This window comes from Populus alba, chromosome 17 (genome assembly GCF_005239225.2).
Source record: "Populus alba chromosome 17, ASM523922v2, whole genome shotgun sequence".
Taxonomy (NCBI): domain Eukaryota; kingdom Viridiplantae; phylum Streptophyta; class Magnoliopsida; order Malpighiales; family Salicaceae; genus Populus; species Populus alba.
The window spans coordinates 879,134-950,973 of record NC_133300.1 but is presented as its reverse complement, the minus strand read 5'-3'; the positions used below and the strand labels follow the sequence as shown (position 1 = coordinate 950,973).

General features: G+C 36.4%; 6 protein-coding genes and 1 long non-coding RNA gene across 7 annotated transcripts; 4 read left to right on the top strand and 3 right to left on the bottom strand.

Annotated features, from left to right (window-relative positions):
• The first annotated feature begins 2,871 nt into the window (after positions 1–2,871).
• LOC118060416 (ribosome-inactivating protein charybdin) lies at positions 2,872–4,451 on the top strand. Its single transcript, XM_035073638.2, has 2 exons — positions 2,872–3,004; positions 3,267–4,451. Exon 2 carries the CDS (start codon positions 3,284–3,286, stop codon positions 4,139–4,141), a length of 858 nt encoding a protein of 285 aa, XP_034929529.1. The 5' UTR covers positions 2,872–3,004; positions 3,267–3,283; the 3' UTR covers positions 4,142–4,451.
• Positions 4,452–5,468: 1,017 nt separating this feature from the next.
• On the bottom strand, positions 5,469–7,652 carry LOC118060415 (mannose/glucose-specific lectin). Its single transcript, XM_035073637.2, has 5 exons — positions 7,527–7,652; positions 7,234–7,443; positions 6,704–6,937; positions 6,159–6,362; positions 5,469–6,038 (listed from the first exon to the last, which is right to left on the bottom strand). The coding sequence occupies exons 1-5, from the start codon at positions 7,527–7,529 to the stop codon at positions 5,790–5,792; spliced, it is 900 nt and encodes a 299-aa protein (XP_034929528.1). The 5' UTR covers positions 7,530–7,652; the 3' UTR covers positions 5,469–5,789.
• A 27,052-nt stretch (positions 7,653–34,704) lies between these two features.
• On the bottom strand, positions 34,705–36,118 carry LOC118060418 (uncharacterized). Its single transcript, XR_004689452.2, has 3 exons — positions 35,897–36,118; positions 35,352–35,555; positions 34,705–35,231 (listed from the first exon to the last, which is right to left on the bottom strand). It is a non-coding gene; the product is annotated as an uncharacterized lncRNA (long non-coding RNA).
• Positions 36,119–40,510: 4,392 nt separating this feature from the next.
• LOC140954890 (uncharacterized) lies at positions 40,511–43,167 on the top strand. Its single transcript, XM_073405879.1, has 5 exons — positions 40,511–40,963; positions 41,120–41,548; positions 42,178–42,265; positions 42,518–42,672; positions 42,856–43,167. The coding sequence occupies exons 1-5, from the start codon at positions 40,511–40,513 to the stop codon at positions 43,165–43,167; spliced, it is 1,437 nt and encodes a 478-aa protein (XP_073261980.1).
• A 9,571-nt stretch (positions 43,168–52,738) lies between these two features.
• Positions 52,739–54,060, top strand: LOC118060414 (F-box protein CPR1). The gene is made up of 2 exons (XM_035073636.2): positions 52,739–53,731; positions 53,840–54,060. The coding sequence occupies exons 1-2, from the start codon at positions 52,756–52,758 to the stop codon at positions 53,884–53,886; spliced, it is 1,023 nt and encodes a 340-aa protein (XP_034929527.2). The 5' UTR covers positions 52,739–52,755; the 3' UTR covers positions 53,887–54,060.
• A 2,017-nt stretch (positions 54,061–56,077) lies between these two features.
• On the bottom strand, positions 56,078–58,848 carry LOC118060413 (mannose/glucose-specific lectin). The gene is made up of 7 exons (XM_035073635.2): positions 58,738–58,848; positions 58,447–58,656; positions 57,993–58,226; positions 57,503–57,706; positions 57,149–57,382; positions 56,819–57,022; positions 56,078–56,618 (listed from the first exon to the last, which is right to left on the bottom strand). The coding sequence occupies exons 1-7, from the start codon at positions 58,738–58,740 to the stop codon at positions 56,370–56,372; spliced, it is 1,338 nt and encodes a 445-aa protein (XP_034929526.1). The 5' UTR covers positions 58,741–58,848; the 3' UTR covers positions 56,078–56,369.
• Positions 58,849–62,992: 4,144 nt separating this feature from the next.
• On the top strand, positions 62,993–64,404 carry LOC118060474 (F-box protein CPR1-like). Its single transcript, XM_035073693.2, has 2 exons — positions 62,993–64,079; positions 64,188–64,404. The coding sequence occupies exons 1-2, from the start codon at positions 63,104–63,106 to the stop codon at positions 64,232–64,234; spliced, it is 1,023 nt and encodes a 340-aa protein (XP_034929584.2). The 5' UTR covers positions 62,993–63,103; the 3' UTR covers positions 64,235–64,404.
• The last annotated feature ends 7,436 nt before the right edge of the window (positions 64,405–71,840 follow it).

The window sequence follows — 71,840 nt, the reverse complement described above, 5'->3', positions numbered from 1 at the left end:
CATTTTGCCCTAAAGGGTGTGTATTTGACCATTGTTGGGTGTCGTTATTCCTTTTATTTGTTTCTAATTACCTTGCCTCTAGTCATTGTTGGAAGAACCATTTAACCTATGATAATCAAACCCTAAGTGCCTATTATGATGGTTGTTGTTGTGCCGCCAGCCACCAAAAAAAACCCCCTACCATAGTTAGAACTATCACTGTTGTTAAAAGAACCAAGGGGTTGGCACTATGCAACGAGAGCTGATAGTGGTTGAGCTGGTGTAAGTAGCAAAGAAGCAGTAACAACAACACCCATGGATTGGAGAGAGCTCTTATGAAGAAACTAATGAGTAAGAAGATGACTTTGAAGGTCGACATACAAAAGAGGATATGCCCTTATCGAGAGACTGGTCACCAAATCCTTGAACTCTCATCGAAGTTTAGGGAACACATACAAATTGAAATTTGTAAGTGAAATTGATCGACCAGTTGCTGCTAATTCATCAAATAATGCCTTTGCTCGGTACATAAATATGGTGATTGAATCATCACTTTGATTAAGATCTTGAAAGGAGACATGAAGTTGCATAATTCAAGAATCGGATGGAGAAGAAAGTGTTTGCTCAAGAGTACGCCAAACACAATGCAAGATTTGGCAATCGACAACAAGATATTGCACATCCATTGAAAGAAAAGAAAGGAGTGCAATCAGAACAAGTTAATCTTATTATTTTCAATGAAGAAAATAGGGATTAACCTCAAGATAAGAGCCATCGGTAATAGCCATGTGAGGAGAAGGACACGACAAAGCGTCATTAACAAAATGAAAAACACCTTGTCCAATAAGATACGGCTTCATCTATATTCACTAATAAAGATAATTGGTGTTTGTAAGCTACAAAAAAATAACGTGTTAAGTGTTGGAAAGAGGAACAATTGTCGCAATAGAAGCCGTAAAATGTTGAAATACATTAAAGTATGAAGTATGAATATATTTCAAAAACTCTTTTTGAAGATGCAAGATTGGCATTAGGTTGTTGTTCATGAATGTGAAGTTAAGAGCATTAAGGTGTAAAATAACCAAAGGAATAGCAAAGCTAGCACTTGACATTTTTTCCTAAAGGGTGTGTATTGAACCATTGTTGGGTGTCGTTATTCCTTTTGTTTTGTTTCCAATTACCTTGCCTCTAGTCATTGTTGGAAGAACTATTTAACCTATGATAATCAGACCCTGAGTGGCTAGTGTGACTGTTGTTGTTGTGTCACCAACCACCACGAAAACACCCCTTGCCTGCTGTTGTTGTTGCTCTTACTGTTAAAAGAACCAAGGGGTTAGCACTGTGCAACAAGAGCTGATAGTGGTTTAGCTGGCATGGGCAGCAAAGAAGCAGTGACAACAACACCTAAGGATTGGAGAGAGCTCTTATAAAGAAACTTATGAGTAAGAAGATGATTTTGAAGGTCTGCATATGAAAGAGGATATGCCCTTGTCGAAAGGCTAGTCACCAAATCCCTAAACTCTCATTGAAGTCTACGGAACATATACAAATTGAAATCTGTAAGCGAAATTGGCCGGCTAGCTACTACTAATTCATCAAATAATGCCTTTACTCATTACATATATATGGTGACTGGATCATCACTTTGATGAAGATCTTGAAAGGAGACATGAAGTTGTATAATACAAGAATTGGATGGATAAGCAAGTGTTTGCTCAAGAGTACGCCAAACACAATGCAAGGTTTGGCAATCAACAACAAGATATTGTACATCCATTCAAAGAGAAGAAAGGAGTGCAATCAGAATAAGTTGATCTTGTTGTTTCCAATGAAGAAAATAAATATTAACCTCAAAATGAAAAACATCTTGTCTAAGAAGATACGGTTTCATCTATATTCACTAATAAAGATAATTGGTGTTTATAAGATATAAAAAGATAACGTGTTAAGTGTTGGAAAGAGGAACAATTGTCACAATAGAAGCCTCCAAAGGCAACAATAGTCACAACAATAGCAATGGATGAGTCCAAAACAGAGGAAGAAGCAAAGGTATGCACCAGTGGTGGAGAGGAAAACGGTTACGGGTAGTTGATGGTAGAGGGACCAATAAGAGTGGAATCCATTGGAGAGAAGGAAAAAAAAAATTAATGTGTTTAGAGTTCTAATACTAAGTTGAGAATGATACAAAGGTTAACCAATTAGTTAGCTAACCTTTTTTATTTATATAAGTAAATTAGTGTACAATAGTTAATGTAAAAGATTACAACACAAAAATAAGTCTATCAACTTTTTCTAATTATATACATTCTATATTATACAATTTCCTATAATATGGATTATACACCCTTAAAGAGTTAGAGTTTTTTCTAAAAAACAAAAAACCTAACTCATCATATATTTTTCATATAAAATTGATGAACTAAAAATATTCCATGTGATCAAACCTTGACTCGTAAGGGAAGTGAGAGTGTTTTGGAAGGTGTTTTCGAAAGAAAAAAGATTTCTTCAAAGGTGGAATATAGGCTTTAGAAATATAGTACTCCATATAATTCGCATATAGTGGCTGTGAAATTTTCTATTTCAATATATTTTCTTGATAATGGTAGAAAAATCTATCATACAGGAAGAAAAACGTGCAATAATGCAATACAATAAGGACAAGAAACTTTGTTTATTGCCCCAATACATTGAAGTATTCATTGAATGGAATATATTCCCTGCTCGCATGTAGTACTCGTGAGTTTTTCTATCAGAATATATTTTTTGACATTGATAATTGGCACTATTTTCCAAACCACGCTTGTATTTATCATTATTCTAGATGTATGTGGTCCAAAAAGACAAACTGTTCCTGCATGTGAATGAGAAGGATAAATCATTGTATGAGAAATTACTCCACAAGCTTTCTCTTCCTACTTTTTCAGTCTATATATACGTCCCAATACCATTACAGAAACTGCATAGCTTGAGGAGATTCAACACCCAACAGATTCGACTAAGCAAATAGAAAAGCGATTTATCTAAGGTACTTTTCACAGTGGAATATTCTTGTAACACCTACGTTGTATTGGTACTTTGTTTATGGTTCCGAGTTCGACGATGTGAAGTTTATTGCGTACCTTGTGATGTCCTGCTCTCTCTTATTCTTTTAATTGTTACTAGTTCTTCTTTTCGATTATGAATGGCATTTAATTAATCTTCAACATCTTGGTTAGAACTATCATGCATTGACTTCTTTTGTCTTGGCTGTAAATTGCAACTGATTGAACTTTATCTCATTGCACAAGCAATTTGATCAAAGACAATGCCGGTGGAGTTTGAGATGGAGATCAATGTTCAAACCAGCACCAGGGAAGGTTATCAACATTTCATTGAGAAACTGCGTGATCGATTGGGAGTGAGATTTTTCCACAATCGTCCTGCACTTGCTGTTCAAGAGGAGCCACCCACTCGATTCTTCGATTTGGTAATACGAACCAACGATCACTCTGTGAGGTTCAGGTTGCGAATGGATAACCTGTACTTGATTGGCTACCAGATGGAAAACGGGCAGTGGTTAGAGTTCAACAACGAAACCAGTGCGCATCTAATTGGAGAACAAGGAACCGAATTCCTAGGCTTCAATGGTAGCTACAATAGTTTACTCAATGTTGCTGGCCTGACTATGGAGGAAGTAAGAGTTGGCTTTTACAACCTAGTGCACGGTATAAATCAGCTCGCTACATCAACAGATAGGAGGATTAGGGCACGTTATCTGATTGGTGTGATTACAACCTTAGTTCGTGCTTGGGGCGCTTTCTCTGCAGCTTTGTTGCGTGCTGATGCTTACCCAGATGAATCGTTTCAACTTCGAGAAAATGTCGTGCGGCTTCCACCAGATAACAGCAAAATAACAAATATTTCCGAAGCTGCAGCAATACTTGGCATCTTGTTGGGACTTTGCTTCAGGAACAGTGGACCAAGAAGGTTCCCACGCATGACCTTTGATGACGGACAATGCTTTTTGGGGCTACCACTTGTGGAAGTGTTCTCGGTGAGCATTGATAACATAGATGGAGAGGATCCCGGACAACTATATGGCACAATCACAGTCGACGATGGACTAAATATAGAGTACATCTACAACCGCACAAGCAGCGACCCAGGATTTGCTGCTGGTTGATGAACCAAAATTTTCCCTGGTTCTATTTCTCTCTGTCGCTCCCTTGGTTCTGTCCTCCCTGCTCCAGTTTTTTTCTTTGGTTTTAGTCTCTCTCCCTGCCGTCCATGGCTTTCTTTCCTTTCCGCGGTTCTGTGATTCCCTCTCCTTTTATAAGGCCAGAACCGGTGGTAATGGTCGCCTTCAATAAGTAAACATTGCTGCCAACGGATGAAACGTCTCTGCCTTTAATGGCAGAGCCGTTGCAGAGGAAGAAGACGGTGAATAGTCGCTGCAAAACGACCCGTTTTCTATGTCTAAAGGTTGCTTTCAATTTGGCCTCGGGATTTTTATAATTTTGTAATCAAGCCCCTGGTTAAAACGTAATTGGATCATTGCATTTCCGTTCCATTTTCAAGCTGGTCCTTGGATTTTAATGTTTGCAATTTGGATCCCAATTAAACCCCAAAATTTGATATTTCTTCAATTAAGTCCCCGGGTTTCATTAATTAAATTAATTCCAAGCCAATTAAGTCCAAAAACTTATCAATTCTCCAATTAAACCCTTGATTGGATTAATTAAATTAATTTTCAAGCTTAATTAAGTCTCAAAACTTATCAAATCTCCAATTAAACCCTTAATTGGATTAATTAAATTAATTCCAAGCTCAATTAAGTCTCAAAACTTATCAATTCTTCCATTAAGCCCTTGATTGGATTAATTCCAAAGTTTGATTAAAACCCAAAACTTCCAACCATGATGCCCTTAACCCAAATTTTAATTCATTCTTCATTTATTTCATTTTACTTTTTTTCATCCATATTTTTATTTTATCATCAATTTTTATCCTTTTCAGTAAATAATAATAATCATAATAATAATAATAATAATAAGAAGAATGGTCAAAAATTAGGTTATGACACATGTAATAGAGAGGAATGGCAATTAACATATTTTTAATTAAATATTGAGAAATAAAATTGTTTTTGAGGGGAGAACTATAAGCTTATTTGATTGTTTCTCCACCATCCTTTATCGAGTTGTTATTTGGTTGCATACTCTGGATTCAAGTTTCACTTATACGAGAAATGACATTTTAAAATCTTCTGATGGCATCAAATTGTGGTGTAATAAGAAATATTAGGTAGTTTCTTTGTTGTTTGATGTAGTAGATCAATTTTTTTTTCTTTTTTTTTCCTAAGTCTGTTGTTTTTCTTTCTTTCTTTCTTTCTTTTTATATATATCCTTGTATTTCATTTTGGCTATTGGCTTTATGACCTTTTCAATATATTCATGATGATTATCCAAAAAAAAAATACATTTTTAATTAAAGCAGCTCAAGTCAAACTGTTCGATCACAAGTCAAGCAGGAACTATATAAATAACTCCCGAGTTACAAGAATTAGAACCTCCCAGGGGATTTCAACCACTGATAGGGTTTACATTATCCCTGCTTTTATTCAAAGTCGGAATATTTATTGATACAAGATACAACGAAGCATCAAGAAACCTAGCACATCAGAGAGCTATATATGAAAGCCATCGTTTATTTCCGTACATTATTAGAGCATATAATTAAGAACAACATCATGAACATAGCATCGACGCCTTGACATTGTATCCATGGATATATTTTAGAGAGACGACAACTTATTAAAAAAAAATAAGAAGTTAGTTTGTCGTCTCTGGTTTAACAAAGATGCCAATGGCGTCAAGGTAGTATCCAGCTCTTCCATGAAATCCATTCACGACCGAACCTTCAATTGGTACGGAGAAAGAAGTGCCGGCAGCGTTTCCGAAAGGTCCATGTGTAGTGAGATTAGTTATGAATGATAGTGATCTGATCACCAGAAGTCCATTATAATTTCCATATGTCCCAGTTATGGATGTTAGATGCTCTGAAGGCCCATCAATCTCAATCTACACGTGAGTTGCATCATAGAATATTGTATTTAGTATTAGCTTAGCTAAAGAAGGAAGAGAAAAGGAAATGCTTCATTTGATTTGCTATCCTATGCAAGCCATAAATGCCATACTCACTCTTCTTTCTACACCAGGGTCATTAGGGTTTTCGCCGCCAAATTTTCCGTACTCTTGGCCATTGCCGTCTTTGAAAGAGAGGGACTTGATATTGACTCGTTCATGAACAATTATCTCTTTTATCCAGCTTCCCACCGTAAAACTAAAAGGACCTCCACCTGGACCACCCCATGGCCCAACTGAAATGCTTCCATTTGAATTTGCCTGCACGGAAAGCAATAGTCATAGTCAATTATTTCTGTTGTTCCTAGCCATATGGCTTGACACACCTTCAATCCTGCATTGCGACACTTGGGCGAATGTCTAAAAAGGATACATGTCTAAGAAATACTAGACGAGGCTGTAAAATGTCACAGAAAAATGGCTTACTGATATATAGAAGAGGACGCTAGCTTAAAAGAAAACAATATTCATAAAACCCATCTATATATGTTCATCCAAAGAGAAGTGAAACTTTGAGACTCAGACGAGGACGCATGCTTAAAAAGACAACAAGCATCAATAATAACCATATTTACTGATAAAATATAGTTGAATGAACTTACCGGTGTCACAAAAATACCGAGTGCATCAAGGTATGAAGCACATCTCCCATGGAATCCAACGACGGCGCTATCTGCTATAGGGATGGAGAAAGTTTCACCAGGAGCTGTTCCAAAAGGTCCATATGTGGTGAGATTTGTAATGAACGATAGGGAAGTGATCACTAATTGTCCTTCGTACTTTCCATAAGTTCCGCTTATAGATTTCAAATGCTCTGAAGGCCATTGGATCTCAATCTATACAAAACACAACGCGCGCATAAAATAGAAGGTAAGTGCTGCTGATCTATTAATATTTTTATTTATTTTTTTAAAGGCAGAACGTATTAAATTTATAAAGGGAAATGAAGTACAAAAACATTCAGCAAGAAACAGAGATAAAAAGGATAAAAGAACCCAAAAAGAAAAACATAACAGACAGATTATAAAGGATCTACAAAAATGGTACGAAGTCAGTAATACGATTTTGCCAATCCATCAGCTATGGAATTAGCCTCCCTGTAAATGTATTAATATATGAATAGCTAGGTCACCTTTTTCTCTTCACCCCTGTCATTAGGGTCGTTGCCCCTGCCACCGAATGTCCCAGAAACCAGGCCACTGGCATCTTTGAAGGAAATGGACTTGATATTTCCTTCTACACGGAGGACTATCTCAGTTATCCCACCGCTTGCCCTGTAAATCCAGCGGTCGCCACCTAAACCTCCCCATGGTCCCAATGAAACGATTCCTTCCAAGGATGCCTGAGCACAAACCAGTAGTCATCATCAAAACACAAGTATCTATTAGCATGTATGAAGAAAATATACCTTAGATAGTTTCATACCATTTGCTTAGACGAATATGTTGAATGTTGGAATGTATCTGTTGTTTATATGGTGGTTAGTGTAATTGTGTGGGCGGTATATATAGACGGATTAGAAACGGAGGGAGGTACATACAGACAGATCAAGAAAAAATCTATCATACTGGAAGAAAAACGTGCAATAATGCAATACAATAGGACAAGAAACTTTGTTTATTGACCCAATACAGTGAAGTGTTCATTGAATGGAATAAAACGTGCAATTCGCATATAGGCTTGTATTTATCATTGTTCTAGTCTAGATGTACGTGGTCCAAAAAGACAAACTGTACGTTCCTGCATGTGAAGGAGAATGATAGATCATTGTATGAGAAATTGCTCCACATGCTTTATTTTCCTGCATGTAAATCATTATACTTTAAGTTCGGTAATGCTCCAATCATGTCGACGGCCACACTCTTTTAAGTCTTGTTTTTTTTTTTTTTTTTTTTAAAGTATTTGTCAAAGAACCATCTCAACCCAAAAGCTTAAGCTGTTAGGTGAGTTTCCAGGATATGATTTATATTAGTCTCTAACACACCCCCTTAAGTGAAAGCTCTTTGGGCTTGAAACTTGCATAGGTCCACATTACCTTGTGCTTAATTATTATCAAATAAATGGGAGTGGTTAGATTCGAACTCCTGACCACTTGATCATCAAGGCTCTAATACCATATCAAAGAACTATCTCAACCCAAAAGCTTAAGCTGTTAGGTGAGTTTCCAGGATATGATTTATATTATTCTCTAACAATATTATTAAAAAAATTAATTTTTTTTATTTTAAATTAATATTTTTTTAGTATTTTAAAATTATTTTGGTGCGTTGATATCAAAAATGATTTTTAAATGCAAAATTTGTCAAAAAAATAAAGACCATCAAATAGAAGCAAAATGACTCAAAATGATTATTTGCCATTAAAAAATAAAACAAATTAGCTCTCCTTTTCTTTTATATGCTGTTGACAGGGCAAAAGCAAAAAGGAAAAGAAAAGAAAAAAAAATGAGAAAGAAAGAGAAAAAAGTAAGAAAAAAATAAGAAAATTAAGAGAATAACCTATTAAACTTACAAAGTCTAACTTATACAACACTAGTTTAATGAAGAATCAAGTGAAGGAAGGAGAAACTAAGAGAGGGAATTTGGCTAACTTTGGGAGAGAAGGAAATTGAAAGAAAGTCAATTGGTAAGCATGAGAAGTTTGGATTTAATGTTTGATTTAGATGTTTTTAAGCTTACTTGATTAAGTTAGGAAGTAATTTCATGGAAATTTATTTTAATTTCCCTTAAATCCTTGATTCTTGAACTTATGATTCTTATGAGAATTTGAGGGAAATAGAAGGGGAATGAAAAATAATGAAGTTGAAGTGGAATGGCATGAAAACAAGTTTTATTATAAAAGAATACAATTTTCTATGTTTTACTTGTTGATGATGTAAGGTTGAGAAAACACAATTAAGTATTGTTATGTGAAATATTGTATGATAACATGGAATATGATCCAGGATGGTTGGATTGAAGTGGAAGATTGAGTATTGTGATTGAATGGAGTCTAGTCGATAACTTGGTAACATAAAAAACAAAAAAAAAAAAAACTTTTCCGAATTTTATATAAAAAATTAAAAGTGCAACCTATAAGAGTAAAAAAGGGGATGGTAATTTTCTATTTCAATATATTTTTTTTATAATGGTAGAAAAATCTATCAAGCTGGAAGAAAAACGTGCACTTATGCAATACAGTAAGGACAAGAAACTTTGTTTACTGACCCAATACAGTGAAGTGTTCATTGAATGGAATAAAACGTGAAAAATAATGTATGTGGTCCAAAAAGACAAATTGTTCCTGCATGTGAAGGAGAACGATAGATCATTGTATGAGAAATTACTCCACACGCTTTATTTTCCTGCATGTAAATCCTTATACTTTAAGGCTCCGTTTGTTTGCAGGAAAGTGAATTCCTTTTGAAAAGTGAATTCCGGGAAAAGTGAATTCCTGGAAAGTGAATTCCGGGAAAGTATTTTCCGATGTTTGGTAGTGTTATGGAAAACAAACTGGAAAACACTTTCCAGTGTTTGGTTGTATTATGGAAAATGAACTGGAAAATAATTTATTAATGAATTAATTTTTTTTTCAAATTTATCTAATATATATATATATAATAATATTTAATATAAAATATTTAATCACTTACAATAAAAAAAAAAAAATCTAAAATGTATAATGATGAATTTTTTTTTATTATATTCTATATTCATACATAGCTTATTTTATAAAATATAACTATATATATCATATCATATTATAGAGAAATAAGCTTGTGAAATTTTTTTTACTATTCCATAAAACTATTTATAATTCCATTACGTACGAAATACATCCGACAAAAACTATAGTTTTAATAATATTTTTAGCATGTAATAAAATTGGATAAAATATTAAGGTATAAAATTCACTCTAAACTATTTTTTTTAATATTAAAAAAATAGCACACTTTAAAAAAAAAAATCCCATAGGCAAGTGAACAGTGCAAGAGAACTGCACTGTTCACTATTTTTTTAGTGAACAATATACGCAATACACTGTTCATGTTAATTGCACTATTCATTGAACAGTGCAATTAACATGAACAGTTAATAAAAGACATGAAAAAATGGCTGCTTTTAACGTCTGCCCACTGTCGGAAAGTGTTTTCCTTTATTTAAGAAAGGAATTCACTTTCCTTTGTTAACACTAATTCATTTTCCATTGACTGAATTTACTTTCCTTTGACTTTTTTCTTATTGTTTGCCAAACATCGGAAAAGCAGGAAAGTGAATTCCAGGAATTCACTTTCCTGCAATCAAACACAGCCTAAGTTCGGTAATGCTCCAATCATCTCCGCCGCTCGCTTTAGGTACTGTTTATTTTTTTATTTTAAAACTATTTTTGAAAAAAATTATTTTTTTTATATATTCAAATTAATATTTTTTGGGTATTTTTTAAATCATTTTAATGCGTTGATGTCAAAAATAAATTTTTAAAATTAAAAAAATATTATTTTGATGCATTTCCGAGTAAAAAATATTTTTAAAAAACAATTATAATCACACTCCCGAAATACCTATAAAAGTTTTGGACTTTTGTAACCCAAACTAATCTCTCTCGTAATTCATTCGCTTTGTTTATCATTTCTTACAACTTGTCGTCACTTCGCTATATTACTTTTTTTTATTTGTAGTGAAAAGATTATATTCCCATTCAAAATTATAGCACAAAACCGCACCCCAACAAACCCCCCCCCCCCCCCCCCCCCACTTGCCCACAGCCTTTGCCTCTGCCTCCGCTTCACCCCAATCCAGTCATTCCAAACTTCTCATTTCAATTTTCTTATTTGAAAAAGAACAACTATGTATTCAAGTAAAAGCTTGGTTAGGTTCTTAAAATGTACGGGAAACAGTTGAAAAAAAGCTTTGAGGAGCCTATAGAAGGAGTAACGTTGACTTAAGCTCAAAGGGAGGTCAAGATCGAGAAAATTTTTATTTTTACATTACATGGATATCTAATACTCCATCCATTAATATTTCTTGGATTAGATAGTACATAATTAATAAAAAACAATTACCTTAATACAATAACTCGTCATCCGCAACAATTGGGATGAAGATTTATATATATATATGAACAATCATTTATTACTTATAGAAAACATATATAAAAGAATAATGAAAACATGTATTATTTAACTATGTTAATTAAATAATATGCAAAAATATTGATTTAGCTCAAATTTATTCAATCTATTTTAATAGTATTTTTAATTCATTATCAATTCTCTACATAAACTCAAATTTCTATATATTTACCAAAAATTTCAACTCGACAATAAATTTAACAAAATATAAAATAGAATCGTTAAATAAGTCATTATTTATTTTCATCACAAAACACCTAGGTCACAAATTCAACATAAATTTCATCAATTTATAAATAAATATAATTTTATAAAATCTTAAAACAAACCCTAACATATACAAGTCATAAATTCAAACAACAAATTTGTATGATAAAAAATATAAAATAAATAAACACCCAATCAAAATACATATACTATAAAAATTTGCAAAAAAAAGAATCAACATTTTAAAATTGAGTTCAAACAAAAAAGATAGATTTGCTTAGTTAAAGTACAGAATCCTAAAAAAAACTTGAATCAAAACTCAAATGTTGATAAACTGAATGTTGTGGTAGCCGGATTTGTTGTGGGGGTTGAATTGTGTTGAGATTGGGAGGGAGGGGTTGTTTTTTGCAGGAAAAAAATGCATAAGAAAAAAGAAAAAATGGAGGAGTGAAAGAAGAGAGTCAATCGTCAGGTCATAAATTAAATATCACTGAACCAATATAATTACTTCGTCGGTCATTCCATTAGTAAAAACATCACGTTATCATATGATTTGCCTTTTTAAATCCCACTATAATTCCCTTCTTAATTCCCTCGGTATATATCAAAGAATTTTTTTTGTCAACATATTTACGGACATATATACTTTACTGTTAGGTTAATTCCCTTAGTAATGTTGTCTTTAAAAGTTACACGTTATCATACTGTTTGATTTTATTTTCATTCTTTATTTACTCGTTGTGATTCTCTCAATATACATAAAGAGAATTTTTCTATTAATATTTACCGATAAATACAAAGATAAAAAATTATATCAATAAAAACCATCACAATATACCAATAAAAAGTTTCTTCCTTTATAATTATCAATTTTCCGATAGTAGTTAATCAAGTGACATGGATACAAGGGAAATTCAAAAATCAAAATTAAGAGCGGTACCCAAAGTTTTGAAATCCGGACCGGTCCGGCGGGTCGACCCGGGAATGGGACCGTTCCGAGTCTAAATAAAAACCCGTCGTGGAGTTGGCCTGGCGAAACCCGGGCAAACCCGGCTGAGACCCGACCCCTTTTTTGATGCACATAGCCATAAAATGATGTCGTTTTGGCCTTTTAAAAGGCCAAAACGACGAAGATGAATGATGCAGAATTGTAAACAGATAGAAAACCTACTTACAGAAAAAACAATTTCAATGGTATAGCTCTTGTGCCCATAATACACCTCCACCCCAAACACGGTGTCCCCCTCCGTCAATGGGCTCTAACCTTATCGATAGCCTTACGTGGCTGGACATTATTGATCTCGTTTGGTTCTTTAATCTCCCTGTTAACTAAAGAGTTTTAGTCCTTGTCTCTTTGCCTCCTTGACTGTCCGTCTCCAATCTATTCTCCTTCTATAGATTGCTACCAGAGGTTATTTCTTCTCTCATATCTTTTAGCTCTCCTATTTCTTTCTTAATTGCTACTTTCTATTTGATTTTCATGCTACAAAATCAAAATTAAAAATAAAAATTCCCAACTTATTTGTGTTTGCTTTCCTGGAAACGTAGCAAAACTGAATTTATTTTCATGCAAATGATGAATTCAGCTCAGAAAAATTAATCTCTCTTGCTATTGAGAACGAATTTGATTAATTTAACAATTTTTTAAAAATAATTAAACATTTTTAAGAATAAATTTACACCTTTTTTGTGGTAAACAATGAAAAATCAAAGAAGCTCCTGAGTTTCAATTGAAAATCTTCATATTTTTTTTATACTGAATAGTAAAGAAAATGGCATTAGAAGAAATTCTCAATTTTGAACTATTTGTTGCATTTTGTGGCTGAAAATGTGCAAATTCAACTTAGTGATTTTGTGCTACATGTTCCATTGTATTTAGCTGTTATTTGTTTGTTTATCTGCTATTTTTCTAGTTGGTTGACTTATATCAGTAGGTTTTTTAAAATATGAGTAATCTGTGAAATATTAGTGTATATTTTGTTGGCAATTGAATTGGGTGTTTGATGCTTGGTGCTCTTGTTTTTCTTGGATTCTAATTAAACAACTGGTATTAAACTTTTAGTTTGATTCAGTATGCCCAAAAATGAGTTCTTCAAAGAAACAACTAAATGCTGACACGAGTCTAAAAGCATTTTTTTTATGTTGATCCGGATTAACCGGGTCAACCCGTCTAACCTGTGACTCGATTATTAGACCGGATCGATTGATGGATCGGGTTTCAAAACTATGGCGGTACCGTAGTTCCCGTACTTCTTGGATTTCTTGTCTTAGTACACCCCGTAGGGCACTGTCCCGACTGGAACTTTTAACGTGGGATCAGAAAGATATTCTTGGTAATATTATGTCCATCTCCTCACCTCTGTGAGGTCGACTTCAATGCTTCACTTGATAAAAAATATAATTAAAATTAAAAAAATAAAAAGTAATTTGAAGTAAAAAAAAAAAAACAAAAAAAACTATTCGACCTCAAGTCAAACAGGAACTATATAAAAACCTCCCGAGTTACAAGAATTAGAACCTCCTAGGGGATTTCAACCACTGATAGGGTTTACATTATCCCTGCTTTTATTCAAAGTCGCAATATTTACTGATACAAGATACAACGAAGCATCAAGAAACCTATCACATCAGAGAGCTATATGTCGCACGTCAAAAAATCCGCGCGGCATCGGCTGGTGATTTTTTTCATTGTTGCGTTTGCTTGAATTGGTTAGATGGAGTCGCCACCTAGTATTTAATTGAGGGCTACTAGGAAACCCGAATGTACTGGTATTGTCAAAGATTCACGGGTAAGGGACTGGTTGTGGTTAGGGAAGGTATTAACACCCCTAACGCACCCTACCTGAGGTAAGCTGCTTCATGATTTCGCCACCCTACCTAAGGGCTACTAGGAAACCCGAATGTACTGGTCTTGTCAGAGATTCGCGGGTAAGGGACTGGTTGTGGTCAGGAAAGGTATTAGCACCCCTAACGCACCCTACCTGAGGTAAGCTGCATCGTGATTTCGACGTGTTAAAGAATTTTTAAAATTTTGTCTTTTCATCGGATATTAGAAATATAACTTACGTATAAGTTAATAATTCTTAAACGTGATCCAATCAAGATATTAAATTCTTCTTTAATCTTTTCAATTTTATCATAAATAAAAACATTCATAAAAAAAAATAAAATAAAAAAAAACATACAAGCACACACATTCACTTTTACCATATTTCTTTTCTTTTCTTTTCCTTTTTTTTTTTTGGCTTTCATATACACTTCAAAATACAAATTATAAAAGCTCAAAACTAAACAAATATTACATTAAACAATTGAAATATTACAAAGCAACACAAAGAAACTCCAGAAAATTGCAGGGAAGGACTTCTGCACTACAGCAACAGTGGCGGCGCGTTACTCCACGCGCCGCCGCCACTGGCGGCGCATGGATTCACGCGCCGCTGCCGATGGAGGTGGCAGAACCAGTGGATCGGGGCCGTCTTCCTCTTCTCTGTCTTCCTATGCCGTTTGTGAAGGTCACCGTCACCTGCAACAAGGGAAACAACGCACAAACAATAGTTGATTTTGAGTTTTTCTTCGGGTCCAGATCTGTTTTCGAGTCTTCTTCTCCGTTTTGGATCTGCTTCTCTCTACAGATCAGTTATTTTCCTTTGCTTTCTCATCCTTCTCTGTTTCAGGTGGCGGCAGAGTTGTGGGTGTCGCTACTGTGGCTGACGGTGTGGATGGCGCTGATGGCTCCGTGGGTGCTGCTTCCCCGTTGCTGCTGGTAGGCGGCCAAGGAAGAAAAGGAGCCGCTGTGTGGGGTTGCTCGCGGTCGGGTGAAGAAGCTGAGAGGCGGTGGCTTGCTTCTGTGGAGGCCGGCGCTGCTGAGACCGAAGGAGAAGAAGAAACTGCTGAGGGGAAAGCTTCGGGTGGAGAAGTTGGGAGACAATGGCTGCCGTTGAACAGGAGAGAAAGGGACAGATTTGGGAGCTGCTGTGGGCACGATGACGGTCGGTCCGTGGTGGGAAAATGGAGAAGGGAGATCGGTCGACTGTGTTTGCGAGGCAGGCCAGACATGGGCAGCTGTGGAGAGGCAGGGGCTGGCTGAGATTGAGCTGGTCGGGGTTATGTGGGAATGGGGCTGCTTGTGGTGCAGGGGAGACGATGGAGAGCTGAAAATCATGGGGTCCTTGGCTCTGTTCTGAAAACACCAACCAAGGATCCCGGGGAACGGCGGCTTTTCTGTCGGTCAGGGGCGGGCGACTAGTTTGTGTGGGTAGAGTTAAGTTTAGGTTTAGGTTTAGGTTTAGGTTTAGGGTTTAGGTTTAGGTTTAAGTATTTGTCAAAGAACCATCTCAACCCAAAAGCTTAAGCTGTTAGGTGAGTTTCCAGGATATGATTTATATTAGTCTCTAACACACCCCCTTAAGTGAAAGCTCTTTGGGCTTGAAACTTGCATAGGCCCACATTACCTTGTGCTTAATTATTATCAAATAAATGGGAGTGGTGAGATTCGAACTCCTGACCACTTGATCATCAAGGCTCTAATACCATATCAAAGAACTATCTCAACCCAAAAGCTTAAGCTGTTAGGTGAGTTTCCAGGATATGATTTATATTATTCTCTAACAATATTATTAAAAAAAATTAATATTTTTTATTTTAAATTAATATTTTTTTAGTATTTTAAAATTATTTTGGTGCGTTGATATCAAAAATGATTTTTAAATGCAAAATTTGTCAAAAAAATAAAGACCATCAAATAGAAGCAAAATGACTCAAAATGATTATTTGCCATTAAAAAATAAAACAAATTAGCTCTCCTTTTCTTTTATATGCTGTTGACAGGGCAAAAGCAAAAAGGAAAAGAAAAGAAAAAAAAATGAGAAAGAAAGAGAAAAAAGTAAGAAAAAAATAAGAAAATTAAGAGAATAACCTATTAAACTTACAAAGTCTAACTTATACAACACTAGTTTAATGAAGAATCAAGTGAAGGAAGGAGAAACTTAGAGAGGGAATTTGGCTAACTTTGGGAGAGAAGGAAATTGAAAGAAAGTCAATTGGTAAGCATGAGAAGTTTGGATTTAATGTTTGATTTAGATGTTTTTAAGCTTACTTGATTAAATTAGGAAGTAATTTCATGGAAATTTATTTTAATTTCCCTTAAATCCTTGATTCTTGAACTTATGATTCTTATGAGAATTTGAGGGAAATAGAAGGGGAATGAAAAATAATGAAGTTGAAGTGGAATGGCATGAAAACAAGTTTTATTATAAAAGAATACAATTTTCTATGTTTTACTTGTTGATGATGTAAGGTTGAGAAAACACAATTAAGTATTGCTATGTGAAATATTGTATGATAACATGGAATATGATCCAGGATGGTTGGATTGAAGTGGAAGATTGAGTATTGTGATTGAATGGAGTCTAGTCGATAACTTGGTAACATAAAAAAACAAAAAAAAAAAACTTTTCTGAATTTTATATAGAAAATTAAAAGTGCAACCTATAAGAGTAAAAAAGGGGATGGTAATTTTCTATTTCAATATATTTTTTTTATAATGGTAGAAAAATCTATCAAGCTGGAAGAAAAACGTGCACTTATGCAATACAGTAAGGACAAGAAACTTTGTTTACTGACCCAATACAGTGAAGTGTTCATTGTGTCACACCCCCCACAAAAATTTATAAATTAAAGAAGGCACGACATCGGTTGGCGATTTTCGTAGTGTTCTGATGATTTGGTTCTTTTGGAGTCGCCACCTAGTATTTGGTCACTAGGAACCCTAACTGGTCTTTCAGAGATTCTAAGGCAAGGGACTGGTTGCGTAAAGGGAAGGTACCAGCACCCCTAATACGCCCTACCTGAGGTAAGCTGCTTGGTGTTTGGTTTGCTCTATAGTCTATGGTGTTGGTGTTTTCTAATCCCGTCAACTCGTAAATCGCAAGGAAAAGAGAATAAAAAAAACGAAGAAAATTTCACAATTCTTAAAAAAACAATTACTTTTCACGACTCGTAAACCGTGGAGAGAAAAAAAAAATAATTTTTGAAATGTTCTCGATCGCAACCAAAGCTTCTTTCAAACATGTGCGTTGATTTATTACTCCCGATAATATTTTGGATGTTCGTCCTTTTAAGGATTTCTTCATCCAAACATTAGCGGTGAACAATAACCACAACTTCTCCTCCCAAAATAAGATTTTTATAGTTTTTGGAATATTGGCCAATACCCTTTGGAGTTTTACAAACAGGTTGTAAAATCCACAAATGCAAGAAAATGATTTGTGTTTAAGAAATCCATGCGAAAACACATTTTCAAAAAAAACTTCCAATATTTTTTATATATAAAAAGAACATTCAAAACATGTTAGTGTATTGGCCGTATGCAACACGCAAGAAAATATTTCTTTTTTTGACGAAATCGGGTATTTTTAATACTGAATTTGTATCTCCACAGCATAAAAATACAAACTAATATTAAGTCATTTTTAAAAAGATGTACAAAAAAATCAATAATATTTTTAAGGAATTTTTAGAATTTTTTTTTAAAGCAAAAAAAAAAATTTATCTTTGAAAATTTCAGGTGTCTCGACTAAAATCAGATATTTCAAATACTGATTTTATACCTCCATAATATAAAAAAAAAATACAAAACCCCCTTAAAAAATATATATATATGAAAGGAAAGTAACAACATTTTTTTTAGATTTTTCAGATTTTTTTATAAATATTTTTTATATATTATATATATATAACATATACACATATATATTATAATTTATAATAATATATAATATATTATAGGGCTGGGCCGGCCCAAATGAATGGGCCAGGCTCAGCCTCAAAAAAGAGACGGGCCGATCTCGGCCCGAATGACATTGGGCCGATCTCGGCCCGAGAAACAAACGTGGGCCGATCTCGGCCCGAAAAACTCCTACGGTCTGGGCCAAGACCGGCCCAGACTTGCAAGGCTGGGCCAGCATCGGGCTGGCCCAGCAGACCCAGGCCCAGCGGGGGAAGAATTAATTTTCTTCCCCCGCCTCCTGCATGCAGAATGCATGCAGGAGGCAAACCTGCAGAAGACACAAAAATGAGGGGAAGAAAATGTACCTGGCGTGGAGGAGGTGGTCGCTGGCGGTGGTGTGGCTCGTGCACGGTGGCTCCGGGCGGCGGCGCTGCGGCTGTTTCCAAGTGTTCGGTTCGCTCTCTCTCTCTCTCCTCTCTTTCTCCTCTCTCTCCCGATCCTCTCTCCCTTTTTTTCTCTTCGGTTTTCTTCTATATTTATAGGGGCAGAACGGGTGGGAGACCATGGTTAGTGCGCCTTCAATCACGCAACGGCTGGTCGGCTCTTTCGGCGGTGGTGGGGGCGAGGAGAGAGACGCGGGAGAATTTTCGAAATTTTTGCCTTCGGTTCTGCTAAAACGGGGGAAAGGAAGAAGATGAACAGTGTCGTTCAAAACGACACCGTTCTGGTCTTTTTTTTTTTTTTTTTTTTTTTTTTTAATGAAACGGCGTCGTTTTGGGTAAAACGCGCCGTTTCATTTAAATGGCTAAACTTCAAATCAGTCCCTCAAATTCGGTCCCCGCCCCTCTTGTTGGCCGCCTTTTTCATTTTGGTCCTTGGCCTCTGATTTATGCAATTGAGCCCCTAATTGATCAATAAACTTCCAATTTCTTCAATTAAGCCCCTGAAACAATTCCAAACAGACCCCTCTATCTTTGCGCCTTCTCCAAATTGGTCCCTGGTTTTGGATTTTCTTAATTAAGTCCCTAATTGGCCCTTAAACTTCAATATTTATGCAATTAAGCCCCTGATTTGACTTAATAAATTCCTAAAAATCATAATTTGGCCCCAGAACTTTAATTTCTTCTAATTAAAGCCCAAATTGACTTAAAAATCAATTTTTTCTTGCAATCAAATCCTTTATAAATTCAAATAAAATCCAATTAAGTCCATAAACATCCAAATTTGGGCTTCTCCTCAAAATTCAAAATTTCCTTCTCAATAGGGCTCTCATCCTTCAAGAAAATACTGTCAAAAATCCAATCTTTGTATCTTTATACTCCTTGACCAGTTTTCTAACCATTTTCTGAGTGCTTCTGCCTTCCGTTATTTTTCTAGCCTCTTTTGGCTATTTATTTTATTTTTCATGGGGACCCAAAAATGGGTTACAACAGATGCCCCCTCTTTATAATACTTACGGAGCATGGATTTTGCGCAGTAAGTGTTATAAAGATAAACCCGAAACGGAACTCCCGAAACTGATCCGGTCAAAGCTTGATTGATCTGAAACTTTGTCCTTTATAACAATCCTCCTTAGCCCAAAAACTATGATCAAAACTTAGTCATCTCGAGATCCTTATCCAGCGATCCTCTGAATTCTTACATGGAAATCCATCCGAGATCCCATCTGGTGATCTCCTTTAACCTGGAATCCCAACCGGCGATTCCTTTACAAAAAAATGTGTGTATGGTCTCATTATGATGGGTGACCTGCCCGAGTGGAAAGGGAAAGAGTGGTCTCATTCTTTGGGTGACCTACCCAGGGGGAAGAATGACCTCATTCTTATGGGTGACCTACCCATATAAAAAAATGGAGAAGGGTCTCATTGTATGGGTGACCTACCCAAGAAAAATGATGGTCTCATTGTATGGGTGACCTTCCCAAGAAAAATGATGGTCTCATTGTATGGGTGACGAACCCAAGAAAAGTGATGGTCTCATTGTATGGGTGACGAACCCGAGAAAAATGATGGTCTCATTGTATGGGTGACGAACCCGAGAAAAATGATGGTCTCATTGTATGGGTGACGAACCCAAGAAAAGTGATGGTCTCATTGTATGGGTGACCTACCCGAGAAAAATGATGGTCTCATTGTATGGGTGACGAACCCAAGAAAAATGATGGTCTCATTGTATGGGTGACCTACCCAGGGGGAAGAATTCTTAGTAAACTCCATGCTTTTTCTAAGAAATGGTTTCAATATGAGGTCCCTTCTGGCGACCTTCCTTGATGAATGTCGAAGTACGAGATCCCTTCTGGCGATCTCAAATAACTTGGAATCCCATCTGGCGATTCCTTAAATATGAGGTCCCTTCTGGCGACCTCCATCGAAATACGAGATCCCTTCTGGCGATCTCCTTTAGCCAAACAACTTGGAATCCTATCTGGCGATTCCTTTTATACCAAAGCTGAAATTTGAGGTCCCTTCTGGCGACCTCCATTGATGAATATCGAAAACGAGACCCCTTCTGGCGATCTCAAACAACTTGGAATCCCATCTGACGATTCCTTTTATACCAAAGCTGAAATTTGAGGTCCCTTCTGGCGACCTCCATTGATGAATATCGAAAACGAGACCCCTTCTGGCGATCTCAAACAACTTGGAATCCCATCTGACGATTCCTTTTATACCAAAGCTGAAATTTGAGGTCCCTTCTGGCGACCTCCATTGATGAATATCGAAAACGAGACCCCTTCTGGCGATCTCAAACAACTTGGAATCCCATCTGACGATTCCTTTTATTCAAAGCTGAAATATGAGGTCCCTTCTGGCGACCTCCATCGAAATACGAGATCCCTTCTGTCGATCTCAACAACTTGGAATCCCATTTGGTGATTCCTTTTTACCGAATGCTATCGATGTCGTTCTTCCTGCTGGCAGGGTTTGAAAACCATTATCTTCTCTTCTTGTTGTTCTAGAATCATCTCAATGATTCTTTCTTCGTCCATAATCTTGTTGGAATGTGCTAAGATCTCCTCCTGTAACGATCCAAAAAATATATATGCAATGATTTATGATTAGATGCAATGCATGCATTTATACCTGGTTTTGAAACATAGGTCCCAGCCTCTTCTTCTAGTTCATGAGACTCCCTCTTAACATGAACTTGCTTTTGAAGTCGTATGCTGGATTTATCTCTCGTGTTGCCTATCATATTCTTGGAGAAGAAGTCTTTGACTTTCTTCAAGTAGTCCTTTTCTCAAAATGTATGACTTGTATTTGCCTCTCTGTCATGCTTTTGTCAAATGCTTTAGCTTGGTTTTCGTAAAACTTTTCATAAAACATCTCGTCTTGCCCCCAGTGTTAGGGTGCGATCCTAGTCTAGGTTTTTATATAGAGAAGAAATTCATTTCGACTCAAAACAAAACCACCAACAAAAAAACTCTTTAGAGAGTGAAAGGACAATAGATTGTGTTTTTTTCAAAAATGCACATTGTTTAGGATTGATAAACTCTATTTTTGTCTTGAAAAAAAAAATTTACAGGTGATGTATCAATTCATTATGTTATCCAGAGGTGAGGCTGTATTTCAAGGGTAGCATTTTATGATACTTTATTTGTAACCACTAAACCTTGTTTAAAAAGTGCATAATCTCATCATTTATTTAAAGAAAAGGTAGGCTTAAAAACAAACACAAAATCTGGCTGACAATATGAGCTCTGAATGCTCACTAGAGAAAATAAAAGCAAAGACAAAAGCAAATGACAAAAACATGCTAAGGCAAATAAAGTTGTTTTACATTTTGAAAACTACGAGAAGCTCCTGGGTCCACCCGTTCTGAAACTTCTTCTAGTGTGTGGAAAGTCAACCGAGGCAATGCTTCATCTTCCTTCCCCATTTGCGTTTCCTTGTCTTCTCCTTTGATCTCGCCTTCTTCATTATTGACGATTCTTGACCCAAGGTTTTCCAACCCTTTATCCCCTATCACTTTTGTCATGTGGCGATGGATTTGAACTGATATTGGGTGTATCTTCAAATGACACCCATCCTATCTTGATGAGCTTCAACAACTTGTTCTTGAAACCATAGCACGTTTCAAGGCAATGCCCGGGAATACCAGCATGGTACTCGCAAGTCAACTCGGGCTTATACCAGATGGGGAATGGTGGCTGTAGTGGTAATGTAGGGATAGGAGCTATTTGTCCAATGCTCAGTAGTTTGGCATATATGTCCTTCAAAGGCATGGGTAATGGCGGTAGTTGTTTCTGAAACGTATCTTGGGTTTGGTCTTTGGTGGTTGTTTTGGGTGTTTGACTGGCCATTTGCTCGATTAGGGAAAAAAGGTTTGTTAAAGTTTATGTGGGCCACATGGGAGGTAGGTATTTGTGGGTTATATGAATCCGTTATCTTGTCATTGGACCCACCTTCGAAGTTGTTAACGGGACCCTTCAATTTTCTTCCGAAAAAAACCTTTTGTCTCCAATGGCTCAATTATGCGTCCAGCTTTAATCCCTTGCTCTATTCTTTCCGTTATGCGTACAACATCATAGAAATGTTGAGAAGAGCTACCCATTAAATGCTCATAGTAGGGTGCCTTGAATGTATTGGCGAACAAAGCCACCATCTCCGTTTCTATCAAAGGGGGTTGCACATGCATGGCCTCGTCCCTCCATCTTTGCGCATAAGCCCTTACTGATTCTTGGCTTCTCTTTTCCATTGACATAAGGCTCGTTCGATCTGGAGCAATTTCCAAATTGAACTTGTATTGCTTAAGGAAAGCCTCAACTAAATCCTTCCATTTCTTGATCTTGGCATTATCCAGCCTCATGTACCAACTTAGCGCCGACCCCGATAGACTGTCTTGGAAAAAGTAGATCAGTAACTTATCGTCATGAATCACCTCAGCCATCTTATTGCAATAAGATCGAAGGTGAGTGTTTGGGCATTCCAACCCAGTGTACTTTATAAACTCCGGTATCCTGAAAATCTTTTGGTACCGTGATGTTTGGTACCAAGCATATTTCAGACGCTCGCATGGGGTCAAACCAGTCATTTCCCTCGACTGCTCTTAACCTTTCTTCCAAGGCTGATATCTTATCATCGTTCATAAATCCGGTGGACCTATTATCGGAAGGCCATCTGCTGTGACGTGAGCTTGAGGGGGCTGAATGGAATGGCAGGTGCAAAGTGCTGCTCCATCATTGAATCTGCCCCCAAGTTCTGAGATACCCCCGGGACATGAACTGACTGTGCTCCTATAGGTGGTTGGGTAGACATTCCCTCCCCGTTCTTGGCTCTTAAAAGTTGCTCAAGCAGATTGGTCAATCGAGAAACTTCATTTTTCACAGATTCCAACTCGGTCTGGTAGTGCGACTCTAAGTGAGCTCTTTCTTCGTTTTCCATTCTTGATCTGGATCGGGTTTGGTGGACTCTGGATGTGGGACCTATGTTTCACGATCTGGCGATGCATGCATAGATGTATGAGAAAAAAAAATGCATGATTGTGATAAAAATGCTTTATTCATTGGGTATGAATGTATGACTGCAAAAGATATTATGGAACATACATCCTAAGGATAGGTTCTAGTTCTTCTACGTGAGACATAGGGTAGGTTTACTACTAGGTCTCTAAAAGAGGGTCTCTTGCTGTTCCAGTGATCACCCTCGTAAAGGCAATATGGAGGTCCAGCAGATAGTGGGATGGCACGTGTACCAATCACTATCAGTCTAAACACTCAGCAAAGAGTTGGGGTTTACACAAACTTAAGCCTTGACTCAAGTCATAAGGCAAGCTGCTAGTCCCCCACTTAAACTTAGAGTTACATGTGTGTGTCCTCCAAAACATAATAATAATAATAAAGTGATGCATGACTATGGCATGTATGATAGAATGTAAAGATATATGCTAAAGCTTTTAAACAAAACATCATAAGAAAACAAAAACCAATAACATATAACATAAACAAACAAACAAATCAAGCTTAGTCCTAACATCCCCAGTGGAGTCGCCATACTGTCACACCCCCCACAAAAATTTATAAATTAAAGAAGGCACGACATCGGTTGGCGATTTTCGTAGTGTTCTGATGATTTGGTTCTTTTGGAGTCGCCACCTAGTATTTGGTCACTAGGAAACCCTAACTGGTCTTTCAGAGATTCTAAGGCAAGGGACTGGTTGCGTAAAGGAAGGTACCAGCACCCCTAATACGCCCTACCTGAGGTAAGCTGCTTGGTGTTTGGTTTGCTCTATAGTCTATGGTGTTGGTGTTTTCTTAATCCCGTCAACTCGTAAATCGCAAGGAAAAGAGAATAAAAAAAACGAAGAAAATTTCACAATTTCTTAAAAAAAACAATTACTTTTCACGACTCGTAAACCGTGGAGAGAAAAAAAAAATAATTTTTGAAATGTTCTCGATCGCAACCAAAGCTTCTTTCAAACATGTGCGTTGATTTATTACTCCCGATAATATTTTGGATGTTCGTCCTTTTAAGGATTTCTTCATCCAAACATTAGCGGTGAACAATAACCACAACTTCTCCTCCCAAAATAAGATTTTTATAGTTTTTGGAATATTGGCCAATACCCTTTGGAGTTTTACAAACAGGTTGTAAAATCCACAAATGCAAGAAAATGATTTGTGTTTAAGAAATCCATGCGAAAACACATTTTCAAAAAAAAACTTCCAATATTTTTTATATATAAAAAGAACATTTCAAAACATGTTAGTGTATTGGCCGTATGCAACACGCAAAGAAAATATTTCTTTTTTTGACGAAATCGGGTATTTTTAATACTGAATTTGTATCTCCACAGCATAAAAATACAAACTAATATTAAGTCATTTTTAAAAAGATGTACAAAAAAATCAATAATATTTTAAGGAATTTTTAGAATTTTTTTTTAAAGCAAAAAAAAAAAATTTATCTTTGAAAATTTCAGGTGTCTCGACTAAAATCAGATATTTCAAATACTGATTTATACCTCCATAATATAAAAAAAAAAATACAAAACCCCCTTAAAAAATATATATATATGAAAGGAAAGTAACAACATTTTTTTTAGATTTTTCAGATTTTTTTATAAATATTTTTTATATATATATATATATATAACATATACACATATATATTATAATTTATAATAATATATAATAATATATTATAGGGCTGGGCCGGCCCAAATGAATGGGCCAGGCTCAGCCTCAAAAAAGAGACGGGCCGATCTCGGCCGAATGACATTGGGCCGATCTCGGCCCGAGAAACAAACGTGGGCCGATCTCGGCCCGAAAAACTCCTACGGTCTGGGCCAAGACCGGCCCAGACTTGCAAGGCTGGGCCAGCATCGGGCTGGCCCAGCAGACCCAGGCCCAGCGGGGGAAGAATTAATTTTCTTCCCCCGCCTCCTGCATGCAGAATGCATGCAGGAGGCAAACCTGCAGAAGACACAAAAATGAGGGGAAGAAAATGTACCTGGCGTGGAGGAGGTGGTCGCTGGCGGTGGTGTGGGCTCGTGCACGGTGGCTCCGGGCGGCGGCGCTGCGGCTGTTTCCAAGTGTTCGGTTCGCTCTCTCTCTCTCTCCTCTCTTTCTCCTCTCTCTCCCGATCCTCTCTCCCTTTTTTTCTCTTCGGTTTTCTTCTATATTTTATAGGGGCAGAACGGGTGGGAGACCATGGTTAGTGCGCCTTCAATCACGCAACGGCTGGTCGGCTCTTTTCGGCGGTGGTGGGGCGAGGAGAGAGACGCGGGAGAATTTTCGAAATTTTTGCCTTCGGTTCTGCTAAAACGGGGGAAAGGAAGAAGATGAACAGTGTCGTTCAAAACGACACCGTTCTGGTCTTTTTTTTTTTTTTTTTTTTTTTTTTTTAATGAAACGGCGTCGTTTTGGGTAAAACGCGCCGTTTCATTTAAATGGCTAAACTTCAAATCAGTCCCTCAAATTCGGTCCCGCCCCTCTTGTTGGCCGCCTTTTTCATTTTGGTCTTGGCCTCTGATTTATGCAATTGAGCCCCTAATTGATCAATAAACTTCCAATTTCTTCAATTAAGCCCCTGAAACAATTCCAAACAGACCCCTCTATCTTTGCGCCTTCTCCAAATTGGTCCCTGGTTTTGGATTTTCTTAATTAAGTCCCTAATTGGCCCTTAAACTTCAATATTTATGCAATTAAGCCCCTGATTTGACTTAATAAATTCCTAAAAATCATAATTTGGCCCCAGAACTTTAATTTCTTCTAATTAAAGCCCAAATTGACTTAAAAATCAATTTTTTCTTGCAATCAAATCTTTATAAATTCAAATAAAATCCAATTAAGTCCATAAACATCCAAATTTGGGCTTCTCCTCAAAATTCAAAATTTCCTTCTCAATAGGGCTCTCATCCTTCAAGAAAATACTGTCAAAAATCCAATCTTTGTATCTTTATACTCCTTGACCAGTTTTCTAACCATTTTCTGAGTGCTTCTGCCTTCCGTTATTTTTTCTAGCCTCTTTTGGCTATTTATTTTATTTTTTCATGGGGACCAAAAATGGGTTACAACACATTGAATGGAATAAAACGTGAAAAATAATGTATGTGGTCCAAAAAGACAAATTGTTCCTGCATGTGAAGGAGAACGATAGATCATTGTATGAGAAATTACTCCACACGCTTTATTTTCCTGCATGTAAATCCTTATACTTTAAGTTCGGTAATGCTCCAATCATCTCCGCCGCTCGCTTTAGTACTGTTTATTTTTTTATTTTAAAACTATTTTTGAAAAAAAATTATTTTTTTATATATTCAAATTAATATTTTTTTGAGTATTTTTAAATCATTTTAATGCGTTGATGTCAAAAATAAATTTTTAAAATTAAAAAAATATTATTTTGATGCATTTCCGAGTAAAAAATATTTTAAAAAACAATTATAATCACACTCCCGAATACCTCTAAAGTTTTGGACTTTTGTAACCCAAACTAATCTCTCTCGTAATTCATTCGCTTTGTTTATCATTTCTTACAACTTGTCGTCACTTCGCTATATTACTTTTTTTTATTTGTAGTGAAAAGATTATATTCCCATTCAAAATTATAGCACAAAACCGCACCCCAACAAAACCCCCCCCCCCACTTGCCCACAGCCTTTGCCTCTGCCTCCGCTTCACCCCAATCCAGTCATTCCAAACTTCTCATTTCAATTTTCTTATTTGAAAAAGAACAACTATGTATTCAAGTAAAAAGCTTGGTTAGATTCTTAAAATGTACGGGAAACAATTGAAAAAAAGCTTTGAGGAGCCTATAGAAGGAGTAACGTTGACTTAAGCTCAAAGGAAGGTCAAGATCGAGAAAATTTTTATTTTACATTACATGGATATCTAATACTCCATCCATTAATATTTATTGGATTAGATAGTACAATAATTAATAAAAAACAATTACCTTAATACAATAACTCGTCATCCGCAACAATTGGGATCAAGATTTATATATATATATGAACAATCATTTATTACTTATAGAAAACATATATAAAAGAATAATGAAAACATGTATTATTTAACTATGTTAATTAAATAATATGCAAAAATATTGATTTAGCTCAAATTTATTCAATCTATTTTAATAGTATTTTTAATTCATTATCAATTCTCTACATAAACTCAAATTTCTATATATTTACCAAAAATTTCAACTCGACAATAAATTTAACAAAATATAAAATAGAATCGTTATATAAGTCATTATTTATTTCATCACAAAACACCTAGGTCACAAATTCAACATAAATTTCATCAATTTATAAATAAATATAATTTTATAAAATTTTAAACAAACCCTAACATATACAAGTCATAAATTCAAACAACAAATTTGTATGATAAAAAATATAAAATAAATAAACACCCAATCAAAATACATATACTATAAAAATTTGCAAAAAAAAAGAATCAACATTTTAAAATTGAGTTCAAACAAAAAAGATAGATTTGCTTAGTTAAAGTACAGAATCCTAAAAAAAACTTGAATCAAAACTCAAATGTTGATAAACTGAATGTTGTGGTAGCCGGATTTGTTGTGGGGGTTGAATTGTGTTGAGATTGGGAGGGAGGGGTTGTTTTTTTGCAGGAAAAAAATGCATAAGAAAAAAGAAAAAATGGAGGAGTGAAAGAAGAGAGTCAATCGTCAGGTCATAAATTAAATATCACTGAACCAATATAATTACTTCGTCGGTCATTCCATTAGTAAAAACATCACGTTATCATATGATTTGCCTTTTTAAATCCCACTATAATTCCCTTCTTAATTCCCTCGGTATATATCAAAGAATTTTTTTTGTCAACATATTTACGGACATATATACTTTACTGTTAGGTTAATTCCCTTAGTAATGTTGTCTTTAAAAGTTACACGTTATCATACTGTTTGATTTTATTTTCATTCTTTATTTACTCGTTGTGATTCTCTCAATATACATAAAGAGAATTTTTCTATTAATATTTACCGATAAATACAAAGATAAAAAATTATATCAATAAAAACCATCACAATATACCAATAAAAAGTTTCTTCCTTTATAATTATCAATCTTCCGATAGTAGTTAATCAAGTGACATGGATACAAGGGAAATTCAAAAATCAAAATTAAGAGCGGTACCCAAAGTTTTGAAATCCGGACCGGTCCGGCGGGTCGACCCGGGAATGGGACCGTTCCGAGTCTAAATAAAAACCCGTCGTGGAGTTGGCCTGGCGAAACCCGGGCAAACCCGGCTGAGACCCGACCCCTTTTTTGATGCACATAGCCATAAAATGATGTCGTTTTGGCCTTTTAAAAGGCCAAAACGACGAAGATGAATGATGCAGAATTGTAAACAGATAGAAAACCTACTTACAGAAAAAACAATTTCAATGGTATAGCTCTTGTGCCCATAATACACCTCCACCCCAAACACGGTGTCCCCCTCCGTCAATGGGCTCTAACCTTATCGATAGCCTTACGTGGCTGGACATTATTGATCTCGTTTGGTTCTTTAATCTCCCTGTTAACTAAAGAGTTTTAGTCCTTGTCTCTTTGCCTCCTTGACTGTCCGTCTCCAATCTATTCTCCTTCTACAGATTGCTACCAGAGGTTATTTCTTCTCTCATATCTTTTAGCTCTCCTATTTCTTTCTTAATTGCTACTTTCTATTTGATTTTCATGCTACAAAATCAAAATTAAAAATAAAAATTCCCAACTTATTTGTGTTTGCTTTCCTGGAAACGTAGCAAAACTGAATTTATTTTCATGCAAATGATGAATTCAGCTCAGAAAATTAATCTCTCTTGCTATTGAGAACGAATTTGATTAATTTAACAATTTTTTAAAAATAATTAAACATTTTTAAGAATAAATTTACACTTTTTTTGTGGTAAACAATGAAAAATCAAAGAAGCTCCTGAGTTTCAATTGAAAATCTTCATATTTTTTTTTATACTGAATAGTAAAGAAAATGGCATTAGAAGAAATTCTCAATTTTGAACTATTTGTTGCATTTTGTGGCTGAAAATGTGCAAATTCAACTTAGTGATTTTGTGCTACATGTTCCATTGTATTTAGCTGTTATTTGTTTGTTTATCTGCTATTTTCTAGTTGGTTGACTTATATCAGTAGGTTTTTTAAAATATGAGTAATCTGTGAAATATTAGTGTATATTTTGTTGGCAATTGAATTGGGTGTTTGATGCTTGGTGCTCTTGTTTTTCTTGGATTCTAATTAAACAACTGGTATTAAACTTTTAGTTTGATTCAGTATGCCCAAAATGAGTTCTTCAAAGAAACAACTAAATGCTGACACGAGTCTAAAAGCATTTTTTTTATGTTGATCCGGATTAACCGGGTCAACCCGTCTAACCTGTGACTCGATTATTAGACCGGATCGATTGATGGATCGGGTTTCAAAACTATGGCGGTACCGTAGTTCCCGTACTTCTTGGATTTCTTGTCTTAGTACACCCCGTAGGGCACTGTCCCGACTGGAACTTTTAACGTGGGATCAGAAAGATATTCTTGGTAATATTATGTCCATCTCCTCACCTCTGTGAGGTCGACTTCAATGCTTCACTTGATAAAAAATATAATTAAAATTAAAAAAATAAAAAGTAATTTGAAGTAAAAAAAACAAAAAAACAAAAAAAACTATTCGACCTCAAGTCAAACAGGAACTATATAAAAACCTCCCGAGTTACAAGAATTAGAACCTCCTAGGGGATTTCAACCACTGATAGGGTTTACATTATCCCTGCTTTTATTCAAAGTCGCAATATTTACTGATACAAGATACAACGAAGCATCAAGAAACCTATCACATCAGAGAGCTATATGTCGCACGTCAAAAAATCCGCGCGGCATCGGCTGGTGATTTTTTTCATTGTTGCGTTTGCTTGAATTGGTTAGATGGAGTCGCCACCTAGTATTTAATTGAGGGCTACTAGGAAACCCGAATGTACTGGTATTGTCAAAGATTCACGGGTAAGGGACTGGTTATGGTTAGGGAAGGTATTAACACCCCTAACACACCCTACCTGAGGTAAGCTGCTTCATGATTTCGCCACCCTACCTAAGGGCTACTAGGAAACCCGAATGTACTGGTCTTGTCAGAGATTCGCGGGTAAGGGACTGGTTGTGGTCAGGAAAGGTATTAGCACCCCTAACGCACCCTACCTGAGGTAAGCTGCATCGTGATTTCGACGTGTTAAAGAATTTTTAAAATTTTGTCTTTTCATCGGATATTAGAAATATAACTTACGTATAAGTTAATAATTCTTAAACGTGATCCAATCAAGATATTAAATTCTTCTTTAATCTTTTCAATTTTATCATAAATAAAAACATCCATAAAAAAAAATAAAAAATAAAAAAACATACAAGCACACACATTCACTTTTACTATATTTCTTTTCTTTTCTTTTCCTTTTTTTTTTTGGCTTTCATATACACTTCAAAATACAAATTATAAAAGCTCAAAACTAAACAAATATTACATTAAACAATTGAAATATTACAAAGCAACACAAAGAAACTCCAGAAATTGCAGGGAAGGACTTCTGCACTACAGCAACAGTGGCGGCGCGTTACTCCACGCGCCGCCGCCACTGGCGGCGCATGGATTCACGCGCCGCTGCCGATGGAGGTGGCAGAACCAGTGGATCGGGGCCGTCTTCCTCTTCTCTGTCTTCCTATGCCGTTTGTGAAGGTCACCGTCACCTGCAACAAGGGAAACAACGCACAAACAATAGTTGATTTTGAGTTTTCTTCGGGTCCAGATCTGTTTTCGAGTCTTCTTCTCCGTTTTGGATCTGCTTCTCTCTACAGATCAGTTATTTTCCTTTGCTTTCTCATCCTTCTCTGTTTCAGGTGGCGGCAGAGTTGTGGGTGTCGCTACTGTGGCTGACGGTGTGGATGGCGCTGATGGCTCCGTGGGTGCTGCTTCCCCGTTGCTGCTGGTAGGCGGCCAAGGAAGAAAGGAGCCGCTGTGTGGGGTTGCTCGCGGTCGGGTGAAGAAGCTGAGAGGCGGTGGCTTGCTTCTGTGGAGGCCGGCGCTGCTGAGACCGAAGGAGAAGAAGAAACTGCTGAGGGGAAAGCTTCGGGTGGAGAAGTTGGGAGACAATGGCTGCCGTTGAACAGGAGAGAAAGGGACAGATTTGGGAGCTGCTGTGGGCACGATGACGGTCGGTCCGTGGTGGGAAAATGGAGAAGGGAGATCGGTCGACTGTGTTTGCGAGGCAGGCCAGACATGGGCAGCTGTGGAGAGGCAGGGGCTGGCTGAGATTGAGCTGGTCGGGGTTATGTGGGAATGGGGCTGCTTGTGGTGCAGGGGAGACGATGGAGAGCTGAAAATCATGGGGTCCTTGGCTCTGTTCTGAAAACACCAACCAAGGATCCCGGGGAACGGCGGCTTTTCTGTCGGTCAGGGGCGGGCGACTAGTTTGTGTGGGTAGAGTTAAGTTTAGGTTTAGGTTTAGGTTTAGGGTTTTTTTTTTTGTGTGTTTCCCTTGGATTTTGCAAAATTACCCCCTCCTTTGAGTGTGTTGAGGAAACTAGTATTTATAGGTAGAAATATTGCCAGGTTTTCAAAATTGATCCCTCAACTTCTTTTTTTTAATTTGATTTTTCTTAATTTTTTTGTATTTTTCAAAAACGAGCAATATCAAAGTTGACTCAATGAATAAAATCAATTATTTTAAAAATGACGCGTGAAAAGTCGAACGCGTTCGAAAGACCCTTAAAATTTTAAATTCTTTTTAGACGACGCTGAAAATGGTAAAAACGATGCAAATATATTAAAAAAACGTATTTTTTGGATTTTCAATGTTTTTTTTTTGCTATTTTTGGATTTTTCTAAAAATTTACCAAAACATAGATCAAAAATTGGGTAGCAACACTATATATGAAAGCCCTCGTTTATTTCCATACATTATTAGAGCATATAATTAAGAACAACATCATGAACATAGCATCGACGCCTTGACATTGTATCCATGGATATATTTTAGAGAGAAGACAACTTATTTCTTCCAATAAGAAGTTAGATTGTCGTATGTGGTAGAACAAAGATGCCAATTGCATCAAGGTAGTGGTCTCCTCTTCCTTGAAATCCAATCACGACCGAACCTTCAATTGGTACGGAGAAAGAAGTGCCGGCAGCGTTTCCGAAAGGTCCATGTGTAGTGAGATTAGTTATGAACGATAATGATGTGATCACCACCATTCCAGCATAATTTCCATATGTCCCAGTTATGGATGTTAGATGCTCTAAAAGCCCATCAATCTCAATCTACACGTAAGTTGCATCATAGAATACTGTATATAGTATTAGCTTAGCTAAAGAAGGAAGAGAAAAGGAAATGCTTCATTTGTTTTGCTATCCGGTGCAAGCCATAAATGCCATACTCACTCTTCTTTTTACACCAGTGTCATTAGGGTTTTTGCCGCCCAATTTTCCGTAGGCTACATCTCTTGAATGTGAGCCGAGCCCGATTGAGCTGTTTGTTGAGACGCACGTGCGAAGTCAAGATCGCCAAAAGAGGGCTCAACAGTTCGTTGACAACCGTGCTCAATATTTTGTGGTATGTTTATTCAACCATTTTATTTTGTAAGTTATTATTTTTATTGAATATGATGATTACCTTTTTTTATTTTCAGGAGACCTATAATAGCTGGTTGAGGGAGAGGTATGGGGACGATCCTTCGATCCATCCGGAATTCGATTTGGATTTATGGATGGAGGTTGGATCGTCCGGTGGACCCGATAAAAATCAGGTTTATGGGATTTCCAACACTACGGCCGAGAACTTGCGAGCGGCTCGTGGTGTCTCAACTGTTGGGAGCTCCCAATCAGTATCGAGCACCCAATCTAAGGAGTTCATGGCCTTAAAGCAACACGTGGCTCATCTCACTGAGAAATATGAGGAACTTTCGGTGAATTATGAACACCTTCACCAAATGGTCATGAACATGGCATCACAGAGTGGTGATCCATGTGCACCTCCTCCTTTTTTGCTGTATAATAACTAGCCTCCTCTTTCTCCTCCTCCTCCAGCTCCACCATTATGTTAATTTCTAATGAATATTATTTAATTTTAATGGTTAATTTAATTTTTTTAAAAAACACATTCAGTTTATATTGAATATTATTTAACTTTATTTTTGGATGTTTAATAAAAATTTTATTTGCATAGATGACTTTTTTTACTATTAATTTATATAATTTTATATTAGGAATTCTAAATAATTTTTTTGAAAAATATTTAAAATTATGCAAATAAAAAAAAACTATAAAAAATATTCACCAAGGGTTTTACCGATGGAATCACTCCGTCGGCATTTCACAGTAGCTTGGTGCAAATTTCACAATCGCCGACGAGTTTACCGACAGAATCAATCCGTTCGCATTTTACAGTAGATTGGAGCATATTTCACAATCACTGATGAGTTTACCGACGAACATAGTTTGTAGGTATTGAATTCACTCACCTTCGAATTTAGTCTGGCAGTATATTTCAAGCGGAAACATTTTTTTTTTGCGCGCGATTTCCGTCTGTAAAACCATCGGCAATTGTTATTTTTTTACCGATCGCTTTAGCGATGGAATTAGGTATTACAGATGAAAGGAAAGCCGACGGACTGTTTCTGTCAGTGTTTTCGTCCGTAATTTTATTATCGACAAACTATGAATCACACACCGACGGAATATGTCCGTCAGTAAAACTGTGAAATCTTGTAGTGTATTTTATTTTTGTAAAATTATTTTGTTATGTTTTCGTGTTGTTTTGGTATATTAATGTTAAAATAAATTTTAAAAATTAAAAAAATATATTATTTTAATATATTTTAAAGTATAAAACACTTTGAAAACAACCGTTATCATATTTCCAGGGATCCTAAGTGGAAATCTCAAGAGTCGGTTTTAGAATCGGTAAATGGCACTGTTTATCTGCATTTCTGGTAGGATTTATCCCTATTTTTTTACAAGGAAAGGATCTTTTATTATGGTTGTCTCTGTTTAAATAACTCCCGAGTCACAAGAATTAGAACCTCCCAAGGAACTGATGCACTTAAAAAGAAACTCAAATTTTCACCACTAGAGGGATTTCAACCACTGATAGGGTTTACATTATCCCTGCTTTTATTCAAAGTCGGAATATTTATTGATACAAGATACAACGAAGCATCAAGAAACCTAGCACATCAGAGAGCTATATATGAAAGCCATCGTTTATTTCCGTACATTATTAGAGCATATAATTAAGAACAACATCATGAACATAGCATCGACGCCTTGACATTGTATCCATGGATATATTTTAGAGAGAAGACAACTTATTTCTTCCAATAAGAAGTTAGTTTGTCGTCTCTGGTTTAACAAAGATGCCAATGGCGTCAAGGTAGTATCCAGCTCTTCCATGAAATCCATTCACGACCGAACCTTCAATTGGTACGGAGAAAGAAGTGCCGGCAGCGTTTCCGAAAGGTCCATGTGTAGTGAGATTAGTTATGAATGATAGTGATCTGATCACCAGAAGTCCATTATAATTTCCATATGTCCCAGTTATGGATGTTAGATGCTCTGAAGGCCCATCAATCTCAATCTACACGTGAGTTGCATCATAGAATATTGTATTTAGTATTAGCTTAGCTAAAGAAGGAAGAGAAAAGGAAATGCTTCATTTGATTTGCTATCCTATGCAAGCCATAAATGCCATACTCACTCTTCTTTCTACACCAGGGTCATTAGGGTTTTCGCCGCCAAATTTTCCGTACTCTTGGCCATTGCCGTCTTTGAAAGAGAGGGACTTGATATTGACTCGTTCATGAACAATTATCTCTTTTATCCAGCTTCCCACCGTAAAACTAAAAGGACCTCCACCTGGACCACCCCATGGCCCAACTGAAATGCTTCCATTTGAATTTGCCTGCACGGAAAGCAATAGTCATAGTCAATTATTTCTGTTGTTCCTAGCCATATGGCTTGACACACCTTCAATCCTGCATTGCGACACTTGGGCGAATGTCTAAAAAGGATACATGTCTAAGAAATACTAGACGAGGCTGTAAAATGTCACAGAAAAATGGCTTACTGATATATAGAAGAGGACGCTAGCTTAAAAGAAAACAATATTCATAAAACCCATCTATATATGTTCATCCAAAGAGAAGTGAAACTTTGAGACTCAGACGAGGACGCATGCTTAAAAAGACAACAAGCATCAATAATAACCATATTTACTGATAAAATATAGTTGAATGAACTTACCGGTGTCACAAAAATACCGAGTGCATCAAGGTATGAAGCACATCTCCCATGGAATCCAACGACGGCGCTATCTGCTATAGGATGGAGAAAGTTTCACCAGGAGCTGTTCCAAAAGGTCCATATGTGGTGAGATTTGTAATGAACGATAGGGAAGTGATCACTAATTGTCCTTCGTACTTTCCATAAGTTCCGCTTATAGATTTCAAATGCTCTGAAGGCCATTGGATCTCAATCTATACAAAACACAACGCGCGCATAAAATAGAAGGTAAGTGCTGCTGATCTATTAATATTTTTATTTATTTTTTTAAAGGCAGAACGTATTAAATTTATAAAGGGAAATGAAGTACAAAAACATTCAGCAAGAAACAGAGATAAAAAGGATAAAAGAACCCAAAAAGAAAAACATAACAGACAGATTATAAAGGATCTACAAAAATGGTACGAAGTCAGTAATACGATTTTGCCAATCCATCAGCTATGGAATTAGCCTCCCTGTAAATGTATTAATATATGAAATAGCTAGGTCACCTTTTTTCTCTTCACCCCTGTCATTAGGGTCGTTGCCCCTGCCACCGAATGTCCCAGAAACCAGGCCACTGGCATCTTTGAAGGAAATGGACTTGATATTTCCTTCTACACGGAGGACTATCTCAGTTATCCCACCGCTTGCCCTGTAAATCCAGCGGTCGCCACCTAAACCTCCCCATGGTCCCAATGAAACGATTCCTTCCAAGGATGCCTGAGCACAAACCAGTAGTCATCATCAAAACACAAGTATCTATTAGCATGTATGAAGAAAATATACCTTAGATAGTTTCATACCATTTGCTTAGACGAATATGTTGAATGTTGGAATGTATCTGTTGTTTATATGGTGGTTAGTGTAATTGTGTGGGCGGTATATATAGACGGATTAGAAACGGAGGGAGGTACATACAGACAGATCAAGAAAAAATCTATCATACTGGAAGAAAAACGTGCAATAATGCAATACAATAGGACAAGAAACTTTGTTTATTGACCCAATACAGTGAAGTGTTCATTGAATGGAATAAAACGTGCAATTCGCATATAGGCTTGTATTTATCATTGTTCTAGTCTAGATGTACGTGGTCCAAAAAGACAAACTGTACGTTCCTGCATGTGAAGGAGAATGATAGATCATTGTATGAGAAATTGCTCCACATGCTTTATTTTCCTGCATGTAAATCATTATACTTTAAGTTCGGTAATGCTCCAATCATGTCGACGGCCACACTCTTTAAGTCTTGTTTTTTTTTTTTATTATTATTATTTTAAAAGAATTGTTAAAAAATATATATTTTTTAAATTATTATTTTTTTAGTGTTTTAAAATTATTTTGATGTGTTGATATCAAAAATAATTTTTAAATGCAAAATTTGTCAAAAAAAATTAAAGACCATCAAGTAGAAGTAAAAGGACTCATTAAGGGTAAAATGGTTATTTTCCATTAAAAAATAAAGCAAATTAGCTTTCCTTTTCTTTTATATGTTATTGACTGGGTAGAAGGAGAAAGGGAAAGAAAAGAAAAAAAAAATGAGAAAGAAAGAGAGAAAAGTAAGAAAAAAATAAGAAAATAAAGAGAATAACCTTTTAAATTTACAAAGTCCAACTTATAAAACATTAGTCTAATGAAGAATCAAGTGAAGAAATGAGAAATTTATAGAGGGAATTTGGCTAACTTTGGGAGAGAAGGAAATTGAAAGAAAGTCAATTGGTAATCATGAGAAGTTTGGATTTAATATTTGATTTAGATGTTTTTAAGTTTACTTGATTAAGTTAGGAAGTAATTTCATGAAAATTTATTTTAATTTCCCTTAAATCCTTAATTCTTGAACTTAGGATTCTTATGAGAATTTGAGGGAAATAGAAGGGGAAGGAAAAATAATGAAGTTGAAGTGGAATGGCATGAAAACAAGTTTTATTATAAAAGAATATAATTGCTATGTTTTACTTGTTGATAATGTAAGGTTGAGAAAACACAATTAAGTATTGCTATGTGAAATATTGTATGATAACATGGAATATGATCCAGGATGGTTGGATTGAAGTGAAAGATTAAGTATTGTGATTGAATGGAGTCTAATGGATAACTTGGTAACATAAAAAAACAAAAAAAAACTCTTCAGAATTTTATATAGAAAATTAAAAGTGCAACCTATAAGGGTAAAAAAAGGGATAGTAATTTTCTATTTCAATATATTTTCTTGATAATGGTAGAAAAAATCTATCATACTGAAGAAAAACGTGCAGTAATGCAATACAATAAGGACAAGAAACTTTGTTTACTGACCCAATACATTGAAGTATTCATTGAATGGAATAAAACGTGCAATTCGCATATAGGCTTGTATTTATTATTGTTCTAGATGTACGGGGTCCAAAAAGACAAACTGTTCCTGCATGTGAAGGAGAAGGATAGATCATTGTATGAGAAATTACTCCACATGCTTTATTTTCCTGCATGTAAATCCTTATACTTTACAAGTTCGGTAATGCGTAGACTGACTTATTTTTTAAATCATGTTTGTTTTTGTATTTTAAAAATATTATTAAAAATAAAATTATTTTTTTATTATAAATTAATATTTTTTTAAAACAAAACTAAATTATTTTAATGTATTAATATAAAAATAATTTTTTAAAGCTAAAAAATTATTATTTTGAAGATGAGATTGCAAAAGGCGCTGTCGAGTTCCCAGCTCAAATGTCCGGTATATCCTTCAAGCAAATTCAAGGAGAAGATGGGAATTTCGTAACAGTGACAGTCTATTGGACATGTGAAATCTAAGCCAATGATAAACCGATGCGTTTTATAGTTATTTGCTTTTATTTTAGAGCCTTAATATCTGGTTTTACTTCCTAAGTAAATCGATGTGATGTGTTTATTAAGGTTGCTACAATAATGTTATGTCATGATAATTAAGTTGATTTCAAAGGTTGTAACTTGTCAGTTCTGAAGTATGAAATAATTAAATAATATTATTATCATCTTTTACCCAGTAATTTTAGTTAGCTAAGAGCTCATTTTCCAACTGGGAAATAACGATTCCTTAGCAATTTTAGTTAGATAAAAATAATATGGTCATATTAAAATAACTAACTTTCATGGAAGGTCGAAACAAATTCCCCAGGGATTTGAAAGAGGCAACCACACGCTAACCGCATTTATGACGAGAAACATCACAACTTTCCCATCTATTTATGTTTATTCCTTTATCTTTATTATTTAAAATAAAAAAAATTATATCATTAGCCAATAAAATTTTCTGACACCGTTTTACGCCCACAAGTCTGTGTGTTAGACCATCACCCAACCCGAGGGGTCCACGCCCGGACCCGCAACTAGCTATATCCATCCACTGACCTTTTTTATTTCATAATAAAAAAAAAAAATCAGGAAGAAATGGAAAGATAAAAGAAAAATGATGAAGTGAAAAAAAAAAAATAGGAAACAAGAAGAAAAAGATGAAGAAAAGAAATTGATGAATTTCCATCAGACTGTTTATGCTCGTGTTTTTTTAGCGAAAATTTGCCAATTATCCAAATTTTGATTTATTAGTTTGTTCTTTTATTTCTTTGTTGTTAATTTTCATCTTCATCTTATTTTATAAATAATAACAATAATAACAGTAACAACAACAATATTAATGACAATAAATAAATAATAATATTAATATTTTAATGTCAACAATAATAAAACCAAATCATTGACGACGGATTGTAGCATTTCCTCACTTGATTGATAAAATAATGTCCATCTTTGATCAAACATGATTATATGATATATGTTTGTTGACTTAGTATTTTGATTCTCTTATCACCAATTCTGAAAAATAAGTACGAGGGAATTGATAGGACTGAAAGATATACATATTTGAAGCCCTCTATACTTAGTATTTTAACATTCTTAATCTGTCTTTTATTCCCTCAATACCTACTATCTATTCAGAGATATTCTATTTACAACCGTTCTTTAATTTTTCAAAACAGTTGTTTAATTAAATTATTTTTCAAACCTTAAATTGAAAGAAATAATTGTATTCTAGCAAAAAAAAAAAAAAAACAATAGAAATATATACGGGAAAATACTCTCAATCTCTATGTCAATAGAACATATACGGGAAAAATACTATTTTCTATGGAAAATTGATGGAATGATTATAGAGAGGCTATATCTGGCCCATTGGGCTCCTATCTTGTCTTGGGTAACATGTAGAAAAATACCATAATAATATTTCTCTCCCTATCTGTTGTCTTGGCTCTTATCTGGCCCATTGGGCTCCTATTCCCTTATTTCTCTCCTTCTCTGTTGTAAAACTTTCCTATATAATAATATTCCAACGCCATGTGCAATGGTGTGGTTAATAATTATTGGTTTACAAAACCTTATATGGTATCGGAACCATAAGATTAACCTCCATCTAATCCTATGGCTTCAGAAAATTCTTCTTCTACTCTCTCATTTAACACCATGGTTCACATGGTTACTATCAAATTATCCTCCACCAATTTTTTTCTTTGGCACAATCAAGTGGTCCCTTTACTGCTGTGTCAAAAACTATATGGATATGTTAATGGCTCAACACCAATGTCCTCTGCTGCCACTGATCATGCAGCTCACAACATGTGGAAGCAATTAAATCAGCTCGTCATGAGCCTTCTGCTTTCTTCTCTCACAGAAGAAGATTTATGTATTACTATCGGCTTTACAACATCAAAAGATGTCTGGAACTCTCTTGAAACCACCTTTAACCAAAAATCTAAGGCCCGTGAACTTCAAATTAAATATGAACTTCATCTCAAAAGGCATGGCTCTCGTAGCATTTCTGAATATTCTCGAATATTTAAGGCTTATTGTGATCAATTATCAGCAATGGGACATCCAGTTGAAGATACTGACAAGGTGCACTGGTATCTACGTGGTTTAGGCCATGAATTTTCAACATTCTCCATCACTCAACTCTCTTTAACTCATATTCCCAGTTTCAAGGATATTGTTCCCAAAGCAAAGAGCTTTGATTCCATTAATCATAACACAAGGGTCCCTGCATATGTAGCAAATTTCTCTCCTGCATCTTCACATCGATTTGGAAACTCCAACAACTATTAACACAAATATAAAGGAGGGCCATCAAAGGGAGGAAACTGAAGCAAGCAATAGTATAGACGACCTCCTAGATGCCAAATCTGTCGTGAGGAAGGACATTATGCCACAGATTGTTATCGCAAATACATCAAACCTGATGCTAACCTTGCTGAAGCTCTTGCTTATTGCACCATTAAAGATGAACCTGCAGATTGGTACACAGATACGGGTGCATCAGCACACATGACAGCTGATGCATCTCAACTTGATAAGGTGGAACCTTACACTGGTAAGGACAAGGTTATTGTTGGAAATGGATCCTCTCTACCAATCACATACACTGGTTCTTGCTCTCCCACTCCTAATCTTCAATTAAATGATGTTCTTGTTGTCTCAAATTTAACTAAAATTTTGCTCTCTGTCAATAAACTCACCCATGACTATCCTTTATTTGTCTCCTTTACTGACAATGATTTCATCATACATAATCTTCAAACTCAAAAGGTGGCGGCAAGCGGCAAGCATGTTGATGGTCTTTATGTACTGAAATGTGGACACCAAGCCTTCTCTACTGTCATCACTAAATCCAGTCTTTATAATTCTTTTGCAATTTAGCATGCACGTTTAGGACATGTCTCCTCTTCAATAATTTTTATTCTTAATAAACAAGGTTCCCTGTCCCTCTCTTCTCTATTGCCGAATCCATCTCTCTGCATTAGCTGTCAAAAGGCTAAAAGCCATAAATTTCCATTCTCAACAAATGACAGTCGCTCCAATAACATACTTTGTCTTATACATTGTGATCTTTGGGGTCCAGCTCCCATAACTTCCATCTCAGGATACCAATATTACGTTATCTTCATAGATGATCACTCACGTTTTACTTGGTTTTATCCATTAAAACACAAAACTGACTTTTACCAAACATTCCTTAACTTCCAATCTTTGGTTGAAAATCAGTTCTCTACGAAAATAAAGATTTTTCAAAGTGATGGGAGAGGGGAATTCATCAGTAAAAATCTACAGACTCACTTTACTAAGTAATTCATCATCAATTCTCTTATCCCTATACACCATCTCAAAATGGTAGAGCAGAGACGAAACATAGGCATATCACTGAAACAGGTCTCACAATACTGTTTCATTCAACTGTTTCTCTTCATTTCTAGGTTGAAGCCTTCAGTACAACCATTTTCACCATTAACAGCTTGCCAACACCAGTCTTGAATGGGACATCTCCTTTTGAAATTTTGCATGGTAAGTCTCCTCTCTATACTACGTTTTGAATCTTTGGATGCTTATGTTTTCCAAACCTGCGTGTTTATACCAAGCATAAGTTTGAACCAATAAGTCTCCCCTGCATCTTTCTTAGTTACCACACTTCCTACAAAGGTTTTTGATGCCTTGATCCTGTTTCTCATCGTATATTTACCACTAAACATGCTCGTTTTGATGAAAATGTATTTTCATTTTCCTCTTCTAGCATGAAACCCTCCTCTGCCATCTCAGATTATATTGTTTTTCATGATCCTATCTCATCGCCTCCTATTATGGCTAGCACTAATTCCTCTACAGGGCATTCTTCTCCATCATCAGTGACCTCGTCCATGCCGTGTAAAACATGGGCTTTGGACTTGCCTTCATCCCAAAGCACCTCATCCTTAGTACCATTTGTTCCTGCTCCTTAGGAAGTGCAACCTTCAGCACTTCCAATCGCATCAGTTCCACATCAGAATTCTCATTCCATGATCACTCAGAGCAAAGAAGGCATCTTCAAATCCAAACATTATAGTTATGTATGTCAGGTTCCATCCTCTCCTTTATTGTCCTCTCTTTTGGTTATGAAGGAACCAAAGGGTTTCAAGAGTGCTGCTAAGTCTCTAGAATGGCTTGTTGTCATGGACGAAGAAATTCGGGCTCTAAAGCTCAATCAAACATGGGAATTAGTTCCACGACCTTCTACTATGAATGTGGTTGGATCCAAATGGGTTTTCCACACCAAATATCATTTGGATGGTTCCATCGATAGGCTCAAAGCATGCCTTGTTGCCAAAGGCTATACTCAACTTTATGGTCTTGATTTTAATGACACCTTTAGTCCTGTTGTTCGAGCCTCAACTATTAGCATTGTTCTCTCCATTGCAGTCTCTCATGGCTAGACCATGCGTCAGCTGGACGTAAAAAATACTTTCTTGCATGGTCTTTTACAAGAACAAGTTTACATGGAACAACCACTAGGCTATAGTGATCCCTCTCATCCAACTCATGTTTGTCGTCTTAAAAAGGCACTCTATGGTTTGAAGCAAGCCCCAAGAGCATGATTCCATCGGTTTAGCCATTTCTTACTCAATGTTAGCTTCACTAGCAGTCAAGCTAATTCCAGCTTATTTGTCTATTCATCAGCTTCTAAGGTTATTTACTTGCTCTTATACGTTGATGATATTATCATCACAGGCAGCAATATGTCCCTCATTGATTCCTTTATTTGCAAGCTACGTTATGGGTTCTCAATGAAGGATCCTGGCACCTTGAATTATTTCTTGGGTTTAGAATTCACTCACTCTACCACAAGCATATTTCTAAGTCGGCTAAAGTATACAAGAGATCTTCTACTTTGAGCTGATCTCCTTGATTCTAAACCAATTGCCACTCCCATGATTGCTTCCTAACATTTAACTGCTGATGGCAGTCCATTTCATTCCCCCATTACCTATCGCTCTCTAGTTGGTGCACTTCAATATCTAACCATTACAAGGCCAGATATTACACATGCAGTGAACTCAGTAAGTCAATTCATGCATGATCCACGGGAACATCACTTCCAGGCTGTTAAACGAATCCTCAGATATGCTAAAGGCACTCTACACTTTAGTCTCAAGATTACTTCATCCACCACCTTCAACATCTCAACCTTTTCAAATGCCGATTGGGCTAGCTGTCCAAATACAAGTCAATCTACATCTACATATGCCATCTTTTTAGGTGACAATCTTGTTTCCTGGACCTCTAAAAAGCAATCGACTGTCTCTCGCTCTTCTGCAGAATCTAAATAGAGAGCCTTAGCACTCACTGCCGCTAAGGTCAAATGGTTATATATTTTTCATGACTTACATCTTTAGCCATCAGACAGGCCAACTCTATTGTGCGACAATGGTAGTGCCATTTTCATGGCCCAAAATTCTGTTACTCAAAAACAATCTCGACATATTAACATTGATGTTCACTTTGTTCGTGAATTAGTTTGCAATGGTATTTTAATGATTCAACATGTGTCGTCCAACTTGCAAATTGCAAACATCATTACTAAAAGTCCATCAAGATCTATGTTTCTGCTCTTCAGATCCAACCTTCGCGTGTTACCAACCACGCTTGACTTGAGGGGGAGTATTGGCGCTAACACAATCTCATCTTCTGCAGACAATCCAGGAGAAAATCATTAAGGAGAAAATCATGCCATTTGATTGCCTTACAGTTAATTGTGCAGTGTCTATCTAGGAACTAATTAATTCTAATTATAGAATAGTGTATATCCTATAACAGCTATTTTCTTATTTCTCTCCCTCTTTGTTGTAAAACTTTCCTATATAATAATATTCCAACGCCATGTGCAATGGTGTGGTTGATAATTATTGGTTTACAAAACCTTACAGTGCCCTAGCTCGAAAGAAGTTATGCCTAGCTCAAAGAAAGTATTCCCTTTAATATTAGAGAAATTAATATTTTTAATATGCCTTTTATTCCCTCAATACCTACTATCTATTCAGAGAAATTCTATTTACAATTGTTCTTTTATTTTTCGAAACAATTTTTTAATTAAATTATTTTTCAAACCTTAAATTGAAAGAAATAATCGTATTCTAAGAAAAAGAACAAATCAATAGAAACATATACAGGAAAATACTATTTTCTATGGAAAATTGATGGAATGATTATAGAGAGGCCCCTTGGGCCCTATCTTGTCTTGGGTAACATGTAGAAAAATACCCTTTTCTTATTCGTTTCGTTTTATGGGCTTACTACTAAAAGTCCAAAACTGGGAGACAATGAGAAACTTTTTAGGGTCAGGACTTTTTGCCAATATAAAAATAAGCTATATATTAGGGTATCCGGCGTGGGAGCCTTGTTCTAACTATCAAACTCGGAGGTTTGTTTCCTTCAACCTTAAATCTGTCTGAGGTTTGCTTTCTTTAACCTTATACATTAATTTTTCATGTTTCAACTTCAATTTTATTCTCTCTTTTTTTTGTTTTTACAATATTACGTATGTTTGTTGTTTCGTTCTCTTCTTCTTCGTACTTTTTTTTTTTTTAGAAGTATATGTTTTCATTAAACGCCATAGCCTGGCGGGACGAAAAATTACAAAGCCTGCCGCATATCAATTTTGCAGGAACTGCCAATCAAAGCAAAGTCCAAACAAAGAGGACAAAACATCAGAAATAGACTAAGAAAGCAACAATATAATCAACACAAGAAAACCATTACTGCAAAACCAAGAGAAGCTTCCAAGAGTCTCCAATTTAATTTTCACGAGAATGTAAACCTCTGAAGAGATGCACATATAGTCTGTTAGACATAATCTGAGAGATGAATCATAACCAAGCAATGAAATCACTGGATCTGTGCACTCCTTGCTTAGCCATACAATCTGCCAGACTATTGCTCTCACGGTACACATGAGAAAAAGTAATTGAACCAAACAGTCTAGTCAATTTTTGAACTGTGGAGAAGAGGTCTCTATGCATCCATGGCCTGTTGTGAGGATTATGCATCCAGCTGATTACATTGGCAGAATCAGATTCAATAATTATATGCTTATGATGAAGGAAACACTTTGAGGCTGAAAGCTCAATAGCTTTGACAACAGCTCTCAGCTCAGCTATGTTCGAGTCTAGAATCCCTACTTGAAGAGAAAAAAATACCAAGGAGATGACCTTGGTGATTGCGTAGGGCACCACCTATACCTGAGAGACCAGGCTTTCTAAGAGAGGAGCCATCCACGTTCCACTTGAATCTACCAATGGGAGGAGGAGACCATATAACACCAGTTCTATAAATCTGAACATTGGACCAACGGATCAGACCTGCTGACGATCTTAACTGATCTAGAGGGGAGTAAGGAAAGTCGGGATGAAGTGCTTTCAACCATAAGCACAGCCGAGTGATGATAAGGAAGAAGACTGAATCATAGTTCGGCGACTTTTGTCGAAATATCAGGTCATTTCGAAGAAGCCAAAGGGACCATACCACTGAGAAAAACAACATCAGCCATGTTTTTTTCTGAAATTTACCCTGAACCATGACAGTCCACTGAGAGAATAAGCATGACAAATTCTTAGGGCAGCACCATGATAATCCCCACCACTTGATGATTTTGGACCAGATGATCCAATGATTATGGCAATGTAGAAGTAAGTGATCAACCGACTCTTCCTCAACATGACAAATAGGGCAGTTGGAGTGTGAGCTATCCAAAACACCTCTTCTAACCAGCACACCTCGGGTGTTAAGTCTGTTAATAATAGCCATCCAACAGAAGATCTCCACTTTAGGAGGGACTACACCTTTCCAGATTCCAGCAAAAGAGAAGCCATTGGTAGAATAGTGAGTGGGGCTTAGCAGCCCACATAGAGATTTAACTGAAAATCTTCCTGATTTGTTGTCCTTCCATGTTAGTTTATCCTCTGATTCGCTGTCTAAATGCACCTTTGAGAGAACAATATATAATTGTTCTAACAAACCAATGTTTCGACCCCTCAAAGGCCTTGACCAGGAAAAGAGCCATATCCATTCAAAACCATCCCACATTCCCATCTTGTTAATGCTGGCATCTTTATCATTGGATAAACGGTAAAGAGTAGGGAAACGATTTGCAAGACAGTGATTGGCAACCCAAATATCATGCCAAAACGTTGTTCTCTTGCCATTACCAATAAGAACCATAGATTGATGGGACACAATCTCTTGCAATCTGTTATCTTTAAAACAATGGTTAATCATACGCGTCCATGTGCTGCCAGTTCCTGAAAGAGGGGTTTGTGGCAGGAAACTGGAGTTGTTTGTGTTGTGTATGAATTTGATCACTTCCTTCCATAAGCTTGATTCCTCCGAACCCAACCTCCATTGCCATTTATACAGCAATGTTGTATTTTTATCCCTTAAAGACCCAATCCCAAGACCCCCTATCCTTTTCGGGAGAGAAACTGTTGACCAGCTGACATTGCATAATTTCCTGCTTTCCTCTTTTCCAGACCATAGAAAAGATCTGAACTTTCTCTCAATTGTTGTTGCAACTGTTGCTGGCATGGGAAATAAAAATAGATAGTAGATGGGCAAGTTACTTAGAACAGATTTAAGTAGACACAATCTACCTCCAATAGATAAAAATCTGCCTTTCCATGCAGCCAACTTGCTGCTGATTTTGCTGATAATAGGCTTCCACATTGAAATTCTGTTCATATTTGCACCGATTGGAAGACCAAGATATGTGATTGGGAGTAGTTCCTGCTTGCACCTAAGAATCTGCGCTGAGTGGCGGCATACATGATCTTCAATACCCACGCCAATAATACTGCTTTTGTAGAAGTTAACTTTCAGCCCTGATATAAGTTCAAAGCATAAAAGGATACGCTTTATGTTCTGTAAACTGGATAGGGAAGCTGAACTGAATATAAGGGTATCATCCGCAAACTGCAAGTGAGATAATACAGGACCAGAACTGCTGAAATTCAGACCTTCAATCAATTCCATATCACAACCACGCTGCAGCATACAACTCAACCCCTGGACGGCAAGATTAAAGAGAAAAGGAGAGAGCGGATCTCCTTGGCGTAATCCTTTTTCCAAGCTGAATTCCTCTGTGGGAGAGCCATTAACAAGAACAGACATCCTTGCTGTAGAAATACATTGCATAATCCACCCTCTCCATCTGGATCCAAAGCCCATACTAGCCATAACTTCGTTAATGTATTCCCATATGACAGAATCAAATGCTTTATGAAAGTCAAGTTTGAAAAGATAAGCTTTACCATGGTTTTCCTTGATGTAAGCAATAGCCTCATTTGTAATCAATACACTGTCAAGTATTTGCCTACCTTTGATGAAAGCAGTTTGATTGTCTGTAATAACTTCTGGCATAACATGTTTCAATCTGATTGCCAGCAACTTTGATATAATCTTATATAAGCTTCCCACCAAACTGATAGGTCTAAAGTCCGCCAACTTTGCAGCACAATTTATCTTAGGGATGAGTGTAACAAAGGAGTTGTTGATGCCTGAAGGGAGAAGGTTAGATTGATAAAAGTCTTCAACCATTCGGGTGATGTCCCCGCCTATAGTACTCCAAGCTTTCTTAATAAAGGTAAAATTAATACCATCAGGACCTGGTGCCTTATTTCCTTCACAATCCCAAACCGCAGCTTTGATTTCCTCTGTAGAGAACGGGCATTCCAGAGCAACCGAGGATGAGGGCTTCAACTTTTGAAATTCCAGATGATAACATGAAGGTCGTGGTCTGTCATGATGGGAATATAAATTACGGAAGAAGTTGAAGACAGCTATCTTCATCTCGGCAGGCTTAGACAACATATTTCCATCAACTTCCAGTGATGAAATCAGGTTTCGTTTCTGTCTTATTGTTGCAGCTAAATGAAAAAAACGTGTGTTCTTGTCCCCAAGCTTGCACCACTGCACCCTTGACTTCTGATGCCAGATAGACTCTTGCATTATATACAGAGTTCAAAGTTTGGAGACAATGACATTGCTTCTAATTAATTCATCAGCTGACAGGTCTCTGCATTCTTTGAGATTGCCAAGGGAGTCAGCTTCTGACTCCAGCTCCTTGATTTGGTTAGACATGTTGCCCACAACTTCTTTGTTCCAGTGCTTACATCTCTCCTTTAACATCTTGAAAGCTGAGACCATGTTCTCTCTACCAGTTGATGAGACTGAAATTGAGTTCTAGAAACTTTGTATCATCTTCCTGAAGTCAGCCATCAGCCACCAACAGTTCAGAAACCGGAATGGTTTTGGTCCCCAATTCTTGTAGTCTAATAACAGCTGCAGGGGTCTATGGTCAGAAGAGAACCTTGGGAGACCGAATAAAGTAGAGGCTGGAAGAAGCTGCAGCCAATCACCCGATATGAAAATTCTGTCAATTCGACTTGTTGCGTTACCTCTAGACCAGGTAAATCTTTTTCCATTTAAGGGGAGATCAAGAAGTTCGCAACTATCAATACACTGCTTGAATCTTGACATAGCAGCAGATACTTTTGAACCACCTTTACGATCCGAGGATGACAAAGTTTCATTGAAGTCACCAGCAAGACACCATGGAGTGCTAACACTATCTTTGAAAGTAATCAAGTAGTCCCATAATTCTTTCTTCAGGGTACCATCAATCGGAGCATAAATAAAGGATACCAAGCAATCCAAATTATAACGAGTAAAAGTGCCTTCAACATGTAAAATACGCCCATTCAGAGCAATTGAACATCTAGATACACAAAAAGAAGTTGGATTCCATATACATAAAATCCCCCCAGAAAGGCCTATAGAGGGGACTGCATACCAGTCCCTAGCATGCCGACCCCAGATAGAGCTAATAATACTGTCATGAATATTTTCTAATTTTGTTTCTAAAATACCCAGAACATCAATTGACAATTTCCTACCCAAATTCCTCACACATCTTTTTTTTACTCTGCTCCCTAAACCACAAACATTCCAAACAACAATACTACCCATAAAATGGATGTAAGAACCATACCATCAGACTGGATAAAATTGACTTACTCATTTTTCCTTCGTAGCCACTCCTCCTGCTCATTATCTATGAGTCCCTGTATTGTTTGTGTCATCAGGTGATTATCATCATGCACCTGAAGGATAGCTTTTCCAACTTCCCAGCAAGCGTTAGCTTCCTCCCAAGAGCCGGATCGTAAAGAGTCAGCAACTTGGTTACCATGAGCTGCAGGGGATTCATAGTGTGAGCTATTGGCCTCATCATCACCCACATGTTCCTTCCCACAACAGATAATTGCGTTTCTGTTCTTAATGCCATTGTCCGACACTGAATACTCTATGATTACTGTCTCAGGTTGCTTTTGTCTGTGGTGTGCTAGTTTGTGTGATTTCCTTCTCGAAAGAGAACTTGTTTTGCGTTTAATCCTCTTTGCTCTGTGTTTCTGCGATTTCTTATTCTTTGATTCAAGAATGCAAAGATCAGATGGGTCAGCAATTGGTTGTATGAAGTTTGTAAAAGATGGCCCAGTGTCTGTTGAAGTAGCTGTTGTTGTTGGGCCTATAAAGTGTTGTTTCTGTCTTTGCTTTCGGCCCGTTTTCTCATGCTCAGAAAAGCCTCCCACCTGATCCAATTCTTTTACTTCAGAGAGACAGACAACAGGCTGCCCAACTACAATCCTATAATCAGCTGCAGCCACGTCATATCGAACCAGGGCTAAACAGTTGTCAACTTCGTACACACTCTCCTTGGCTAAGGCTGCTTGTTTGCATGGCTCCGTGAGTTCTGGATATAAGTACATAGGTGGCATGACCTGTTCGGTGAGTGCTTTGTCAAACGAATTGTTGATGCCCAACGCAGCAATGTGATCAAATTCAAATTCTGCACTTTGTCCTGTAGTTCTGTGGGACAATGTTGCTCTCATCGAAGCATCACCGTGCTCGTCCTCATCATCATCAGAGAGCCCTGATGCTGTGTAATGTGAGACATCCAAGGAATGCTTGACTGTTGTAAGAGATGGGATATGTGTGCCTTTGATTTCTATCAAGGACACCTCCACCTGGATGTCATCAAGGTTCAGCAACACTTGGTCCTGTAGAGGTTCCAGCTTACTGGTTCTGATAAGAACTCTTATACCCGATATGGATCCTTGGCTAACACAAGACGTGTCATAACCAACAATATTTCCCCAACTTTGTAGAAGAGAATCAATACAATTCCTATTCCAACCTTCCATCGGTAGCCCAAATATGGATATCCAAGCGAACCTGTCATAGGCGCATATCCTTGCTTCCCACTGCCTAAGGTTACCGAGAAGAGAGTACAGAAAAGAGCTTGCATTATTTTGTTCCTTACGCGCAGTTAACTGATCCTCAAAAGTCACAATCACCTGGCTAGCTCCTAGGAATCTGAAGCTCACAGCATTCTCCACTGATTTTAATACCATTTCCTCCATTGATGCTACATCAGCATTTGGCAGGATTGTCCCCACCAAGCTCCTACTAAGCCATTCCTTATCCTCAGCTGTAGAGTTGTAGTTTATTATTCTCCTCTCATCACTGACCACTGCAGGTTTTGTGGACGTTAATACCTCAATAAAAGATCTGTTATCTCTAAACAAAAGCTTAGGTGGATATAGTGGAGCAGGTTTGGGAAGGGTTTTTGTTGGTGTCAAGGCAGGAGTAGAAGGGCTATGTTTAGCTGGATTTACTCTTAATTTGTAAGTGTCAAACCAAAGGCTACTGGCGTGATCACAGAGGTCATTAACAGACATGGAAGATAGAATGTCCACAAATCCAAAGCGTCGTCCTAGAGTAGTTTTTCGCTTGGAGATGAACAACTTAGAAACCCTTCCAAACTTAAGGAAAGCTTTTTTGAGATCATGGTAATCAACCCAGGAAGGGAATCTTTCAAAAAACAGTTTGAGAGGTTGCAGGATAGGATGGGCAGTGTCAAGTGGTGACAGGCCAAGTCTTTTGGTGTTAGGTGCAGAGGGTATGACAGGGGTAGAAGAAGGTTTACGTGTAAAGGTAGCAGGGTGATTTGGATTTTCAGAAAACGGAAATGTTACAGTAGATGATTGCGGCATGATGTGAACATGTTGGTCTGGTTTTTCTGCGGTGGTAAGGGGAGAGGGGTGGATGGAGGTAAGTTTGGTGGGCAGTGGAGGGTAGTGGCTTGGGAGCATTTTGTTTTTAATTCTCTCCTCACTTTTCTTCAAATCTGCCGAAGATAAGACATGTGGATGGCATGATCAACAACTTCCATCTTCCTCCTTCATTTCTACACTGGCTGAGTCGTCCACCACTGCCATGGATGGGAGATCGGCGTGCGCCTTTCAAGTCACCCTCTTCTTCCCTTCGGCCACCCTCCTTAGTTCAGATGGGGATCGTGGCCAAAAGTCAGAGGAAGGGGGGTCGACTGCCTGGATCTCCTAGATTTCACAACTGCAAAATTTTCTTGAACAAATACCCTTCTTCTTCTCCTTTACAAGTGACTGGCGGCTCTGTTGGTTCGAAGATGGAGGTGACGGTGGCTGAGAGGCTGGTTTGGTGGAGCCTGCAGATGAGATCGGGGGAAGAGAGGTGAAGCTCAGATCTGTAGGGAGAAGAAAACAGAGCAGATCGGGGGAAGAAACAGAGCAGATCGGGGGAGCCCGATCTAATTCCACGGTGATGCTCCGTGGTTTCTTGAGGTTACTGTGATTAGGATGTGCAGCAGCTTAGCCCGATCTAATTCCATAAAGACAGCTGCGTATATTCTCAGCAAGACCGCTGGAAAAGATGAACTGTTGAAAAGATGAACTATTAGTTTAGATGAATACTGACTTTGAATGAAAAAGTTCTGCAACTATTAGTGAAGATTATAATTGATTGTGTAGGGTGTAGGGTGACACTTTCCTTAAATACGTTGGCAAAAGGGTTTTCAGTTGTATTTTAAAAGCAAGGTGACAATGATTTTATCTCTGACTTTTATATATATAGAAGGTTGCAGAAGCCAAACGGGAGAGATGTTGAAAGGAAAGGCAATCAAGATCGAAGATCCACTACCTGAAGATTTGATAACTGAGATTCTATCATGGCTGCCGGTGAAAGCTCTACTGCAATTCAAGTGCGTTTGCAAGTCATGGTATGCGATCATTATAAGCCAAGCTTTCATATCCAAGCATCTTAATAATTACTATGACAACTATGACGATAGTGATACTTTCTTTGCTCAGTATTTCGTAACAAAATTAGGAGAGCTTGCGTTGTATGAATTCTTGGTAGATGAAACATCTACAATTTTATCATACGAAGAACTGCGTGATAGGCCCATATATAATTCCTTCATCTGTGGTACTTGCAATGGGATATTCTACCTGGACCGTTATTCTTATAGGGATCATCGTGCTCTATGGAACCCTGCAACCAATGAACTGAAAACCTTACCTCCACTAATAAGGAAACCCAATCTCCCATCCCTTAGCTTTTATGCTGGTGTCAAGGAAGTTTTTGGTTTTGGATTTGATAGAGTAACTAAAGATTACAAGGTGGTTGTTATTAAAAGTTGGAGCAAAACAAATAGCAAAATTCGTTATCCTTTATCAGTCTTTGTGTACTCATTGAGTACTGATTCTTGGAGATATTGGGGAGATTTGCCACAAAATTACAAGTTATTGTGCAACAATAAATGTTACATTTGTTTGAATGGAGTTTTTTACTGGTTGGGATCAGATTATTCTGGTGGGAAAACTTATGACGAAGCCATTATTTCTTTTGATATGGCTACTGATTTGATCCAAGATATGCAGCTACCAGACTATGACAAGCCAGCCAGGGAAACTGTTCTTTCAGTATACCATGACTCCCTTGCTTTGCTTACTGTTCATGACATCAAGGATTTTCTTGAGATATGGACGTTGAAGGAGGGATGTTGGACAAAACAATTCACTGTTGGGACTGGTTCATATGGACGGATTTCACCAATTGCGCATTGGAAGAACAGTAAGTTTATCTTTGAATGTGGCCCTTGTAAGAAACTAACCTTATTTGACATTATTACCAAAGAAATAACTGATCTTGGATATATAAAAGATATTCATTCGTGCGAAGGAATTTTCGTTTATCGGGGGAGCCTAGCTAGTCTCATTCAAGGATAGAAATGAACACTGGGAAGCTGAAGCGCTAGCACAATAGACTCGCATAAAGCTGAAGAAAGCATCGCATGGTATGAAACAGTTTTTTTATCAGTAGAATTTAGAGATTTCAGTTTGAAGATGTCGTTGACAAAGAGATGCAGAGTAATATACCGTTGATCCATGTAACTCAATAGGAGCAGGCATTCTCGGTTTCTTACATAATAATCAAATAAGAAGTTTCTTTGAGTAATTAATGAATAATGTCTTGTATTTTATTGTGCTATTTATATTCTATGATCAATTGTCTTCCTCTTCTTGAAACGAAATCCCATAAATATAGTTGTGGATTCAACACAAACTAATAAATATCAATGAATGTGAATCAAATTTCTGAATGCTGAATTTTGAGATCATGAAAGGAGACTGGGTATACCATTCAATTCTTTGCTTTTGAGCATCTTACATATATTGTGATTTGGAAAGGAGTATATACTACATATGATAGAGGGTTGATGATGATGTTGGTTGCTTGAGAAATCATCTTGCCCATATTGTTGATTAAGATGAAGGTAACATAAGTTGTAAGAACTTTGGATTGGATTTTTCATGGTTATATCTTGAGCTGAAATGTATGAGCTAGAACTTAGATTTTATCTTAAGACTTGATGTTTCTTATAACATGTCAGAACAATGAATTCTTTGATATTTAAGTCAATAATTATATGTTGTATGAGTAAAAAAATATATGAGAGAGTAAAGGAAATACTAAGAATATACATGTGAGTGTTCTTGTTAGAACTTCAATGTTTATGTTTGTACGAAGCTATTACTTGAATATTTATCTAGTGATTAAATATTTATAAACTTTGATAAAATCAGCTTAACTTGTGAATAAATATTTCATGATGCATTGAGTGGTGGGTGTCTTATAAGAAGTAAAGTTATAGACGTCTCATGGTAAATAAAACAAAGCAATCTTGTGGTGAGACAACTAAAATTTTTTTCAAACTCAATTATGTGAAATCAAAGATGAAATTACTAGAAAATCAAAGTTTATGAGTCAATTAAATACCAAATTTAAAAATTTTCCAAATTAAGAACCAATTTGTAAAACACGCAAGACTTTAAGGGTTAAAAATAGGTTAAATCAAGGTCCAAATTCAAGAAAATTGAAAGTTAATTGGTCAATTGGGGATATTTGCATAAATCAGAAACCAAAAACAAAAAAGGAAACATCACTAAACTTCAGGGTTAATGTTTGAGTTTAGCAGGGACACAATTGCATAAAATTAAATGTTATAAGGTAATTACGAGTGCAATTAAAAGAAGTCAAAAGATTATAGACCAATTTGACTTTTGATCAAATCCTAATCTTTGAACCCTAATTAATTAAGGGATATCCAAACGACGTCATTTTTTTTAAATGAAACAGTGCATTTTGATCAAAAACATTTGATTTTGGTTCAAAACGATGCATTTTTTTTATCAGTCCAAAAAAAAAAAAAAAACATAAGATTGGTTTTTTAACTGTAGATCTCCGTCTTCCTTAAAAAACCAGAGAAGGCTAGTTTTATTGGCACTTTCCAAACCCAAAATCACCTCTATCTCTTCCATAAACAAGACAATGAACATACACCTAACAATCTACCTATTGTACTCCTACATATACAAAATAAAATCTCATCCCTTTATTGGTCGCCCCTTGCTCCACGACCTCTTTCCACTATGGTTTGTTAGTGCACACAACAACAAACAAATTCTCTTCAACAAGATTATAGCACACAATTCGCAATAAACTTGGGATTGTTGGGCTTTGATACCAATTGATACAAGTGGGAGCTAAATACAACAGTAAATAAAAAAAAAAAAAAGCATGGGAATTTTAATGAGCGAAAGGAGTTGCAGATGTGAACCCTAAGTTCATAGGTTTTATTTTCTCTAGAATAATGATCCTCCTAGAAGTTTATAAAGCCTTAAATAGGCCAAAAACCTACCTCAACCAGGAAAAAAAATAAAAATTTAAAATTATAAAGGAAAAAAAGCATGAAATCTGAAAATAACAAGGATAACCACAAACACTAATGCGCAGAATTTATCCCTGATTTTTTACAAGGTAAGGATATTTTATTATGGTTGTCTCTTTATAAATATCTCCCCAGTTACAAGAATTAGAGCCTCCCAAGGAACTAATGCGCTTGAAAGGAAAATCAAATTTTCACTACTAAAGGGATTTCAACCACTGATAGGGTTTACATTATCCCTACTTTTATTCAAAGTCGCAATATTTATTGATACATAATACAACGAAGCATAAAGGAACCTAGCACATCAGAGAGCTATCAAGGCCCTCGTAAACAACACTAAGAAACAACAAAAACACATTTATTCCCGTACATTATTAGAGCATATAAGAACAACACCATGAACAAAGCATCGACGCATTGATATTGTATATATCGATGGATATTTTAGAGATAAGACAACTTATTTCTTCCAATAAGAAGTTAGATTGTCGTCTGTGGTTTGACAAAGATGCCAATGGCGTCGAGGTAGTGTCCAGCTCTTCCATGGAATCCAACCACCGTATTATTATTTATCGGGATGGAGAAAGGAGTGCCAGAACCGGTTCCAAAAGGTCCATAAGTAGCCCTATTTGTAGTGAATGACAGCGATGTGATCGTTAATAAAGTGCTGAAATTGCCATATGTCCCACTTATGGATGTCAGGTATTCAGAAGGCCAGTTAATAAGAACCTGCAAATAATGCAAAGCAAAATACGTGAACTACTTTAATTAGTAGTTTATGAACCATAAATGCAAACGGCAAAAAAATCGAAAAACTTCTTAAAAAAATTTGACAATACAAACTGCAAAAGAAAAATTCTTAGATAATTTTTTCCTTTAGAAATATTTTCTATCAAAAAACTTAACACGCCCGAAGGGGGAATTCTTACAGTTTTCCTTTCACCAATGTCTTTAGGGTTTTCGCCTCCGAATGTTGCAGAATCCAAGCCAGTTGTGTCCCGGAAAGATATAGACTTAATGTTTGATCCTACATGGATGACAATCTGGTTTATACCTCGATTTGTCATATAACTCCATGGACTCCCACCTCGGCCTCCCCATGGACCTATTGAAATTGTTCCTTCCATGTCTCTCTGCATCGTTACCAATACCCACTGTTACTGAGGTTGTTTTTTTTTTAAGTTTTTTTTGCTCTAACTGGGGTCCAAACTACCCTGCAAATTTTAAAAAAGAATTCATGAAAAAAAGAAAAACTTTACAGGTTTCACATGTATGCCAATTGCATCAAGGTAGTGACCTCCTCTTCCATGAAATCCAATCACGACCGAACCTTCAATTGGTATGGAGAAAGAAGTGCCGGTAGCCTTTCCAAAAGGTCCATGTGTGGCGAGATTAGTTTTGAATGATAGTGATGTGATCACCACCATTCCAGCATAATCTCCATATGTCCCAGTTATGGATGTTAGATGCTCTGAAAGCCCATCGATCTCAATCTACACACATGTTGCATCATAGAATATTGTATATGGTATTAGCTTAGCTAAATAAGGAAGAGAAAAGGAAATGCTTCATTTGATTCGCTATCCTATGCAAACCATAAATGCCATACTCACTCTTCTTTCTTCACCAGTGTCATTAGCATTTTTGCCGCCAAATTTTCCGTACTCGTGGCCATTGCCGTCTTTGAAAGAGAGGGACTTGATATTGGCTCCTTCATGAACAATAATCTCTTTTATCCAGCTTCCCACCCTAAAACTAAAAGGATCTCCACCCGGACCACCCCATTGCCCAGCTGAAATGCTTCCATGCGAATCTGCCTGCACGAAAACCAATAGTCATAGTCAATTATTTCTGTTGTTACACTTGGCGAATGTCTCAAAAGGATACATGTCTGAGAAATAGTAGACGAGGCTGTAAAATGTCACAGAAAAATGGCGTACTGATATATAGAAGAGGACGCTAGCTTAAAAGAAAACAATATTCATAAAATCCATATATATTCAACCAAAGAGAAGTGAAACCTTAAGACTCAGACGAGGACGCATACTTAAAAAGAAAACAAGCGACAATAATAACCATATTTATATAGCTGAATGAACTTACCGGTGTCACAAAAATACCAAGTGCATCAAGGTAGTAACCACATCTCCCATGGAATCCAACCACGGCGCTATCTGCTATCGGGATAGAGAAAGTTTCACCAGGAGCTGTTCCAAAAGGTCCATATGTAGTGAGGTTTGTAGCGAACGATAGGGAAGTGATCGCTAATACTCCTTTGTATCTTCCATAAGTTCCGCTTATAGATTTCAAATGCTCTGAAGGCCATTGGATTGCAATCTATACATGACACAACGCATAAAATACAAGGTAAGTAAAATATCCAAGTGCTGCTGATCTATTATTTATTTAAAAAAGCAGAACGTATTAAAATTATAAAGGGAAATGAAGTACAAAAACATTCAGCAAGAAACATAACAGACAGATTATAAAGGATCTACAAAAATGCTATGGAATTAGCCTCCCTGTAAATGTACTAATATATGAATAGCTAAGTCACCTTTTTCTCTTTACCCCTGTCATTAGGGTCGTTGCCAGTGCCACCGAATGTCCCAGAAACCAGGCCACTGGCATCTTTGAAGGAAATGGACTTGATATTTCCTTCTACACGGAGGACTATCTCAGCTATCCCACCGCTTGCCCTGTAACTCCAGCGGTCGCCACCTAAACCTCCCCATGGTCCCAATGAAATGATTCCTTCCAAGGATGCCTGAGCACAAACCAGTAGTCATCATCAAAACACATGTATCTATTAGCATTGGATGGAAATGTAAGTTAGATAGTTTCATACCATTTGCTTAGACGAATCTGTTGAATGTTGGAATATATGTGTCCTTTATGTGGTTAATGCAATTGTGTAGGAGGTATATATAGACAGATTAGATACGGAGGGTTGTTTATTTCAAATATCCAAACAATGAGGAAAAAAACAAAATTATCATACCGGAAGAAAAACGTGCAATATAAACTAACATAATGCAATCTAATAAGTGACAACAAGACAGACAGAATTAATTGTAATTCCGCATATAATTGACAACTTGAATAATGGCAATGAATAAGTGAACAGTTCTAGAATCCTATAAAATATACTGATAGAATTATATCATTTATAATTAACATAATAAACATTGTCAAAAAAAAAAACAAGTTACCAACAAATTTATAGACGAATTTTACTAATGGTATTTAATATTGTTCATAATATCGTCTGTATAAATGATATATCATTATGCTTCTTGATTTTTCTTAATTTCTTTTTTTTCTATTGTAATTCCTCTAGTATATACCGAGGGGATAGTTCTGTTGGTGTTTACCAACAGATATAGTGAGGAAATATTACGTTGGTAAAATTGACTGCAAACTACCAACAAAAACATTCCGTCAATATTTTTATTTGTATTTATTAATTTTCTGGTAATGCGGTTCGCTTAAAATATACCGAAAAACAAATTTATTATTAAAAAATTGAACCAGTCAAAAATATCTATGAAAACCAAATGAACCAAATCAAATATAGTCGGCCGATAGCAAAATTAACCGATCAAAATTAAAATACCTTATATTTTTTAATAAATAATTATTTTTAATAAAAATAAATTAAATAATATATTTTGTTCAATTATTTGTTGGCTCGGTAGCAAATAATTTACTTCAAAAAAACAAATAAATCAAAAATTAAAATTATGCCAAATTCAAACAAATCAAACCAATTTAACTGAATTTGATCAATTTTTTTCTATTTATCTTAACTTTTGTTCACCTCACACACAATTGTTATAGATTCTTTACATGACATCACTTAAACCGCAAGTCATTGCCTATTATAAATGCAAACATATCAATTATATTAATTTTAGTTTGTAATCATTTATTATACCCAGCCTGTAATTATGAACTTATGATAAAATGATATTAAGATTTCATAGTGTTGAATCATTATTAATCATTTTAACCGAACTAAAAAATAAAAATGAAAAATCAAAGAACACAAAAAGAAGTAAAATATATAGTATATAATATAAATAAAATAAAATAAAAATCCGGGGGAGACCATTGACTTTGTGATTTGACGTGGTCCAATTCGGGTCCCTATTTTATTTTTACGCAGAGAAGAGCATTGACTTCACACTAGTGTAACAGTTTTAAACTAATGTCCCGCATGTGAATCCAAGAAAAATAAAAAGAGAGATTCCCACAAGTCTTTTAGCGATACAAACTAATGTCCCTCTTTTATTTTTATCTTTTTTTTATCATGCAAGTCTTTTTCTTTCTTGCATGTCTCCTTTCAAAGTTTTTTTTAAAGCAAGAATTCATATATTTAATGCCATGTCATCACTAAAATCCAATTATTATTAAATAAGAAGAAGAGAGATTCTCACAATTTCTGCCCTAGCATTCATGATTGTCTGTTTCAAACTACTGCACGTCCAGCATGTGAATGCAAAGAAAAAATCGTTGCAAAGCCAAATCGTTTTTTAAATAATTAGAAGTTTCAAACTGCTGTCCAGGATGTGAATCCAAGAAAAATGAAAAGAGAGATCCCACAAGTAGTACTGCCCCCAGCATTCATGATTGTAGGTTATTATAATATTAATATTATTATAAAAAAAAATATTAATGTTGAGGTTTATTTGTACATAAATATTTTGAGCAAGAAAAGGTCTGATTATTTTAATGAGGTCTTTCATATCTTTAAGAAGAGGTTAATTTGATTATTTTGTAAGAACTTTGACACCTCTAATTTATGCAACTTCCCGCTTGTTGTTTTTTTTATAAAAAAAAATTATGAGCTCTTAGCTAACTAAAATTACCAGGTAAAAGATGATAATAATATTATTTAATTATTTCATACTTCAGAACTGACAAGTTACGACCTCTGGAACCAACTTATTTTGTTCGGCCCTTATTCATCATGACATGACATTATTGTAGCAACCTTAATAAACACGTTACATAATTTACTTAGGAATATATCTTTTTCACTATGTAAAAACATCTCTTGATGACAAATATTTCGGGTTGATGTGAACACAAGTGTTCATAATCAACTATAAGCCTTTATTAGCTTAAAAAAGTAGGTGTCGTGAAGGATACATGCCATAAATCTGTGGTCCTTTCTCCATATTTTTCCATGGTGACATTGAAAGTACCATGCATCATGTGTCAATTCTAGACTTATACCACATGATAATCATGGATGGTTCCCTGTCCATGTCCATATTTTATTAGTGGTAAATTCTTAAGATTCTTTTTCTTCATTGATACACTAGTAGTTAGGTATGAACATATATGATTTGAGATATTGGTTTAAATTTAAAATATGCTCTGATGAAAATACCCTTTTGTTAATACTGAAGTTAGCACTCTAAAGTAAGTTGAGTAAAGCACTATTAAGAGAAGCCAGATATATTAGCTCCTCCATAACCCAACATGCTAATGAGTGGAGCTCAAAAAGAAATTAAGTGCTTTCCAACATGCTAATGGTTTAGGATAAAAGAAGGGTGTATTTGGATTGACGAGGGGGTGGGCTTACAAAAAACGTTTTTTTTTTATGGAAATCTTATCAAATGACAGCAGTTTGCGACGATGAACGACACAGAAGCACCATCATTGTTTTCTAGGTTTAAAGAAAGAAAAGAGAGAAATCAAAGAAGAAGAAAGAAAAAAAAAGTTATTTAAATAGTGGTTAAACAACACTTTTATTTAAAAAACCCATTAATTATATATGTTGTTGATCTGATTTGATAATTTATGTTGTGTTTATTATTGAAATGAGTTGAAAAAGACTGGACATTTATGAGTAGTTGTTAGATGTGCAATGTAAGTTTTGTGGGTATTATCCTAGTAAACCCTCACGAGTCTACAATTCATCCACTAAATCCACGTGCTAAGTGTCACTGTGAGTCCTACAAAGATGGAGCAGTTTAGGTTAGATAGTCGTTCTTATTTTGTTTTCTCATTGCCTTGAGGTTCTTGTGCTCGAGAACAAGTAAAAAATAATCTATAGATTAATTATTCAGGTTTTAAATTTGTTTTTTAAAAAATTATCAGTTCGAATCTCATAAACATAAAACTACTAAAAACTTACATGATTATTAATTTTAGAGTCCGTAGAATTAGCCGAGATATAAGCGAGTTGACATGAATATTCATGTTAATAAATAAAAAAATTACAAAAGGATTGAAAAATATACATATTTTAAGTCCTCTATACTTAGTATTGTGATTGTCTTATCACCAATTTTGTGCATATTTATGCTTTATTTTGTGTTTTGGAGGTGATATATATTTGAGTGATGGACACAGAACATGTTGTGCCCTAGCTCGAAAGAAGTTGTGCTTAACTCAAAGAAAGTTGTGCCCCGGAACAACTTTAATATTAGATAATATTAATATTTTTAAAATTCTTAATCTGCCTTTTATTCCCTCAATACCTACTATATATCTATTCAGAGAAATTCAATTTACAACCGTTCTTTTATTTTTCAAAACAGTTGTTTAATTAAACTATTTTTCAAACCTTAAATTGAAAGAAATAATCGTATTCTAGGAAAAAGAACAAAACAATAGGAACATATACGGGAAAAATACTATTTTCTATGGAAAATTGATGGAATGATTATAGAGAGGCCCATTGGGCTCCTATCTTGTCTTGGGTAACATGTAGAAAAATACCCTTTTCTTATTCGTTTGGTTTTATGGGCTTACTACTAAAAGTCCAAAACTGGGAGACAATGAGACAAACTTTTTAGGGTCAGGACTTTTGGCAATATAAAAATAAGCTATATATTAGGGTATCCGGCATGGGAGCCTTGTTCTAAATATCAAACTCGGAGGTTTGTTTCCTTCAACCTTAAATCTGTCTGAGGTTTGCTTTCTTTAACCTTATACATTAACTTTTCACGTTTCAACTTCAATTTTATTCTCTTTCTTTTTTTGTTATTACAGCATTACGTACGTTTGTTGTTTCGTTCTCTTCTTCTTCGTACTTCATAACTGTGAAGATTATAATTGATTGTGTAGGGTTTAGGGTGACACTTTCCTTAAATACGTTAGCAAAAGGGTTTTCAGTTGTATTTTAAAAGCAAGGTGACAATGATTTTATCTCTGACTTTTATATATATATACAAGGTTGCAGAAGCCAAAAGGGAGAGATGTTGAAAGGAAAGGCAATCAAGATCGAAGATCCATTACCTGAAGATTTGATAACTGAGATTCTATCGTGGCTGCCGGTGAAAGCTCTAGTGCAATTCAAGTGCGTTTGCAGGTCATGGTATGCGATCATTACTAGCCAAGCTTTCATAGCCAAGCATCTTAATAATTACTATGACAACTATGACGATAGTGATACTTTCTTTGCTCAGTATTTCGTAACTAAATTAGGAGAGCTTGCGTTGTATGAATTCTTGGTAGATGAAACATCTACAATTTTATCATACGAAGAACTGCGTGAAAGGCCCATATATAATTCCTTCATCTGTGGTCCTTGCAATGGGATATTCTACCTGGACCGTTATTCTTATAGGGATCATCGTGCTCTATGGAACCCTGCAACCAATGAACTGAAAACCTTACCTCCACTAATAAGGAAACCCAATCTCCCATCCCTCAGCTTTTATGCTGGTGTCAAGGAAGTTTTTGGTTTTGGATTTGATAGAGTAACTAAAGATTACAAGGTGATTGTTATTAAAAGTTGGAGCAAAACAAATAGCAAAATTCGTTATCCTTTATCAGTCTTTGTGTACTCATTAAGTACTGATTCTTGGAGATATTGGGGAGATTTGCCACAAAATTACAAGTTATTGAGCAACAATAAATGTTACATTTGTTTGAATGGAGTTTTTTACTGGTTGGGATCAGATTATTCTGGTGGGAAAACTTATGACGAAGCCATTATTTCTTTTGATTTGGCTACTGATTTGATCCAAGATATGCAGCTACCAGACTATGACAAGCCAGCCAGGGAAACTGTTCTTTCAGTATACCATGACTCCCTTGCTTTGCTTACTGTTCATGACATCAAGGATTTTCTTGAGATATGGACGTTGAAGGAGGGATGTTGGACAAAACAATTCACTGTTGGGACTGGTTCATATGGACGGATTTCACCAATTGCGCATTGGAAGAACAGTAAGTTTATCTTTGAATGTGGCCCTTGTAAGAAACTAACCTTATTTGACATTATTACCCAAGAAATAACTGATCTTGGATATATAAAAGATATTCATTCGTGCGAAGGAATTTTCGTTTATCGGGGGAGCCTAGCTAGTCTCATTCAAGGATAGAAATGAACACTGGGAAGCTGAAGCGCTAGCACAATAGACTCGCATAAAGCTGAAGAAAGCATCGCATGGTATGAGACAGTTTTTTTATCAGTAGAATTTAGAGATTTCAGTTTGAATATGTCGTTGACAAGGAGATGCAGAGTAATATACTGTTGATCCATGTAACTCAATAGGAGGAGCAGTCATTCTCTGTTTCCTTACATAATAATCAAATAATTAAGAAGTTTCTTTGAGTAATTAATGAATAATGTCTTGTATTTTATTGTGCTATTTATATTCTATGATCAATTGTCTTCCTCTTCTTGAAACGAATCCCATAAATATTGTTGTAACCCATTTTTGGGTCCTCACCTAAAAAATACAAAAAAAATCAAAAAAAATATATTATTAAAAAATATAACAGTGAAAAAATGTCAGAGCGCCCTAAAAATGCTCAAAAAAATTGATTAAGGATGTTCAAAAATCAAAAATTAATTTTTGACAGTATATCATTTGACTGATGAGAGCCCCGATGATAAAGAAAATTCAATTTGTGGAAGAAAAATGCAAAATTAGAAGTTTATGGACTCAATTAAATTTTATTGAAGGTTTAATTGAATTTATAGAGGTTTTAATTGCAAGAAAAATTGATTTTTGGAGTTATTTTGGGCTTTAATTGGAAGAAATTAATTTTCTAGGGTCAAATTATAATTTTTGGAAGTTAATTTGGTCAAATCAGGGGCTTAATTGCATACAAATGAAGTTTAATGGCCAATTAAGGACTTAATTGAAGAAATCCGAGACCAAGGACGAAATCGTAAAACGCGCGCAAATTGAGGGACGCAATTTGAATCTGACATGTTTTACCGCCTTTTCCTTTTAAATGAAACGGCGCGTTTTGACCAAAACGGCGCCGTTTCACGTACTGTTTATTAAAAAAAAAAAAAAAAAAAAAAAAAAAAAAAAAAAAAAAGAGAAAACGCAAAACGGTGCCGTTTTGAAACGGCACCATTGTCTTCTTCCCTGCGCACGCAGAGAACAGGGGAGAAGAAATTTTTTTCTTCTCCACTTTTCGCCGAACTTCTTTCCCGGATTTGGCTCAATAAGACGCCTACAATTCAGCCACTTACATACTTTTGTCGGCCACTTCGATAGTTGGGGGGGGGCGGCCACTGTTGGCCGCCCCACCGTGACGTTCCCCCTGTTTTTTCCTATAAAAACAGGGGAACGGGACTGAAAAAAAGGAGAGAGGGAGTAGGAGAAGGATTCCACGAAATAAAGAGGGTAGAGAGAGACGAGAGAAACAGAAAGAAAAAAAAAGAAAAAAAGAAGAAGGAAGAGATTCGGCAGAGAAGAGAACAAAAACAGAGGAGAGAGAGAGAAGGAAAACCGCCGGCCACCGTGCCTCCGCCGCCAGCAGCACCGCCTCGACGCCACCGCAGGTACGCCATCCTGTTGCCCCGCCTCTGCCTCGCTTTGTTTATGATTTACTGCGCCTTCATGCAGAACGTGAATTAATTCACGTTCTGCAAATAACGAAGGGCTGGTTACTGTGCTGATGCACAGTAACCAGCCCGTTTGGGTCTGGGCTGGGCCGTCGGCCCAGCCCATGTAAATAGGCTTGGTCGGCCCGGCCCATGCATTTGGGCCGGGTCCGGCCCATTTTTATTTTATTATTATTATTTTTTTGTTGTTATAATTTTATATATATTTTTTAAAAAGCACATTTTCTTCTATCATTTTGCTTAATATCGTCTGTATTTTACATCGTAAAAATATAAATCCGGTATTAAAATACCCCGTTTTGTCCCGTGGTACTGTTCACATGATACTGTTCACCCGACCCATTAAAAAAAAAAAATCAAAATATTTATTTCAGCATTTTATAATATTTCCGCGTAGTTTTTATGTCATTTTGATTTAATATCGAGCAATATTTTTATGTCGTAAAATATAAATCCGGTACTGAAAATACCCAGTTTTTCAGCTTTTCAAGAATATAAAAAAAACAAAAATTAAAAAAAAAAAGAGAAAAAAATGTTTTTGTGCATACGGCCAAATGTCTCAAAAAAAAAAATCATTTTTGTATTTTTCATAAAAAAAAAAAACAATAATGTTTTAGCATGCATTTTGGCTTTAATAACCAGTTTATTAAAGTCAAGAGAATATTGGCCAAAATTTCAAAAAAAACAACAAAAAAAATTTATTTTGTTTATCTTTTAATATCTAGGGTATGACATTATACGTAATACATATTCCGGATATTTAATTTATTATTATTATTTTTTTATAGAACTTGGGATATGACATTACATGTAATGCGTATTCCGAACAATAAAAAAAAAAAACCACAAACAAGACCTTAGATTTTATCAGACATTAAAACAATGCAGCCTACCTTAGGTAGGGCGTAGTTGGGGTGCTAATACCTTCCCTTTACGCAACCAGTCTCCGTACCCGATCTCTAAAGACCAGTTAAGGTTCCTAGTAACCAGAATACTAGGTGGCGACTCCCAGTCCATATTTTCACATATAGAGACAAGAATTCCTTGTCTCTCCCTATTTGCCAGGAATAAATTATTCAAATTTTCCCTTGAGGGTGGACGATCGCTGCGCCGCCGCACACGTGCGACAGAATGGCGACTCCACTGGGGATCTTGTGGACTAAGCTTTGTTTTTGTCTGATTTTTTTTATTTTTTTTTTTTATTATTTTTTTTTTTTTGCATGTTTATTTTTTTTTATGCATTTCTTTCTTTTTATTGCTTACGCACTTTAATTCCTGTATATATATGTCAATGCTTTAATTTGTTGAAACGAATACACAAGCCTTTAAGTTTAAGTGGGGTATTAACGATCTGCCCTATGACTATTGGTCGGGTTCAGATGCGTGAAACACCCAACTCATATCTGAGTGCCTGCTTGGTAATGGTGGGCATACGTGCTTTAACCGTTCCTTGCAACGCCCCCATTACTGCCTTTATGAAGGCCGTCACTGGGCAGATATGAGACCTTTTTTGAGACTAGGTAGAAAACCTACCTTCTTTTTTTTTTTGTCTCACATAATGATTAGAACGTAACCTTAGGATTTGTGTTACTGTAAATATATTACTTTATTGTTATTTGCATGTTGCATTTAATCATGTAACAATCATCATTATAGGTTGAACTGAAATCATGACTGAGTATCAATCTTTTCACAAGTTTGGGCAAGAATCTGAGCTGACCCAGGTAGCTGAAGGAAACTGTCCAAGAATCAATATCAGTACATTACCCGAGATTACCAAAATAAATCACACAATCAATGACTTGGAGAAAATATGGCCCATAATGAGATATGTTGACGATACACTTTTCGAAAGGCGATATGGAAGAATTGCTCAACTAATGAGGCTACCCTTACAAACAACAGCAATCAAAGCCCTAGTAACCTTTTGGGATCCTAGTTATCGATGTTTTACTTTTGGGAGCATAGATATGACACCTACCTTGGAGGAATATGAGAGGATCCTGGATTTTCCAAATAAAAGCCACAGAATTTACCTCAGACGAAATTTTGAAGGCACAGCCGCGGAGGTGATAAAGATGTTAGGCCTGGGAATGATCAGTCAATGCAGAATAGCTAATGGGGGTTTTAAATGGAAGGTCATTGAAGCTAGGATGAAGAAAAACTTTGAGGAAGGCAGATTAGGAGATGAACGATACCGATTGGTGGCTTTCGCCATTTTTGGCCTCGTATTGTTTCCGTCTGAAATTGGGGTCATCAGTTTGGAAGCCGCAAGCATATTTTTAGAATACGAGTATGATCAGATCAATCCTTCTTCAGCAATTTTGGCCGAAACCATGTTGTCACTCAACCATTGTAGAATAAATGGCAAGGGGGTAATGAGATGTTGTGTCCCTATGTTATACTTATGGATTATCAGTCATATTGAGACACCAAGGGACATCTTCAACAACTTCTGGTGGTTCGACCTTCGACCATTGAAAGTTACAATAGAAGAGACTTGGAGACATTGGGATGAGAAAGCATGGATAAAGAAATATTCTACACTACCACAAAGCAACTTCAAATGGAAAGCACCATGGATGAACAACACAGTCTGTATAATGAGTTGTGGAAGTAAGGTATGGGTTCCCCTAATTGGTGTAACGGGATACATCAGTTATGCCCCAGCATTGGTAACAAGACAGTTAGGAGGAATGCAGTATGCACCAAGAACTCTGGGTTTAGCAGATTTCATGGGATTATTCAAACAACAACCATACTTCAAAGAAATGGAACTCATTCAACAAGACTGGGAAAGGCCTGTTCTGGTGAAAAAGGAAGAAGGCAGCATGTTTGACTCATCTGTCAGTCAGAATTATACAAGCTGGAGAAATGGAAAGCTTCCTGGGGTAATAGAGTCTTCAACACATGAGCATCTTGAGTCAATAATGGAGCATCCAAAAAGAAAAAGGACTCTTCATGAGGAAGAACTAAGAAGACAGTTGGAGAGATGTGGCACAGACCTCGGCAAAAGCAAAAGACAGCAACAAGTCCTGGAAAAACAAGTAGAAGAAGAAAATATGATGAGGAATTGCTTAAAACAACAACTCGAAGAGAAAGAGGAGCAACTAATATCTTGCAAACAATGGCAGAAAAGAGCAGAAATAGCTGAAGCAATAGCCAAAGGAAGCCAGGAGGAGGTGAAAGATCTCATAAGTGCAAATGACAAACTGAGTCACAAAAATGGGATCACAGAAAAAGAATTGATCAAGATAATGAAATCAACGAAAAGCAAGATAATTACAGATAAAGAGACATTGGACTCTTTGAAGAAAGAAAGGAGCGGTTTCATAAGAAAGATAAAAATTGAAAAAGAGAAGAATCGACAAGTCCACCCCGACATAGAAGAAGAAAGAAGAGCACGTGCCCAATATATGGTACAGTTGGAGGAAGAGAGAAGTATGAGAAAGACTGCCAAGGTGGATAGAAGAGATTACCAGAAAAGGGCTGAGGATTCAAAAGAACAGATAATGATTCTACAATCTGAGTTGGAAATACAAGAAAAGCGGCTAAGAAGACATTATGGTGAAATAGAAAAAGAGTTACATGAGCTGAAGCAAGTGTGCCAGGAATGTCAAGATATTGACAGCTTTACAATTCAAATGAACTCCAAAATCGCTGAGCTAGACATCGCAAGAGAAGAATTACAAAGAGTCAGGACTACATTAACATTGTTTGAGACAATGGTCCGAACATTAGAAAGGAGCAATGAAGCCTTAAGGGCCAGCAATGAAGTGATAATCACCGATAACGTCTTGTTGCATGCAAAAATAAGACATATGACGAAACAGATTGGGCAAGTGGCTCGTTATGCGGAGAGGATGATGCAACAAGCTACCCAAGTTGGAAATAGTGTTACAAAATATCGAGAATATATGGGGGCTCTCATTTCATTTGTTGAAGACTTAGCTGATAAGGGGGATGCCTTGTAAAATAGTTTTTGTATTAAGTGCTGTTTGATTTATACCTTTTTGTACAAGCTTCAGTTTTGTTATAAAAAGGTTATAACCTATCTTTCTTTCCACTTGAATGTTACTGATAAAGAACTTGGCAAATACTCTTTACAGCAATCAGTTCAGCTCAGAAATCTTGCCTAAAGGATTACGAAAGTCATGAATCAGTTCATTAAAATATACATACGCATCCTACTTACATCATACATTTGTTTATAATATGTCATTTGCATACCACAGTTGAAACATAGGTCCCCCACATAAGGTCCATTACACCAGATTCAGAACAAGAATGGAACACGAAGAGAGGGCTCACCTAGAATCCCGCTACCAGAGCGAGCTAGAATCAGTGAAAAGTGAAGTGTCACGGATGTCTAATCTGCTTGAACAACTGTTAAAAGCAAAAAGTGGGGAGGGAACATCCGCCCAGCCAGCTACGAGTTCACCCATATCACATATTCCCATAGCATCACCAATTCTGGGGGCAGATTCAGTAACAGAACAACATTTTGCGCCAGCCATCCCTATTCGGCCAGCTCACACGCTACCCACCGTGGATTTAACGACGGATGGGCCTGTTGATAGTAGGTCAAGCAATTTCATAAGCCAAGATAAGATATCTGCATTAGAGGAACGGTTGAGAGCTGTAGAAGGAAATGATTGGTTTGACCCAACACGAGCAGCTGATGTATGTTTGGTACCAAACATCGTGGTACCAAAAGATTTCAGGATCCCAGAATTTACCAAATATACAGGTTTAGAGTGCCCAAACACACACCTACGATCTTACTGCAACAAGATGGCTGAAGTGATCCATAATGATAAAATGCTGATATATTTTTTTCAGGATAGTCTATCAGGCTCTGCTTTAAATTGGTATATGAGGTTGGAAACTGTTAAAATTAAGACATGGAAAGATTTGGTGGAGGCTTTCCTCAAACAGTATAAATTTAACCTGGAAATAGCCCCAGATCGAACAAGCTTGATGTCCATGGAAAAGAGAAGCCAAGAGTCAGTCAGGGTGTATGCACAAAGATGGCGAGATGAGGCGACACATGTCCAACCTCCTTTAATCGAAACAGAGATGGTGACTTTATTTGCTAACACTTTTAAAGCACCTTACTATGAGCATTTGATGGGCAGCTCATCTCAACATTTTTATGATGTTGTACGAGTAGCAGAGAGAATAGAACAAGGCATTAAAGCCGGGCGCATACCGGAGCCTCTAGAGAAAAAGGGATTTTCTGGAAGAAGAAGAGAAGGAGATGTTAACAACTTAGAGGGAGGGTATAAAGGCAAAAGAGTAAATTACCCAAACCCAGAAACATCTACCCCCCAATTCACCAACATGAACTTTCCCAAACCCTTGCCTCCAAATCCAACCAACAGAATAAATTACCCCACCTAATATCCAAAACAACTATCAAAAGCCATATACCAGATATACTTCTGAGCAATTACCTCCATTACCAATGCCTTTAAAAGATTTATACGCTAAATTGCTAAGTATTGGGCAAATAACCCCAATCCATCTACCGCAAATCCAACCGCCTTTTCCTATGTGGTACAAGCCAGAACTCGCTTGCGAATACCATGCCGGTAATTCTGGGCACGCAATTGAAACTTGCTACGCTTTTAAAAGGAAGTTGTTAGAACTCATCAAGATGGGGTGGGTATCATTTGAAGATCCACCTAATGTCATTTCAAATCCATTGCCTAAACATACTGGTAGTAGTTCTGGAGTGGGCATGATAGAGATTGGCAATCAAGGCCAAATGTTGAAGGTATCCATGAAGAGGTTATACGATATGTTGTTACAATCAGGATTCCTAAACATAAGCACTACATGTCAATTGGGAAGTGATAACTATTGTGAGTTCCACAGGATGGAGGACATCATATCGAAGATTGTGTCAAGTTTCGCCAGAAGGTTGCAAAGATGCTACTCATGGGAGAATTGAGACTCGAAACCCTGGGGGGCAACCAGGAGGTGAGTATGATGGAAGGCCAAGACAAATTATCAGAGGTCTGTAGAGTTCAACCTTTGGCTAATGGGTTCGCAAGGCTGATCTTGACTAAACCTTCCTTTACCAAAAGAGATCACAGTGCAATGCCATATAACTATGT

Bases quoted from the DNA above. Each gene is read 5' to 3' on its own strand.
- LOC118060416 (XM_035073638.2), top strand. From the start codon at position 3,284: ATGCCGGTGGAGTTTGAGATGGAGATCAATGTTCAAACCAGCACCAGG.
- LOC118060415 (XM_035073637.2), bottom strand. The intron at 6,938-7,233 runs GTGACCTAGCTA...TGTTTTGTATAG, and splicing joins ACAGGGGTGAAGAGAAAAAG to ATTGAGATCCAATGGCCTTC. The intron at 6,363-6,703 runs GTAAGTTCATTC...CTTTCCGTGCAG, and splicing joins TCGGTATTTTTGTGACACCG to GCAAATTCAAATGGAAGCAT.
- LOC140954890 (XM_073405879.1), top strand. From the start codon at position 40,511: ATGTCCTCTGCTGCCACTGATCATGCAGCTCACAACATGTGGAAGCAA. The intron at 42,266-42,517 runs GTAAGTCTCCTC...CTGCCATCTCAG, and splicing joins TCCTTTTGAAATTTTGCATG to ATTATATTGTTTTTCATGAT. The intron at 42,673-42,855 runs GTACCATTTGTT...TTGGTTATGAAG, and splicing joins CCCAAAGCACCTCATCCTTA to GAACCAAAGGGTTTCAAGAG.
- LOC118060414 (XM_035073636.2), top strand. From the start codon at position 52,756: ATGTTGAAAGGAAAGGCAATCAAGATCGAAGATCCACTACCTGAAGAT. The intron at 53,732-53,839 runs GTAAGTTTATCT...ATTCGTGCGAAG, and splicing joins AATTGCGCATTGGAAGAACA to GAATTTTCGTTTATCGGGGG.
- LOC118060413 (XM_035073635.2), bottom strand. The intron at 57,707-57,992 runs GTAAGTTCATTC...GTTTTCGTGCAG, and splicing joins TTGGTATTTTTGTGACACCG to GCAGATTCGCATGGAAGCAT. The intron at 57,023-57,148 runs GTAAAGTTTTTC...GTAACGATGCAG, and splicing joins TTGGCATACATGTGAAACCT to AGAGACATGGAAGGAACAAT.
- LOC118060474 (XM_035073693.2), top strand. From the start codon at position 63,104: ATGTTGAAAGGAAAGGCAATCAAGATCGAAGATCCATTACCTGAAGAT. The intron at 64,080-64,187 runs GTAAGTTTATCT...ATTCGTGCGAAG, and splicing joins AATTGCGCATTGGAAGAACA to GAATTTTCGTTTATCGGGGG.